At 40.1% G+C, this 72,089-nt stretch overlaps 2 protein-coding genes across 6 annotated transcripts; one reads left to right on the top strand and one right to left on the bottom strand.

Annotated features, from left to right (window-relative positions):
- Positions 1–33,619: 33,619 nt before the first annotated feature.
- On the bottom strand, positions 33,620–37,068 carry LOC105223686 (aurora kinase B). Of its 3 annotated transcripts, none has more exons than XM_049450716.1 (6): positions 36,929–37,068; positions 35,866–36,058; positions 35,610–35,801; positions 35,262–35,555; positions 34,970–35,201; positions 33,620–33,830 (listed from the first exon to the last, which is right to left on the bottom strand). In XM_049450716.1, exons 2-6 carry the CDS (start codon positions 35,997–35,999, stop codon positions 33,699–33,701), a joined length of 984 nt encoding a protein of 327 aa, XP_049306673.1. In that variant the 5' UTR covers positions 36,000–36,058; positions 36,929–37,068; the 3' UTR covers positions 33,620–33,698. The 3 variants fall into 3 exon arrangements, with proteins under 3 accessions (XP_049306673.1, XP_049306679.1, XP_011199773.1); XM_049450722.1 differs by lacking the exon at positions 36,929–37,068 and adding an exon at positions 33,901–33,955 and having other exon boundaries at positions 35,866–36,128; XM_011201471.4 differs by lacking the exon at positions 36,929–37,068 and having other exon boundaries at positions 35,866–36,124.
- On the top strand, positions 36,440–61,468 carry LOC125776999 (uncharacterized). 3 transcript variants are annotated; one of them, XM_049450646.1, is made up of 3 exons: positions 36,440–36,939; positions 58,394–60,941; positions 61,069–61,468. In XM_049450646.1, exons 2-3 carry the CDS (start codon positions 59,902–59,904, stop codon positions 61,115–61,117), a joined length of 1,089 nt encoding a protein of 362 aa, XP_049306603.1. In that variant the 5' UTR covers positions 36,440–36,939; positions 58,394–59,901; the 3' UTR covers positions 61,118–61,468. The 3 variants fall into 3 exon arrangements, with proteins under 3 accessions (XP_049306603.1, XP_049306601.1, XP_049306608.1); XM_049450644.1 differs by lacking the exon at positions 36,440–36,939 and adding an exon at positions 57,250–57,993; XM_049450651.1 differs by lacking the exon at positions 36,440–36,939 and adding an exon at positions 57,252–57,993 and having other exon boundaries at positions 58,394–60,987; positions 61,053–61,468.
- Positions 61,469–72,089: the final 10,621 nt, after the last annotated feature.

Below are 72,089 nucleotides of genomic sequence, written 5' to 3'. Positions count from 1 at the left end.
CAGTGATAATATTCCCCACTACGAAGAAAATAATATAAGTATCCCAGAATTCCAAACTACGACCATAACTGTTGAATCTAGTTTCGGAAAAATAAGCATTACCGCAATATATAGCCCACCTAGACACAATATTAAAATGGACTTATACACAGAACTTATATTAAAACACCATGGGAAATTCATCATGGGTGGTGATTTTAACGCAAAACACTCACAATGGGGTTCAAGAGTTACGACACCGAAGGGGAGAGAGCTATTTAAAGCTGCTACGGCCACTGGATGCGACTTCATGTCTACTGGCAAGCCGACTTACTGGCCTTCCGACGCAAAGAAATTACCTGACTTGATCGACTTTTACATCACTCGACAAATATCCAAGACATTCATTACTATCGAAAATGGATTGGACCTTAATTCGGACCACTCGCCAGTATATCTAATCCTAAATAGCCATCTAAAAGAACTCGACATACCGCCTTATCTTTCTAATAGACATACTGATTGGGAGTATTTCAAAGTGATGCTCGACAAAAATATTGAATTTGATGTAAATATAACAACTCAAGATATGTTAGAAGAAGAAGTTCATACATTTACGAAAGCTATACAGGAATCGGCTTGGAAAAGTACTCCCCTTCCTAAACAAAAAAATTTGTATATTAAATATCCATCGGACATTTTAGATCTCATAAAGAAAAAGAGAAAACTACGCAAAAAATGGCAAAACACGCGATTTCCCCAATATAAAACAGAATTGAACAATTTAACCAAGGTTCTCAGTATTAAAATAAAGTTATTCACGAATCAAAGTATTTCTAATTATATTGAGAAATTAACGCCGAACAAACAATCCGATTATTCCCTTTGGAAAGCAGTAAAAAATGCTAGGAAACCAATATTGTCAAATGCACCCCTCAGAAAGCCAAATGGTTCCTGGGCCAAAAGCGACGAAGAAAAAGCGGAAGTTTTTTCAGAAAAACTCACTAAAACGTTTAGTCCTATTCTGCTCCATGGAACATTACCTCAGATGGAAGGCTCGCAATGCGTAGGAGAAATCCAACCAGCAACAATTAAAGAAGTGGAAAATATAATTAAAAGTAGATTTAAATCAAGAAAAGCTCCCGGCTTCGACTTGGTGACAGCTGAGGTACTGAAAAATCTAACGCGGAAAGCATTAGAAAAACTGACATCGATAGTAAACGCTTGCTTAAATCTCAGATACGTTCCGTTGTCATGGAAGGTATCTGAAATCATTATGGTACAAAAACCCGGGAAAAGCGCACAGGAAGCATCATCATATCGTCCAATCTCACTGTTGCCTATTTTGTCGAAACTACTTGAAGTTGTAATTATAAAAAGACTTCAGAAGATAATTGAAGAAAAGGACCTTATACCAATTCATCAGTTTGGATTTAGATCGCAACATTCTACAATCGATCAAGTTCATCGAATAACAGATATAATTGAGGATGCGATGGAAAAAAAGCAAATTTGCACAGCTGTTTTTCTTGACGTATCCCAGGCGTTTGATAGAGTATGGCACCATGGCTTACTCCATAAATTAAGACTTCTCTTCCCACAGCATCTAACTGAGCTACTTGCCTCTTACCTGAGCGACCGCTACTTCAGAATCAAGCAGGGACAATCATATACTATGTTGCAGCCAATAAAAACAGGTGTACCCCAAGGAAGCGTCCTGGGACCACTCTTATACATTTTGTTTACTAGTGATATGCCTACGCCGCCAAACAGCACAATCGCCACATTTGCAGATGATACCTGCATAATTACTACCGGTAAAAATGTAATAGAATCGTCGAACAGAATGCAGTCTTCAATCAACCTAATTGTAGAATGGACACAAAAATGGTATATTACCCTCAACGAGTTGAAGTCTATACATATAAACTTCACTAACAAAACGGATACGTATGTCCCCTTATATATTGAGAATGAAGTAATTCCGTACTCCACCTCGGCGAAATATCTTGGTTTGACGCTGGATGCAAAGTTAAAGTGGAAGGAGCATATACAAAGAAAAGCTGCAGAACTTAAACTAAAATACAACAAAATAAATTGGTTAATCGGCAAGAAATCACCCCTAACAACCTCAAATAAAATTTTAGTCTACAATCAAACGTTGAAGCCCATTTGGACATACGGAATTCAGCTATGGGGATGCGCTGCGCCGTTATACATCGAAATGATGCAAAGATTCCAAAATAAAGTTCTTCGAAAAATTGTAAATGCCCCGTGGTACGTACGGAACTCAGATCTACATCGTGATCTTCACATAAAAACGGTTCGGGAAGTCATTCGCGAAACGGCATCGAAACATGCCACAAGGCTGCAAAACCACGTAAACGCTGAAGCCCGACAACTAGGTGAGGCCAGAAATAGCAGGCGCAGATTGAAAAGAACAACGTTCCATGATCTTCTAAGCAAATAGCAAATATTATAATATTTAGCTTTTAATACAAAGTTTAGTTTTGAAAAAGCTTCTTAATAGAGCTTTTGTTGTTTTACCTTATAAGTTATGAAAAATATTGCTTGTTAGTACACTTGTCACTTTTTTCAATTTTAATTAAATTTAAATCCATATATTGTTACTTTTAAATAAAAAAAAAAAAAAAAAAAAAAATTCGATATTTCGGAAAAAAGTATAAAAAGATATTGAAAAATTAAAATTAGGATATGATAACTTCAATTACATTGATTTTTACATTAATTTTTTATATGTGTATATTTTGGAAAGCAATCAATGCACAATTGAGGAGTGTTGGGGCATTGCGCATAGTAGATAGTTGTCCTTTTGATATTCTTTCTTGCTTCCTTTCGACTAAATTTTCGTTTTGCTTCAGCGTAGCATAAAACACAAGCACGTCGGATGGTTTTATTATTTTCATCTACTCTTTTTGTGATAATATGTTTTGATTGCGAAACAGGCTGCGGGGATGTGAGATTTAGTAGGCCCTTAGCAACGCGTTCACGAAATGTTCGTATATTAATGTTTCTATTCGTAGCTGCTTTATACACAGTATAGGTATTTACCACGGAAAGTCCAAGTAAAAGTTCAATTCCCAGCTTTCGGTACCATTTTAACCCTTTACGAAGGGTATTTGCGTATGAAGCCATTTGGTCGGAAAGATCAATGCCTGATTTCCCCTTATTATATTCTACCACAGCCAGTGGCTTTTCTGTTGCTCGTCTTTTACGTCTCGCTCCTTGACGAGTTGAAGGCTCTGCAGGATTACGTGCTCCATCGTATAAAATGCGTAAAAAGAAAAAAAATAAAAAATCACGTCGCACATTTTCGTACGACATCGATTTTTACGATTGCAATTCCGTCGTTCAGTGCCATGTCGTGAGGAAACGTGCGACAAAAAAACCGTTATAAAATCCAAAATAAACCACAGAATCATCCGTGATTGGCGAAGAACTGAATATTTTCTACTTTTACACCAGTTTATAGCAAAAAATGTGCTTGGCACCCGGGGAAGGTTTTCGTCAAAACCCCTTGGCACTCAATGTGTTAAGGATCATTTTAGAGTAGAAATTTTTACAATTTACTCCTTTCCATAGTGCAACAAATGGGCAAATAGAGAGTTTTCATAGCACCTTAACTGAAATCGCTAGATGCACTAAGCTAGAACAAACTATAAATGATACCAATGAACTAAAACTTTTTGCTACTGTAAAATACAATAGATCAATTCATTCAGTAACTGGATGGAAACCTATCGAGCTGATTTTTTCCATGCCTTTGGACCTTAAAACCGAAATAAAAGTCAAATTAATTAAAGCCCAGGAAAATGAGTTTGCAAGGAACAATAGCGGTAAACTTACGAGGTTTTTCAAGCCAGGGGATAAAGTTTACGTTAGGACCAATAAAAGAATTGGCAATAAATTTACAAAAGTTTTTACGAAAAAAACGATTCAAAAGGATCCTAGAACCACAGTCTGCAACAATGCTTAGCTAAGATTTTATTTGGACGCAACTTAAGTATGGACTGTGAAGCCTGGCATTAATGATGTCAATAAATCGTCATCTAAAATGCAAAATAACGTATAATCAAAAAATTCAAAATTGAGTTTTATTATTGATTGCGACTCACCACACACTTAAAGCTTCTGCGTTCAGAAATACCCAAGTTTTGAATATTCAAAAAAACGTATCCTAAAGTGCTTGATTTCGTTAAAAAAAAATAACATAACATCAGTTACGTAAAAATAACAGAGTATTTGATTTTTTTATCACGAAGTTAGCCTTGATTTATAATTTACTTTTATTGGTTATGTTCAATGCGCTTTGGTTAGGTTAGGTTAAATTAAATTAATCAAAGACCGCACGTGGTAGTCCCTGGTGAGGCCATAGAAAAGAAGAACTCCTGTGTTTGAACTATAAATTAGCAAAACGGTTAGTAGTCAATACAAATTTGCACAAGCGTTTAATTTCCTTTCGCTCCAATGTTAAAATTTTGACCGATCAATAGGATCCTAGATCCACAGTCTGCAACAATGCTTAGCTAAGATTTTATTTGGGCACAATTTAAGTATGGACTGTGAAGCCTGGCATAAATGATGTCAATAAATCGTCATCTAAAATGCAAAATAACGTATAATCAAAAAATTCAAAATTGAGTTTTATTATTGATTGCGACTCACCACACACTTAAAGCTTCTGCGTTCAGAAATACCCAAGTTTTGAATATTCAAAAAAACGTATCCTAAAGTGCTTGATTTCGTTAAAAAAAAATAACATAACATCAGTTACGTAAAAATAACAGAGTATTTGATTTTTTTATCACGAAGTTAGCCTTGATTTATAATTTACTTTTATTGGTTATGTTCAATGCGCTTTGGTTAGGTTAGGTTAAATTAAATTAATCAAAGACCGCACGTGGTAGTCCCTGGTGAGGCCATAGAAAAGAAGAACTCCTGTGTTTGAACTATAAATTAGCAAAACGGTTAGTAGTCAATACAAATTTGCACAAGCGTTTAATTTCCTTTCGCTCCAATGTTAAAATTTTGACCTCCCAAACGCGGACAGTCAAGAAGAAAATGTTGAGTTGTTTTTGCAGATGGCGTTTGGTAGGACTCCCGACTTACTGCGTGGACGCCAATAGGGCAATGACCCGTTAATAACCCCAAAACCAGGGAGAGGCTAGCCTTACTGAGGGCAAAGAGATTACTAGATCTTTTTCGATAGATCTTGGACCAAAAGGCTTTTGCGGCAGCGCATGTACCAATGGTAGCCCAGTGCTGATCAAGCTTCCGCGAGGCCCAGCTATTCAGTAGTAGAACACAAGAGGATACGGGAGCACCGTTCCGCTCTCATTCTACTGATAGCGGTTCTAGGGTGTTTTTCTTGCTACTTTATTAGCTTTACAGTTTCCTGCGATTCCACTTTGGCCTGGCACCCATATCTTATCACAAATACACTCAATGCTATTGAGAGCAAAGCACTCTTTGACCAGCCCTAAACGCACTGTTAATGAGCTCAAGGCTAATTTCGGTGCTCTGCTATCTGAGTGGTTGGTTACTTCTCTGAAGGAGACTGCACTCCGGAGCAGTAAGTCTACTGCTACTTTAATGCGTGCAACCTCGGCCTGGAAGGCACTGCAATAGTTAGGAAGTCTGAAACTGGAGTTTATAGAGAGCTTGTGACAGTAGACCTCTCCACCAACCAACTGCCCTCTCCTCCATTGGCTTCTTCCCACCCACAACTCCCTCACCGGTATATGGGTAGAGAAGGAACCGCCGGAGTTCGGTTTAGCGACTCCATGGTCACTCACCAATCAAAGTATGAAGTCAAGGTAGGTGAGGATTTCCGAGTATTTCGACCCGTGTTTTTTTAGGAATTCAGCAGCCGTTATTTGTTTCAGAAATGAAAATTCAAAATAACGTAAGACACCTACTATAAATTTGTTTTATTTTTTTATGCTTTACATAAAATATACTTATAGTTTCCTGGTAATTCAGATTTGAAAATTTCGTTTTAATATCTCAAGTAGGTTTCTTTTTATACGGGTTTTTGCTTCTTCTGTAAACTTACTAAAAGTGATGTTACGTTATTTTGTATTTCAGGTGACGAAGTGGTCCAAATTTTCTGATGTAAAAATTTCATTAAGCTCCACATTTCATATTTGTAGAAAATATAATTGCACTTTTCTTATCTTATCCTTTTTAAATACTCACACCTTCAAAATTCTAAGCTTAATATTTCACAAAACTCTTTCTTATAAAGATCATTGTAAATATTCGATTCGATACGGGCACTGTGCCAAACTCATCTCAAACTCTTAAATGAACTTTCCATGCTGCATCGAAAAGGAGAATTCGCGCCTTCCCAATATCACCAATCAAAGCTATTTTAAAAGAATCCGGGTTACCAGCTATTATACAAAGGACCACACATAACATACTTTTAGCCATTCCAAATTTGCTTCTATACAGAAAAGAGTTAACACTCACGAATGTAAATGTCCACGCAGATATAACAAACCTTCAACCATTATGCGTTGTGTAATCTTTTCCACACAACTCGAGATAATTACGAGCCACACAGGGGTTTAATCTTCAATAATTCCGCCTTCCATGACATTATCGTCATGATGTATCAGTGTAATACTACAATATCGCAACTACCAGGAGCACGGAATATGTTCAGCTATATAAAGAAACTACTCAACCCTATAGAGATGATTGGGATATTATATTTACGGACGTTCCCACTTCATTTGCTTTGACAAAATATATCGGTATCACCATAGCTTCTTTTGTTTTACCCTGTTGTTGTTTTAACGCTTTCTCAATCCCCGTTAGGATGGTAAGGGTTATCTGTGTTGTCGACGACGTCATCTAACGTAAGGCCCAAGAAACCTGCTGTTTCGAGGGGTCGGACCAAAGGAAAAACGGTGTGAGATGAGTAGGGTTGGCATGGCATGTAAAGAGGTGGTCGTAGTCAAGGAAAGACCTCTTGATGCTCCTAGGAGGCGGTTCCGCTCAAAGCAGATGGCTGCAAAGGTGATTTCTACGAAAGCAGGCACTGCTTGGAGAGGAGCCCATTACGCTCCTTAACTGGGAACATAAGCGTCTCACTATGTAGGTGTTCGATGGAAGACATCAAGAGGCATCCCGTCGTGGTCCGGAGTGCAGTATTCTGACAGGTCTGGAGTTTCCTCATCTGCGTTCCACTGCATCCAGGCGACCGTATTGGTGCTGCGTAATTGAGGACCGGCCGGCCGATTGCCTTGTATGTTTGTCTATTCCCCATGTGCTGCCAGCTAGGTGACTTGAGGATTTTCTTGCGGCTCTGTACCTTGACGGAATCGCAGTCGTATGAGGAGCGAAGGAGCATAGACTATCAAAAGTTACACCCAAAGTCTTAGGGTTATTGACAGTCGGAATTTTGACGTCATCGATTGCAATATTAAGTTCAAGTTTATACTGCAACCATTGCGAAGGGTAGGCACCTTGTCGTAGTGCAGGGCACCCTTCAACCGGTCTGGGTGGTGCTGATGGGCACTGCTCAGGCAAGATGTCGGGTGCCGAATGCGTGCGGCAACCAAGAGCTACCATCTCGTAGTCCAGAGTGGTTTGCGGCTCCCGTGCCCATTGGATGATTTGCAGCCATGAGGTAAATTCAGCTGTATTCTAACGGAGCCTTCCCAACACCGGGACGAATTGGGGAGTAATTGTGGCCTTACCGTGTCAAGGGGCTGTGGCATGGCGGACCCCTTAGCTCTCCAATAGAAAAATAGACCCGATAACTCACCGCATTGAGCCAAGGGTCGTAAGAACAAGATGAACATGCAACAACAAAAACAAAAATCAACAACAACACCAAACAACCTTGACCACAATGCGACGTGACGGAAGGGCAGCGCCCTAGGTCACCTATGCTCAAACCGCGAAGCGGAAGAGCGGACAGATCACGCCGCAGGAGTCCCCCAGCTCTAAAAGGATGAGGGGCAGCAGTATAAGGACAGTCGGAGGCCAACCATCCGCACCGGCTCCACCCGGGTGGAGAAGGGGCGGCGCAGTTATGCGGATGCTGTTAAAGGCTTGAGACTTCGTCCTGGCACAGCACCCCCAGAGGTGGTGGAAAGACTAGTGGTGTACTGCAGAAGGTACAGGCTTTCTCTAACCATAGGCTGTGACGCGGACGCCCACCACTTGGAATGGGGCAGTACGAACTGCAACGCCAGAGGTGAGTGTCTTTTAAAGTATATATTAGGCAGTAACTTAACTATAGAGAATGTGGGATGTCAACCCACCTTCATAATAAGCAGGAGAGAGGTGGTTCACATCACCTTGAGCAACGAGCCTGCGAACGGATTGGTCTCACAATGGAGGGTTCAAAGGGAGCCCTCCTTGTCAGACCACAGAATTGTAAGGTTCGCGCTAAAGATAGAGGTCAGACAACTCCCCCCTAGACGCAACCCTCGGAGGGCAAACTGGGATACCTTCAGGAAGATGCTAAGGGAGGAATTGAACACGGAGGAGCAGACTGACAATAGCGTTACAGGCCCAGAAATGGTGAGTAGGTTATCTGCGCTAAACGGGTCTATCATTAACGCATATCATGGCAATTGCCCCCTAAAAGTGCCCACAGATAGACGCAACTGTCCCTGGTGGTTATGGAAAAACCTCAGACCTCAGGAAAAAAGTACGGAATCTATTTAAAAAAGCGAAACGTACGGGGGTCTGGGAAGAATATAGGGGCAACATCACCTTAAATAATAAGGAAATTAGCTCTACAAAGCAGGCAAGCTTCAGGAGATTCTGTGAAAATGTTACCTCCACATCAGAAGCAGCTCGGCTGCATAAGGCTCTGGCTAGGGGAAAGACTGACACAGTACTAGCAATCAAAAGAGGGCTATGTTCGCAAATGCATCATGACTTGCAGCATAAGCAACAGTAGCAACACTGCAAGTTTGACGTTTGATACTTCTTATACAATTTTTGACAATTTGCAGATATATTTGTTTGCATTTTTGAACGCGTATAATACTAAAATGGAAATTTTCTCTACCGGAAGAATTATTTCTTTTCTTAATGCGCTTGTACGTTACCAAGAGATTTAAGAATTTTCTCTATCTTCCAAAAGATACTGCCTTAGACGGGCAGCATGTACGATTCATATTGCCCGCTAAAGATACACCTCTTTCGGGATCACGCCCAGTTAGTATTATCTAACTTTACTGGACTTGCGTAGCAGTACGCCTACGTACTAAACCCTTAACTCCGGCTGCGTTAGCTTGTATTTGGCCCTGCGGGACCGCCGTTAGGTATTACTTCGCAGGACCAATCTGGGCAAGAATGCCTCTTCAAAAACTCCTTTCGTAGTTATTCAGCTGCTCTCAGGCTTCTTCGCTGTCGTTCTCTTATCCTGAGTTCATAGATCGCTATTGCGGCCCACTCTTTCATTTTTGTCCATACCACCTTCGATTGCAGCATGTGGCTTATAATGTTGTCAGGCGTCATCCTTTGATTTGTTATTCCTTCGATGGTAGTTCTCTCCATTACGTATCTCGAGCAGAAGAAAAATATATGCCCGGCGTTTTCGTTGGCACTGCTGCAGAATGAACATTTTGTGTCATCGTCGTGGCCGAATCTGTACAGGTATTCCCTGAAACAGCCATGGCCTTTCAAGAATTGCGTCAAATAAAAGTCTGTCTCCCCATGCTGTCTCTCAATCCAAGCTGATATGTTTTTAATGAGCCTGTGCGTCCATCTTCCTTTTTCTGCCGCGTTCCATTGTCTTTGCCACTCTTCGAGGCTAACTTGCTGGCTGTGGTGCTGTCCAGTCTTATATGTGGATTTACATTTTTAACTTCGGTCACAACTTTCTTCCACAATACATTTTTTTTTCCTTCTACCCGATTAGTAGTAAATTTTACTCCTTGTGTTTTGATTTTCTGATAATCATAAAAAAGGCTTCTAAAATAAACGACACATTTTTCAAAAAAATACAAAGAGTTTAAACTTTTCTTTCCAAATACTGTAATTAGAATTAATTTAAATCAGTTTGATGAAATTTGTAAGTATTATAATAAAAAATTTCTAATAAATTTTAACAATCAAAATGGTGTAAAATTTACTACTACCTCTAAATCTACGTTTCGAAATTTGACCTCATAAGTTAAAGGTTAAACTCGTCCTCCATATTCAACCGTACTCTCAGCAATAACTGTGTCTCCGCATTACTGAGGTTTTCACTAAAAATTTAAAAATAATAATTTATGCAATTATTATTAACATAATTTAACTAAATTTCTATACAAAAATTAAAATAAAACAGTTTTGCACTTACTTTTCCTCAGACATCGTAGTTAAATGCAGTAAACAATTTTTTGATAGAAATTATGAGTGACAGCTGATAGAAGTGTTGTCTTTTTGAACGCTTGATTATTGCAGTGCTGCAATATTGGCATTTCTGAACGTTCTGATTTGTCATGATGCGTTATGTTTTGTCATGATGCGCGTCATGATGCATTTACGAACATAGCCGAGGTGACGGGACGTTTACGACCATCGCAGAAGACAGAGCTACGGAGCTTCTGCGAGCGCACTTCCCAGAGACAATTCGGCTAGGCAATTATATACGGCGGATTCGATCAAGTGGGCAATGGCCTCGTTTGAGAAATTCAAGCCTTCGGGAGTGGATGGCATCTTTCCAGCGGTTTTACAACAAGGGGAGCAGATTCTGCTGCCATATCTGGTTCGGCTGCTGAGGGAAAGCGTCGCAATGGCGTACATCCCTGAATTATGGAAGACGGCTAAGGTAATCTTCATACCCAAAATAGGAAGGAAGGACTATTCACTGGCGAAGTCCTTCAGGCCAATCAGTCTAACTTCTTTCCTACTAAATACCATGGAAAAGATCGTAGACCATTCAATAACGTCGAAGTTAACCTCTGAGATAGAGAGTTCATTGGAGAGAGGGGAAGTGATGCTTTGCGCCTTCTTGGAGTGTAGCCAGGGCCCTGGAGAAAAGGAATGCGACAGCACCGGTGCGTAGATGGATAGGCGCCTTAATGCGCACCAAAATTGCTGAGACCACAGTAGAATAGAATAGAATAGTTTTAATTGAGGAAATGCACCGCAACCTAGGGTATATTGCGCCCTCTCCTAGGATTAGGTGTGCTGGTGTTTTCTGTTCCAGGTCGCAGAACCGGCAGTTAGCACGGGAGACCATGCCCATGTTGGACAGGTGCTTCCTGAGTTTACAGTGCCCTGTGTATATTGCGACGAGGAGACGGAATTTCTCACGGGATAGGTTAATTAATTCTTTAAAGCAGGAGAGATTATACCCTACCAGAAGCAGCTTAGCGTGGCGCATACTTGCTGCCTGCCGCCAGTGCCGCTCTCTTACCTCTCTCTTCTCCGTGCGGAGCAGCTCCTTAAGAGTGTGGGGTCCTACCACTATGTATGGCTCTGATCCCAACATCTTGGACGCTGCTGCCTTGCGGGCCAGTTCGTCGGCCTTCTCATTTCCTTCTACTCCCTTGTGCCCTGGTACCCAAATTAGGTGTACCCGATTGCACAAGGACAGGCGGTTTAGCCTTTCTATGCATTCCTTGACTAAAAGCGATTTGGTCTCGTATGATAGGATCGCTTTTAGTGCCGCTTGACTATCACTGAGAATAGCTATGCGCTGGTTGCGATAGTTGCGGCTGAGGTTGACTTCCGCGCAGACTAATGGCAAAATCTTCAGCCTGGAAGATGCTTGGGAAGCAGCCCATAGGTATGGACAGCTTAGTACGCGGTCCCGCAATACCTGCCCCAATACCTTCCGGCGTTTTTGAGCCATCAGTGTACCACTGAATGATACTGTCTTCCAGCAGCTTTTCCAGCGTGGAATCATTCCACTCCGTCTTGCTGCCTAGAGTTACTTTGAAATTCTTCTTGAAATTTATTTTCTTTGTTGTGCCATCTCGTGGGAGGAGGGCCAGCGGTGTGCTCTCCGCTAGAGCGTCCATCTGTTTAGAGGACATAATCTTCCTCTTCCACACCCTTCCGCTGACATTAGCAGTATGGTGTGCTTTGCTGCCTTATGCAGCGGTGTGAGCTCTAGTATCTAATGATGCTTGACTTGCATCCCAAAAGCGAAACGTACGGGGGTCTGGGAAGAATATAGGGGCAACATCACCTTAAATAATAAGGAAATTAGCTCTACAAAGCAGGCAAGCTTCAGGAGATTCTGTGAAAATGTTACCTCCACATCAGAAGCAGCTCGGCTGCATAAGGCTCTGGCTAGGGGAAAGACTGACACAGTACTAGCAATCAAAAGAGGGCTATGTTCGCAAATGCATCATGACTTGCAGCATAAGCAACAGTAGCAACACTGCAAGTTTGACGTTTGATACTTCTTATACAATTTTTGACAATTTGCAGATATATTTGTTTGCATTTTTGAACGCGTATAATACTAAAATGGAAATTTTCTCTACCGGAAGAATTATTTCTTTTCTTAATGCGCTTGTACGTTACCAAGAGATTTAAGAATTTTCTCTATCTTCCAAAAGATGCTGCCTTAGACGGGCAGCATGTACGATTCATATTGCCCGCTAAAGATACACCTCTTTCGGGATCACGCCCAGTTAGTATTATCTAACTTTACTGGACTTGCGTAGCAGTACGCCTACGTACTAAACCCTTAACTCCGGCTGCGTTAGCTTGTATTTGGCCCTGCGGGACCGCCGTTAGGTATTACTTCGCAGGACCAATCTGGGCAAGAATGCCTCTTCAAAAACTCCTTTCGTAGTTATTCAGCTGCTCTCAGGCTTCTTCGCTGTCGTTCTCTTATCCTGAGTTCATAGATCGCTATTGCGGCCCACTCTTTCATTTTTGTCCATACCAGCTTTGATTGCAGCATGTGACTAATAATGTTGTCGGGCATCACCCTTTGATTTGTTATGATGTCGTTCTCTCCACTACATATATCAAGCAGGTAAAAAAGATATGCTCGGAATTTTCATCGGCACTGCTGCAGAATGAACATTTTGTGTCGACACCGTGGCCGAATCTGTAGAGGTACTCCCTGACACAGCCATGGCCCTTTGAGAATTGCGTCAGATAAAGTCTGACTCTCCATGTTGTCTCTCAATCCAGGCTGGTACGTTCTTAATGAGGCTATGTGTTCATCTTCCTTGTTCTGCCGCGTTCCATTGTCTTTGCCACTCTTCGAGGCTAACTTGCTGGCTGTGGTGCTGTCCAGTCTTATATGTGGATTTACATTTTTAACTTCGGTCACAACTTTCTTCCACAATACATTTTTTTTTCCTTCTACCCGATTAGTAGTAAATTTTACTCCTTGTGTTTTGATTTTCTGATAATCATAAAAAAGGCTTCTAAAATAAACGACACATTTTTCAAAAAAATACAAAGAGTTTAAACTTTTCTTTCCAAATACTGTAATTAGAATTAATTTAAATCAGTTTGATGAAATTTGTAAGTATTATAATAAAAAATTTCTAATAAATTTTAACAATCAAAATGGTGTAAAATTTACTACTACCTCTAAATCTACGTTTCGAAATTTGACCTCATAAGTTAAAGGTTAAACTCGTCCTCCATATTCAACCGTACTCTCAGCAATAACTGTGTCTCCGCATTACTGAGGTTTTCACTAAAAATTTAAAAATAATAATTTATGCAATTATTATTAACATAATTTAACTAAATTTCTATACAAAAATTAAAATAAAACAGTTTTGCACTTACTTTTCGTCAGACATCGTAGTTAAATGCAGTAAACAATTTTTTGATAGAAATTATGAGTGACAGCTGATAGAAGTGTTGTCTTTTTGAACGCTTGATTATTGCAGTGCTGCAATATTGGCATTTCTGAACGTTCTGATTTGTCATGATGCGTTATGTTTTGTCATGATGCGCGTCATGATGCATTTACGAACATAGCCGAGGTGACGGGACGTTTACGACCATCGCAGAAGACAGAGCTACAGAGCTTCTGCGAGCGCACTTCCCAGAGACAATTCGGCTAGGCAATTATATACGGCGGATTCGATCAAGTGAGCAATGGCCTCGTTTGAGAAATTCAAGTCTCCGGGAGTGGACGGCATCTTTCCAGCGCTTTTACAATAGGGGCAGCAGATTCTGCTGCCATACCTGGTTCGACTGCTAAGGGAGAGCTTCGCAACGGCGTACATCCCTGAATTATGGAGGACGTCTAAGGTGATCTTCATACCCAATATAGGAAGGAAGAACTATTCTCGGGCTAAATCATTCAGGACAATTAGCCCAACTTCTTTCCTACTAAAAACTATGGAAAGGATCGTAGACCATTCAATAACGTCGAAGTTAACCTCTGAGATAGAGAGTTCATTGGAGAGAGGGGAAGTGATGCTTTGCGCCTTCTTGGAGTGTAGCCAGGGCCCTGGAGAAAAGGAATGCGACAGCACCGGTGCGTAGATGGATAGGCGCCTTAATGCGCACCAAAATTGCTGAGACCACAGTAGAATAGAATAGAATAGTTTTAATTGAGGAAATGCACCGCAAGAATTATTTCTTTTCTTAATGCGCTTGTACGTTACCAAGAGATTTAAGAATTTTCTCTATCTTCCAAAAGATACTGCCTTAGACGGGCAGCATGTACGATTCATATTGCCCGCTAAAGATACACCTCTTTCGGGATCACGCCCAGTTAGTATTATCTAACTTTACTGGACTTGCGTAGCAGTACGCCTACGTACTAAACCCTTAACTCCGGCTGCGTTAGCTTGTATTTGGCCCTGCGGGACCGCCGTTAGGTATTACTTCGCAGGACCAATCTGGGCAAGAATGCCTCTTCAAAAACTCCTTTCGTAGTTATTCAGCTGCTCTCAGGCTTCTTCGCTGTCGTTCTCTTATCCTGAGTTCATAGATCGATATTGCGGCCCACTCTTTCATTTTCGCCCACACCAGCTTTAATTGCAACATGTGACTTATAATGTTGTCGAACTTCATCCTTTGGTTTATTATGCGTTCGATGGTGGTTCTCTCCACTACGTATCTCGAGCAGAAAAAAAAGATATGCTCGGCGTTTTTATCGGCATTTTTGCAGAATGAACATTTTGTGTCATCAACGTGGCTGAATCTGTAGAGGTACACCCTGAAACAGCCATGGCTTGTCAAGAATTGCGTCAGATAAAAGTCTGTCTCTCCATGTTGTCTCTCAATCCAGGCTGGTATATTCTTAATGAGTCCATGCGTCCATCTTCCTTTTTCTGCCGCGTTCCATTGTCTTTGCCACTCTTCGAGGCTAACTTGCTGGCTGTGGTGCTGTCCAGTCTTATATGTGGATTTACATTTTTAACTTCGGTCACAACTTTCTTCCACAATACATTTTTTTTTCCTTCTACCCGATTAGTAGTAAATTTTACTCCTTGTGTTTTGATTTTCTGATAATCATAAAAAAGGCTTCTAAAATAAACGACACATTTTTCAAAAAAATACAAAGAGTTTAAACTTTTCTTTCCAAATACTGTAATTAGAATTAATTTAAATCAGTTTGATGAAATTTGTAAGTATTATAATAAAAAATTTCTAATAAATTTTAACAATCAAAATGGTGTAAAATTTACTACTACCTCTAAATCTACGTTTCGAAATTTGACCTCATAAGTTAAAGGTTAAACTCGTCCTCCATATTCAACCGTACTCTCAGCAATAACTGTGTCTCCGCATTACTGAGGTTTTCACTAAAAATTTAAAAATAATAATTTATGCAATTATTATTAACATAATTTAACTAAATTTCTATACAAAAATTAAAATAAAACAGTTTTGCACTTACTTTTCGTCAGACATCGTAGTTAAATGCAGTAAACAATTTTTTGATAGAAATTATGAGTGACAGCTGATAGAAGTGTTGTCTTTTTGAACGCTTGATTATTGCAGTGCTGCAATATTGGCATTTCTGAACGTTCTGATTTGTCATGATGCGTTATGTTTTGTCATGATGCGCGTCATGATGCATTTACGAACATAGCCGAGGTGACGGGACGTTTACGACCATCGCAGAAGACAGAGCTACGGAGCTTCTGCGAGCGCACTTCCCAGAGACAATTCGGCTAGGCAATTATATACGGCGGATTCGATCAAGTGGGCAATGGCCTCGTTTGAGAAATTCAAGCCTTCGGGAGTGGATGGCATCTTTCCAGCGGTTTTACAACAAGGGGAGCAGATTCTGCTGCCATATCTGGTTCGGCTGCTGAGGGAAAGCGTCGCAATGGCGTACATCCCTGAATTATGGAAGACGGCTAAGGTAATCTTCATACCCAAAATAGGAAGGAAGGACTATTCACTGGCGAAGTCCTTCAGGCCAATCAGTCTAACTTCTTTCCTACTAAATACCATGGAAAAGATCGTAGACCATTCAATAACGTCGAAGTTAACCTCTGAGATAGAGAGTTCATTGGAGAGAGGGGAAGTGATGCTTTGCGCCTTCTTGGAGTGTAGCCAGGGCCCTGGAGAAAAGGAATGCGACAGCACCGGTGCGTAGATGGATAGGCGCCTTAATGCGCACCAAAATTGCTGAGACCACAGTAGAATAGAATAGAATAGTTTTAATTGAGGAAATGCACCGCAACCTAGGGTATATTGCGCCCTCTCCTAGGATTAGGTGTGCTGGTGTTTTCTGTTCCAGGTCGCAGAACCGGCAGTTAGCACGGGAGACCATGCCCATGTTGGACAGGTGCTTCCTGAGTTTACAGTGCCCTGTGTATATTGCGACGAGGAGACGGAATTTCTCACGGGATAGGTTAATTAATTCTTTAAAGCAGGAGAGATTATACCCTACCAGAAGCAGCTTAGCGTGGCGCATACTTGCTGCCTGCCGCCAGTGCCGCTCTCTTACCTCTCTCTTCTCCGTGCGGAGCAGCTCCTTAAGAGTGTGGGGTCCTACCACTATGTATGGCTCTGATCCCAACATCTTGGACGCTGCTGCCTTGCGGGCCAGTTCGTCGGCCTTCTCATTTCCTTCTACTCCCTTGTGCCCTGGTACCCAAATTAGGTGTACCCGATTGCACAAGGACAGGCGGTTTAGCCTTTCTATGCATTCCTTGACTAAAAGCGATTTGGTCTCGTATGATAGGATCGCTTTTAGTGCCGCTTGACTATCACTGAGAATAGCTATGCGCTGGTTGCGATAGTTGCGGCTGAGGTTGACTTCCGCGCAGACTAATGGCAAAATCTTCAGCCTGGAAGATGCTTGGGAAGCAGCCTATAGGTATGGACAGCAGAGTACGCGGTCCCGCAATACCTGCCCCAATACCTTCCGGCGTTTTTGAGCCATCAGTGTACCACTGAATGGTACTGTCTTCCAGCAGCTTTTCCAGAGTTACTTTGAAATTCTTCTTGAGATTTATTTTCTTTGTTGTGCCATCTCGTAGGCGGAGGGCCAGCGGTGTGCTTTCCGCTAGAGCGTCCATCTGTTAAGAGGACATGATCTTCCCTCTTCCACAGCCTTCTGCTGACATTAGCAGCATGGTGTGCTTTGCTGCTAGCTTGATCACCTTATGCAGCGGTGTGAGCTCTAGTATCTAATGATGCTTGACTTGCATCCCAAAAGCGAAACGTACGGGGGTCTGGGAAGAATATAGGGGCAACATCACCTTAAATAATAAGGAAATTAGCTCTACAAAGCAGGCAAGCTTCAGGAGATTCTGTGAAAATGTTACCTCCACATCAGAAGCAGCTCGGCTGCATAAGGCTCTGGCTAGGGGAAAGACTGACACAGTACTAGCAATCAAAAGAGGGCTATGTTCGCAAATGCATCATGACTTGCAGCATAAGCAACAGTAGCAACACTGCAAGTTTGACGTTTGATACTTCTTATACAATTTTTGACAATTTGCAGATATATTTGTTTGCATTTTTGAACGCGTATAATACTAAAATGGAAATTTTCTCTACCGGAAGAATTATTTCTTTTCTTAATGCGCTTGTACGTTACCAAGAGATTTAAGAATTTTCTCTATCTTCCAAAAGATACTGCCTTAGACGGGCAGCATGTACGATTCATATTGCCCGCTAAAGATACACCTCTTTCGGGATCACGCCCAGTTAGTATTATCTAACTTTACTGGACTTGCGTAGCAGTACGCCTACGTACTAAACCCTTAACTCCGGCTGCGTTAGCTTGTATTTGGCCCTGCGGGACCGCCGTTAGGTATTACTTCGCAGGACCAATCTGGGCAAGAATGCCTCTTCAAAAACTCCTTTCGTAGTTATTCAGCTGCTCTCAGGCTTCTTCGCTGTCGTTCTCTTATCCTGAGTTCATAGATCGCTATTGCGGCCCACTCTTTCATTTTTGTCCATACCACCTTCGATTGCAGCATGTGGCTTATAATGTTGTCAGGCGTCATCCTTTGATTTGTTATTCCTTCGATGGTAGTTCTCTCCATTACCTATCTCGAGCAGAAGAAAAATATATGCCCGGCGTTTTCGTTGGCACTGCTGCAGAATGAACATTTTGTGTCATCGTCGTGGCCGAATCTGTACAGGTATTCCCTGAAACAGCCATGGCCTTTCAAGAATTGCGTCAAATAAAAGTCTGTCTCCCCATGCTGTCTCTCAATCCAAGCTGATATGTTTTTAATGAGCCTGTGCGTCCATCTTCCTTTTTCTGCCGCGTTCCATTGTCTTTGCCACTCTTCGAGGCTAACTTGCTGGCTGTGGTGCTGTCCAGTCTTATATGTGGATTTACATTTTTAACTTCGGTCACAACTTTCTTCCACAATACATTTTTTTTTCCTTCTACCCGATTAGTAGTAAATTTTACTCCTTGTGTTTTGATTTTCTGATAATCATAAAAAAGGCTTCTAAAATAAACGACACATTTTTCAAAAAAATACAAAGAGTTTAAACTTTTCTTTCCAAATACTGTAATTAGAATTAATTTAAATCAGTTTGATGAAATTTGTAAGTATTATAATAAAAAATTTCTAATAAATTTTAACAATCAAAATGGTGTAAAATTTACTACTACCTCTAAATCTACGTTTCGAAATTTGACCTCATAAGTTAAAGGTTAAACTCGTCCTCCATATTCAACCGTACTCTCAGCAATAACTGTGTCTCCGCATTACTGAGGTTTTCACTAAAAATTTAAAAATAATAATTTATGCAATTATTATTAACATAATTTAACTAAATTTCTATACAAAAATTAAAATAAAACAGTTTTGCACTTACTTTTCGTCAGACATCGTAGTTAAATGCAGTAAACAATTTTTTGATAGAAATTATGAGTGACAGCTGATAGAAGTGTTGTCTTTTTGAACGCTTGATTATTGCAGTGCTGCAATATTGGCATTTCTGAACGTTCTGATTTGTCATGATGCGTTATGTTTTGTCATGATGCGCGTCATGATGCATTTACGAACATAGCCGAGGTGACGGGACGTTTACGACCATCGCAGAAGACAGAGCTACGGAGCTTCTGCGAGCGCACTTCCCAGAGACAATTCGGCTAGGCAATTATATACGGCGGATTCGATCAAGTGGGCAATGGCCTCGTTTGAGAAATTCAAGCCTTCGGGAGTGGATGGCATCTTTCCAGCGGTTTTACAACAAGGGGAGCAGATTCTGCTGCCATATCTGGTTCGGCTGCTGAGGGAAAGCGTCGCAATGGCGTACATCCCTGAATTATGGAAGACGGCTAAGGTAATCTTCATACCCAAAATAGGAAGGAAGGACTATTCACTGGCGAAGTCCTTCAGGCCAATCAGTCTAACTTCTTTCCTACTAAATACCATGGAAAAGATCGTAGACCATTCAATAACGTCGAAGTTAACCTCTGAGATAGAGAGTTCATTGGAGAGAGGGGAAGTGATGCTTTGCGCCTTCTTGGAGTGTAGCCAGGGCCCTGGAGAAAAGGAATGCGACAGCACCGGTGCGTAGATGGATAGGCGCCTTAATGCGCACCAAAATTGCTGAGACCACAGTAGAATAGAATAGAATAGTTTTAATTGAGGAAATGCACCGCAACCTAGGGTATATTGCGCCCTCTCCTAGGATTAGGTGTGCTGGTGTTTTCTGTTCCAGGTCGCAGAACCGGCAGTTAGCACGGGAGACCATGCCCATGTTGGACAGGTGCTTCCTGAGTTTACAGTGCCCTGTGTATATTGCGACGAGGAGACGGAATTTCTCACGGGATAGGTTAATTAATTCTTTAAAGCAGGAGAGATTATACCCTACCAGAAGCAGCTTAGCGTGGCGCATACTTGCTGCCTGCCGCCAGTGCCGCTCTCTTACCTCTCTCTTCTCCGTGCGGAGCAGCTCCTTAAGAGTGTGGGGTCCTACCACTATGTATGGCTCTGATCCCAACATCTTGGACGCTGCTGCCTTGCGGGCCAGTTCGTCGGCCTTCTCATTTCCTTCTACTCCCTTGTGCCCTGGTACCCAAATTAGGTGTACCCGATTGCACAAGGACAGGCGGTTTAGCCTTTCTATGCATTCCTTGACTAAAAGCGATTTGGTCTCGTATGATAGGATCGCTTTTAGTGCCGCTTGACTATCACTGAGAATAGCTATGCGCTGGTTGCGATAGTTGCGGCTGAGGTTGACTTCCGCGCAGACTAATGGCAAAATCTTCAGCCTGGAAGATGCTTGGGAAGCAGCCCATAGGTATGGACAGCTTAGTACGCGGTCCCGCAATACCTGCCCCAATACCTTCCGGCGTTTTTGAGCCATCAGTGTACCACTGAATGATACTGTCTTCCAGCAGCTTTTCCAGCGTGGAATCATTCCACTCCGTCTTGCTGCCTAGAGTTACTTTGAAATTCTTCTTGAAATTTATTTTCTTTGTTGTGCCATCTCGTGGGAGGAGGGCCAGCGGTGTGCTCTCCGCTAGAGCGTCCATCTGTTTAGAGGACATAATCTTCCTCTTCCACACCCTTCCGCTGACATTAGCAGTATGGTGTGCTTTGCTGCTAGCTTGATCACCTTATGCAGCGGTGTGAGCTCTAGTATCTAATGATGCTTGACTTGCATCCCAAAAGCGAAACGTACGGGGGTCTGGGAAGAATATAGGGGCAACATCACCTTAAATAATAAGGAAATTAGCTCTACAAAGCAGGCAAGCTTCAGGAGATTCTGTGAAAATGTTACCTCCACATCAGAAGCAGCTCGGCTGCATAAGGCTCTGGCTAGGGGAAAGACTGACACAGTACTAGCAATCAAAAGAGGGCTATGTTCGCAAATGCATCATGACTTGCAGCATAAGCAACAGTAGCAACACTGCAAGTTTGACGTTTGATACTTCTTATACAATTTTTGACAATTTGCAGATATATTTGTTTGCATTTTTGAACGCGTATAATACTAAAATGGAAATTTTCTCTACCGGAAGAATTATTTCTTTTCTTAATGCGCTTGTACGTTACCAAGAGATTTAAGAATTTTCTCTATCTTCCAAAAGATACTGCCTTAGACGGGCAGCATGTACGATTCATATTGCCCGCTAAAGATACACCTCTTTCGGGATCACGCCCAGTTAGTATTATCTAACTTTACTGGACTTGCGTAGCAGTACGCCTACGTACTAAACCCTTAACTCCGGCTGCGTTAGCTTGTATTTGGCCCTGCGGGACCGCCGTTAGGTATTACTTCGCAGGACCAATCTGGGCAAGAATGCCTCTTCAAAAACTCCTTTCGTAGTTATTCAGCTGCTCTCAGGCTTCTTCGCTGTCGTTCTCTTATCCTGAGTTCATAGATCGCTATTGCGGCCCACTCTTTCATTTTTGTCCATACCACCTTCGATTGCAGCATGTGGCTTATAATGTTGTCAGGCGTCATCCTTTGATTTGTTATTCCTTCGATGGTAGTTCTCTCCATTACCTATCTCGAGCAGAAGAAAAATATATGCCCGGCGTTTTCGTTGGCACTGCTGCAGAATGAACATTTTGTGTCATCGTCGTGGCCGAATCTGTACAGGTATTCCCTGAAACAGCCATGGCCTTTCAAGAATTGCGTCAAATAAAAGTCTGTCTCCCCATGCTGTCTCTCAATCCAAGCTGATATGTTTTTAATGAGCCTGTGCGTCCATCTTCCTTTTTCTGCCGCGTTCCATTGTCTTTGCCACTCTTCGAGGCTAACTTGCTGGCTGTGGTGCTGTCCAGTCTTATATGTGGATTTACATTTTTAACTTCGGTCACAACTTTCTTCCACAATACATTTTTTTTTCCTTCTACCCGATTAGTAGTAAATTTTACTCCTTGTGTTTTGATTTTCTGATAATCATAAAAAAGGCTTCTAAAATAAACGACACATTTTTCAAAAAAATACAAAGAGTTTAAACTTTTCTTTCCAAATACTGTAATTAGAATTAATTTAAATCAGTTTGATGAAATTTGTAAGTATTATAATAAAAAATTTCTAATAAATTTTAACAATCAAAATGGTGTAAAATTTACTACTACCTCTAAATCTACGTTTCGAAATTTGACCTCATAAGTTAAAGGTTAAACTCGTCCTCCATATTCAACCGTACTCTCAGCAATAACTGTGTCTCCGCATTACTGAGGTTTTCACTAAAAATTTAAAAATAATAATTTATGCAATTATTATTAACATAATTTAACTAAATTTCTATACAAAAATTAAAATAAAACAGTTTTGCACTTACTTTTCGTCAGACATCGTAGTTAAATGCAGTAAACAATTTTTTGATAGAAATTATGAGTGACAGCTGATAGAAGTGTTGTCTTTTTGAACGCTTGATTATTGCAGTGCTGCAATATTGGCATTTCTGAACGTTCTGATTTGTCATGATGCGTTATGTTTTGTCATGATGCGCGTCATGATGCATTTACGAACATAGCCGAGGTGACGGGACGTTTACGACCATCGCAGAAGACAGAGCTACGGAGCTTCTGCGAGCGCACTTCCCAGAGACAATTCGGCTAGGCAATTATATACGGCGGATTCGATCAAGTGGGCAATGGCCTCGTTTGAGAAATTCAAGCCTTCGGGAGTGGATGGCATCTTTCCAGCGGTTTTACAACAAGGGGAGCAGATTCTGCTGCCATATCTGGTTCGGCTGCTGAGGGAAAGCGTCGCAATGGCGTACATCCCTGAATTATGGAAGACGGCTAAGGTAATCTTCATACCCAAAATAGGAAGGAAGGACTATTCACTGGCGAAGTCCTTCAGGCCAATCAGTCTAACTTCTTTCCTACTAAATACCATGGAAAAGATCGTAGACCATTCAATAACGTCGAAGTTAACCTCTGAGATAGAGAGTTCATTGGAGAGAGGGGAAGTGATGCTTTGCGCCTTCTTGGAGTGTAGCCAGGGCCCTGGAGAAAAGGAATGCGACAGCACCGGTGCGTAGATGGATAGGCGCCTTAATGCGCACCAAAATTGCTGAGACCACAGTAGAATAGAATAGAATAGTTTTAATTGAGGAAATGCACCGCAACCTAGGGTATATTGCGCCCTCTCCTAGGATTAGGTGTGCTGGTGTTTTCTGTTCCAGGTCGCAGAACCGGCAGTTAGCACGGGAGACCATGCCCATGTTGGACAGGTGCTTCCTGAGTTTACAGTGCCCTGTGTATATTGCGACGAGGAGACGGAATTTCTCACGGGATAGGTTAATTAATTCTTTAAAGCAGGAGAGATTATACCCTACCAGAAGCAGCTTAGCGTGGCGCATACTTGCTGCCTGCCGCCAGTGCCGCTCTCTTACCTCTCTCTTCTCCGTGCGGAGCAGCTCCTTAAGAGTGTGGGGTCCTACCACTATGTATGGCTCTGATCCCAACATCTTGGACGCTGCTGCCTTGCGGGCCAGTTCGTCGGCCTTCTCATTTCCTTCTACTCCCTTGTGCCCTGGTACCCAAATTAGGTGTACCCGATTGCACAAGGACAGGCGGTTTAGCCTTTCTATGCATTCCTTGACTAAAAGCGATTTGGTCTCGTATGATAGGATCGCTTTTAGTGCCGCTTGACTATCACTGAGAATAGCTATGCGCTGGTTGCGATAGTTGCGGCTGAGGTTGACTTCCGCGCAGACTAATGGCAAAATCTTCAGCCTGGAAGATGCTTGGGAAGCAGCCCATAGGTATGGACAGCTTAGTACGCGGTCCCGCAATACCTGCCCCAATACCTTCCGGCGTTTTTGAGCCATCAGTGTACCACTGAATGATACTGTCTTCCAGCAGCTTTTCCAGCGTGGAATCATTCCACTCCGTCTTGCTGCCTAGAGTTACTTTGAAATTCTTCTTGAAATTTATTTTCTTTGTTGTGCCATCTCGTGGGAGGAGGGCCAGCGGTGTGCTCTCCGCTAGAGCGTCCATCTGTTTAGAGGACATAATCTTCCTCTTCCACACCCTTCCGCTGACATTAGCAGTATGGTGTGCTTTGCTGCCTTATGCAGCGGTGTGAGCTCTAGTATCTAATGATGCTTGACTTGCATCCCCATGATCTACCGGCCAGGCGTCTACAAATCATAAGCGCTCTAGTTGCCTTGGATAGCGTTAGGTCCAAGTGCCTACTCCATCTTAACATTGAGTCTAAGGTGAGGCCAAGGAATTTGACCTCCTTAGACATTTCCACCTCTGTGCCTCCGATTGTTAGGGATCTCAGGCCCGGAAGAGATCTCCGCTTAGTGAATGGGATCACGGTGGTCTTTGCTGGGTTGATATTTAGCCCTACCGTGTTGCACCAACCTTTCCCCAAGTTTAGGCCATTTTGAAAAATGTCACAGAGAGTGTTCTCAAATCTGCCTCTCGCCATTATGACGATGTCGTCCGCGTACCCTTGGCAGCGGATTCCATTGCTGGTGAGTAACTCGAGTAGTTCGTCTACTATCAAGCTCCATAGCAGAGGGGATAGTACTCCACCCTGTGGGCAGTCCCTCGTGGTACCAAGACGAATCTTTCTTTCTCCAACTGTTGTTTCTGCCACCTTAGTGCGCAGAAGGGCTCCAATCCATCCGCATATCGGGAGGGTTACATTCCTTCTCTCGAGTGCCTTGATCACGCTAGTGTGAGACGCATTATCAAAGGCACCCTCAATGTCTAGGAAGGCGCAGATCGCTACCTCGCCATTATCCAGCAAATCCTGCAGTTCAGACGTGAGTTGCTACAGAGCAGTATTTGTGGATCTTCCTGCTCTGTACGCGTGTTGTCTGGCATGCAGGGATGCGATCTTCAGCGTTTCCGATCTTATGTGGTTGTCTATTACTTTTTCCATCCCCTTTAGCAAGAAGGAAGTCAGACTTATGGTCCGGAATGATTTGGCTAACGAATAGACTCTTCTCCCGATCTTGGGGATGAAAATTACTTTAGCAATTCTCCATGGCTCATGCCGTGATTGTCTCTCCCGGAAAGTATGCTGATGCGAGGACGACGTTCGATCCTTCCTTGTCCTTTATCTGTACGGCCACCAGATCTTGCGTTAGAAACTCTGAAATACAGAAAAAGTCTATATCGGCTCTAACGACTACACAGGAACGGGGTTTCTCGCTAGAGAGATCCCAGATTACCTTGCTCTTTCTCGTGTTGAGGCCTCTTACCTCTCCTCTGAACACCCAAGGTTCCTGGATTAGGAGGATGGCCACGTTATCCGAAATGAACCTCCTCACAATGACCGCCGATTCTGCCGATGCGTGATGGAGGTTCACCTGAGCCACTTCTATGCCGGTTCTGAACATTATAGTTTGGGTTCGATGAGAGACAGGTCCTCGTCCTCTGTCTTTTCGTCCACCTGCATCTCCAGCCCTTCCAGGAGCTCTTGGGTGGATGGCAACATGCCTTCCTGCACTTTGGGGAGCTCGTTGGTGCTGTTCACATCCGCGGCGGTGGTGGCAACCTGCTCAGCCGAGATTAGGTCGTTGGGGGATTCGTCCCGCTGTCCCGAAACCATAGCGGCAGTCGCTTCATGCGCTGCTGGGCGGGTTACGGGTGGAGCTGGTGCTGTGGTCATCCCCGTCGAGGGTTCTTGGCTCGTAAACGTAGCCTTGGCCTCCATGGCCTCACTACTATCTTGCCGAAGCGGAAATTCAGCCTGAATCCCTTCTGCCTAATATACTTGTAGGATTCATCGTCCATCGTAATGTTGAGGTTCCACCCAGAACCTTCAACACTGCTTGCTACGACCTTCCACGCCGAGGTACTTAAACCTTCGTTTTGGTTTCTCACCAGACTGAGCGCGAAGTCGTAGTGCTTGTCTGCACTCCTGGGAAAGAACGCCACCATACTGTGCAGTTGCGGTATTTCCTCTCCTCTCCTTACACACAGGGCCGGACCCTCCCAACCCTCTAGGCTTGGCGTGATATCCTTCAGCCAGGTGGTCGACTTCTCATCCTGGCAGTCGACCAGCAGCATGCCGCCCTTGAAGAAAATGCCATTAAAGGCACCGGTATAGCCGACGCCAATGGATAAGGCATTTACTAGGCAGTCCTGGAGAGCCGTCAGTTGTTCGGACCCTAGGGCCTCCGCCGGGTAGTTGCGGGGCAACACTGCCATCCGAATGCTACTAACAGCCTCCGAATACATGCGGCTCGCGGTTCTCATCGGCTGCTGGTTGGGGTTGGAGCCCTTTCCACTGACTCCCTGTGGTTTGTCTTCTCGTATTCTTTTAGGCATTGGTGGCTCCTGGGGTGTTATTTGGCCGCTCTTACGTTTCTCCATCCGACTGGGTGCCTCTTGGGGTGCTGGCCTTGCTTCGCTTGGTCCCTCCGACAGGGCTGCTTGAGCTCGGCGCCACCTCCGATTCCTGCGTCTTGTTGCGGACGAACCACCATCGTGCATTGTTAGGAGAGGGGTTGTTCCCACTGCTCCTATTCAGAGCCCGCTTTTCAGCTGACTCCGGTGTCATGCCGTCTTCGAGAAATCTTAGGTACCACTTGAGAGTGGCTCCACTCATTCCAGCTCTGCGAGGGTCATCGTGACCTCCTGGCCTTCCTGGCTCCGGGGTACATGGAATGTTTCCTGTTGTTGTTGTTGTTGTTTTAACGGATATGCTAATCCCCGTTAGGATGGTAAGGGTCATCTGTGTTGTCGTCGAGGTCATCTAACGGTAGGCCCAGGAAACGCGCTGTTTCGACGGGGTCGGACCAAAGGGAGGAAGGTGTTAGATGAGTTGGGTTTGTGGGGCATGCAAAGAGGTGGCCAGTGTCATGCGGAGACTCGTTGCATGCAGGACATATATTGGATATGTCGGGATCGATTCTGGATAAGTAGGAGTTTAACCTGCTACAATACCCAGAACGAAGTTGCGCTAGGGTCACTCGCGTTTCTCGCGGCAACTGGAGCTCTTCATCTGCAATAGGTGGTGCTTTGACTCCAAGAACGCCATTCACGGGAAGGGAGTCGGTGAATGTGTTAATGGCTCCACTGTGAATGGCGGTCAGTACCTGTCTGAAGTCTGTAGCGTCCGAAGTTCGGTCGGCGTACTGTACGACGTCGTCGACGTAGTCGAGGAATGACCTCTTGATGCTCCTAGGAGGCGGCTCCGCTCCAAGCAGATGGCTGCAAGGGTGATTCCTACGGAAACATCCCAGCAGGAACTGCCTGGAGAGGAGTTCATTATGCTCCTTTACAGGAAGCATGCGCGTCTCATTATGGAGGTGTTCGATGGGAGACATCAAGAGACATCCCGTCGTAGTCCGGAGTGCTGTGTTCTGGCAGGTCTGTAGTTTCCTCATCTGCGTGCCACTGCATCCAGGCGACCATATCGGTGCTGCGTAGTTGAGGACCGGCTGGCCGATTGCCTTGTAAGTTGCCAACAACGTTTCTTTGTCTTTTCCCCATGTGCTGCCGGCTAGCGACTTGAGCATCTTGTTGCGGCTCTGTACTTTGGCGATAATCGCGGTCGTATGGGGAGTGAAGGAGCATAGACTATCAAAGGTTACGCCTAAAATTTTAGGGTTGTTGACAGTCGGAATTTTGACGCCATCGACTGCAATATCAAGCTCAAGTCTATACTCCTTCGTCCAGTTTGTGAATATAGTCGCTGTGGATTTGGTGGGGGAAAGTTGGAGATTCCGTGCAGTGAGGAAACGAGAAAGGTCGGAGAGGTAGCTGTTCACTTTCGAACACATGCCATCGATTCCATTGCCCGACGTCAATATCGTGCAGTCATCAGCGTACGAGGTTATGGAGACCCCCTCTGGTGGTTGTGGGAGTTTCGAGATATAGAAGTTAAACAGTAGTGGGGAGAGGACACCACCCTGCGGAACCCCCTGTTTAATTCTTCTCAGTTTAGATGTTTCGCCTCGAAATAGTACGGATGACTGGCGACCACTCAGGTAGTTCATGGTCCACCTCTTTAACCCTGGAGGAAGCGTTGTTTTTTCTATGTCCTGCAATAGCGTTGTGTGGTTGACTGTGTCAAAGGCTTTTGACAAGTCCAACGCTACGAGGATCGTTCTCTCACAGGGTGGCTTCTGGTTGAGGCCACGAACTACCCGGGTGTTTATGACGCTAAGTGCTGTGGTGGTGCTGTGCACTTTTCGGAATCCATGCTGGTGGCTGGCTAGGCTCAGGTGGTGAGTGAAAGTCGGGAGTAGCAGAGCCTCAAGTGTCTTCACTACTGGGGAGAGGAGAGTTATCGGGCGATAAGATTCCCCTTTGTTGGCGGGTTTCCCAGGTTTCAGTAGTGGCACCACCCTTCCGATTTTCCACACATCGGGTATTTGAAGGGTGGTTAGTGACAAGTTGAGGACACTGGTGAGATAACCTACTCCCGCCGAGCCTAGATGCTTTAGCATTAGCATGTTGATTCCATCAGGGCCAATGAATTTGGATGATTTAGCTTTTGTGATGACACTCTGAACCTCCTCACCGGTGAAAGTAAGTGGCGCGCAGTTGTTTGGTATTTTGCGCAGCCGCCGGTTAACACATCTCTTAGCTTTGTCTACCGAAGGGTGCAGTGTAAACTGCCGGCTAAAATAGCTCGCCCACTTCTTCGGGTCCGAAGAGGCATGACCATTGAATTGAACTTCAGCTCGGTCGTTATGTTTCTTCGGGTTAGACAAAGCTTTGACAGTAGCCCAAAGCTGACTCACACCAGTGGAGAGGTTGCAGGACTTCAGGTGCTCTATCCATTTCGTCCGCTTATGTTGATTTACCACTCGCCGAATCTCCAAATTGAGATCCCTTATTCGGGGATCCCCGGGATCGGCATGGCGTAAGGTGTCGCGCTCATTAGCTAAGACAGCTGCTTCGGCTGGGAAATTGGGGCGGATTTCCGCTATTCTTCCAGCCGGGATGAAGCGAGCAGTAGCTGCTGCGATCACCTTGCGGAATTGACGTTCGCCAACGCATACTTCCGTAGGAATGGGTAGAGCGTTGAAGGTGCTCTCAGTGAATTCTGTGAAGCCGACCCAATTAGCTTTTTTGAAGTTAATGAAGGTACGGTTGTCCACAGAAACGAAATCGGGAGGCTTCTCGATCGAGATAATTATGGGCAGATGGTCTGATGCAAGAGTTAGCATAGGTCGCCAGGTTATGCTGTTTATCAGGCCACCGCTAGCAATGGTAATATCCGGCGAGCTATTACAGGTGCCCATAACTCTGGTGGGGGCTTCGTCATTCATTGTGCAGAATGTCGAATCGTCAATCTGTTCCGCCAGCTCCATCCCCCTACGATCATTTGACAGGCAGGAATACCAAAGATCGTGGTGCGCGTTAAAGTCGCCTAGTACCATACGGTTTTCACCACGAAGTAGCGCACCTATATTCGGGTGATATCCTGTAGGGCAACATGTAACTGGGGGGATGTATATGTTAAATATTTCGAGCTCGACATCGCCTGACCGGATAGCTATGCCCTGACATTCTAGGGTAGTATCCCTGGGGTCGATGTCTTCTTCGATTAAACGATACTGCACGGTGTTGTGCAATATGAAGGCTAGGCCACCACCACCATCTCGCTCGCGATCTTTACGTAAAACGTTGAAACCTGCACAACTCAGAAGATCTGAGCGGCTGTTTAGCTTGGTTTCTTGGACCGCAGCTATCGATACACGTTCCCGATTCATAAGTGCAACTATCTCCTCGATCTTGCTCTGGAGTCCGTTGCAGTTAAATTGAAGGAGTCGGGTTTGTCGCGGGTGTCCGTGGGTGATCCTGGGGGTGAGGGAGTGACGTGTTGGTGGTATTTGTTGCAGCTGCAGAACCCGCGGGGGCGGTTGTCGCACTGGGGTGTTGGTTGGCGACGCCACTGTTGTGAGTTGCGGGGGCAGACTCCTGCAGCATGGGGCAACGTAGGTGACACTCCACTCACGTGTGGTGCGCAGGCCGGAACACGTCGGGAAGTGGCACCAGCCAGTGCAGGAATTGCACTTAACTGATGCGACGTTCCGACGTATGACAGCCTGACACACGGAGCAGACTGTGCGAGGAACCAAGAGTTGCTGATTGGTTCTCGCACGAGGATTGGAGCGGGATGAAGGTTGGGGGGGGGACAAGTCAGAGTGGGAGCTGTGTTGCTTGTTTGAGCTCCTGACCGTAGAGGTCCTTTGTTGGCCACTCTGATTGAGTGGCGGCGCGGCGCGCGAACAGTGTGCAGGTTGCACAGCCGTGGAGGCTTGTATCGCAGTATTGCGCAGACAACACGGGGCCACGTAACGCGTGGTCCACTCCCTGTGGGTCTTAAGGCCTGAGCAGGTCTTAAGATGGCTCCATCCATTGCATGTATTGCACCTGACCGAGGTGGAGTTTGGATGGAGCCTTTTAGCGCAGACGCAGCAGAAAAATTCCTCCGGGCCCGGGTTGGACGCAATGCCAGCACGAGTCAGGAGGATACGGAGCAACCCTGCTGCAAGGCGTTGCTCTAATGACGACAAACATAGATTAATGCTTACCGATCCAAACGGGGTTAGATCGCCGAAAGAACAGCCCTTGGTCGGATAAAATCCGAGTCAATTCCGGTGCGTAGAACCGGCTGACGTGGGAATTGTGTTTCCTCGTTGCCGTCTCCTTTTCCAAGGCAAGGTAATCTCGTCCCAGAGGATGGAAGAGATAAGTGGCAATATACCATTAGCCCTCCTCGAGAAGGACAGAATTACCAAAACAGTTAACTTCACGAAGACGTTTAAGGTTATTCTCGGCAGCAAGGATTAGAGGAACGACTCCACTCTCGAGCTGATGCTGAGGAATAGTGCGTTGAGGTGGTACACCGACGCCTCGAAAACGTCGGAGGGAATCGGTGCAGGGATCGCGGGTCCACGCACCAAGCTCTCCATACATATGGGAGGTTTACCGAGCATTTTCAGGCAGAAGTCTTTGCCATAAGTGGGTGCATAGAGATAAACACCCAGCGAAATCATCGCAATGAGAACGATACTTAGCGATAGACAAGCGGCACTGAAAGCGATCTCCTCCTGCGATATCAAATCGCTACTAGTGCAGGAGTGTAGAGAACGCCTGAAAAGCCTAGCGGAACGGAACCAGATGCCTGGTCACAAAGGTATAGCAGGTAAGAAACTGCCTAATGAGCTCGCCCGCTCCGCAGTCTCCACCAAAATGGTAGGACCCGAACCTTTTTCTGGGGTGGGTTCCATACCTTAAAGGAACTACTCCGTAAGGAAGGCTACTGGTCGCATTTTATACCGGCCACTGCAAACTGAATAGGCATTTATATAACATGGGCCTATCATCTTGCGCTAACTGCCGGTTCTGCGGCAGGCAGCCTGAAACACGGTAACACCTGCTAATCGACTGCACAACAGTCTGTAGACGCAGAATTAAGGCCCTTGGATCCATGTTTCCCGATAGGGATTGCATCGCCTCACTAGCACCCGGCAGGATATTGGACCTTATCAATGTGCTGGGGCTAAGTCTTCACTACTGGGGAGAGGAGAGTTATCAGACGAAAGGACTCCCCTTTGTTGGCGGGTTTCCCAGGTTTCAGTAGTGGGACCACTCTTCCAACTTTGCACACATCGGGTATTTGAAAAGTGGTCAGCGACAGGTTGAGGGCCTTGGTGAGATAGCTTACTCCCGTCGAGCCTAGATGCTGCAGCATAAGCATGTTGATTCCATCAGGGCCAATGGATTTACAGGATTTTAATTTGTTTCTGAACCTCCTCATCGATGGAAGTGGCGCGCAGTCGTTTGGCATTTTGCGCAGCCGTCGGTTTACACATCGCTTGCCTTTGTTTACCGAAGGGTGCAGTGTAAACTGCCGGCTAATTTTTTTGGCGATCTAACCCCATTTGGATCGGTAAGTGTTAATCTGTTTTGTTTTACCCTCGTACTGCTCGGTATTTACAGCTGCCATATTGGAAGCAGTTTGTTTTGCCTCTAAGAATGAAAAGAAAACTATTATTTGCAGCGACAGTGATGCCATTTTAACCAAGCAAAACACCTGATCACAAAAATAAAAAACCTCATTTCTCAACACAACAACATAATTATAATTATGTGCATACCTGGACACGCTGGAATTCAAAGAAACCGAATGGCTGACAAACGAGCGAAAGAAGCAAGCAAAGAACCTGTGCATATGTAAGTATACCTTACACAAAGGATTTTAAGTAATAATAATAAACGATTGGAGACACTACAATCACTACTATAGACTTCCTAACCCATCACCTATAAAAATATTCTTACGCATTAGAATTGGACACATGCTAGCCACACATGCGACACCTTTGTCTCCTACATAATGAAAAAAAAATCTGCGAAATTTAGGCGAATTCCCATTTTATGCATACAAGCAAATTTGAATGTGTCCAAATTTTGTGAACTATCAATGCAAGCAGACGTGCTTGGTAAATACATATTTTTAGGCATATTTGTTTTTCCAATTTTACATTAAATTAAAAATATGCATTTTATTCTTTATTTACTTGTGTAAATATACCCTATACCATATTCGTGTTATAAACATTAAAACTTGTTCTTAAACAACTTGCTTTTCACAAATCTTAATAGGTTTTAAAGATAAAAAAGCAATCATCAAACCAAAGAAGAGAATTAGGCGGGTTTTACATAGCCTGACGGGATACCTAGGCCCTGACAATTTAGGGTAGTATCCTGGCACCGATAACACTGCCCTTCACCATCGTATAGTTCAGGATCCTTACGTATATGTATATGCAAAACCTCATAACGCAAAATAACTGAGCAGCACTTGCTTTCTTGGACCGCAATTGTCGATACGTCTACCTGGTACTTTAATTTAACTGATTCCTTAGATTGAAAACGTGATTTAAAACAGTAAACATTTATTTTGCATAAGAGCGTAGAGTTATGGGTACTAGTGCATGTGTATAAATTAATCCTCAGCTCTATGTGCTGTTGTCCAGGGTTTGAATGAATTTTCATTTAAACCAAAAACTTTTATTCAACACGATGTGCTGTTATTAAAGTTCGGATTACAACTAAAACTAAACAAAAAAATAGAAGCCCTGCCTGATTTCCACACGCTTGGCACAATTTTGGCATTTCTGCTGCTTCTGCACCCGATGCTGTTGTTGTTGTCGTTTAGACAACAGATGAATCGCTGCTACCGCGCTGATGTTGTAGTATCGAAGAGTTTGCCAGTTGATGCGAAAATGCAGACGCGGACTATTCTCGCGCTTACTGGCTGGCGTGGAGTAGTTCTAAGAACGCTACAGTGCGCAGACTAATGTGTTAACTTATATTCATACCTCTTTGTGAAAATTTGTATTATTAAATTTATTTCGAGAGCAACATTTTATTATATAAAAAATACAAAGATAAAGAAAAACTTTATTCTATAGCTTTTTCACGCCTCATTTTCTCTTCTAAGTAAGCGTTTCTTATAGCCATATTTTCTTTGACCCAATGATGTTTCATAACCTCCACGAGTGTAATGCGTCCGTTATTCGATTTTCGTAACAACTGAAATCATAAAATTAAAATTAAAATAATTAACATAACTGCTTTTACCTCACTTTTTGTAATGTACAACCTTAAAGGATCATCTCAGTGTGACCCTCCGAAGAATCACTGATTTTCGCGATTTTCTTTAATGTTGAAATTAACTTAATCAGTCCGTGTTTTTTTTTTTATAAATAAATACATACATTACGAATACAAAATGATTTGTTTATGTTTATTTTTTTGGGTACATAATAGTTAATAGTAATTTCAATCACTCGTAAAAATACTGTCCACGTTTGCGGCTGCTATTTTGGTCAAAAATTTCCAAAAAATTATTAATCTGTAGGAAAGTGGCTATCGCGCTATGGAAACGTTTTTCGTTTTTTTTTTTTTTGACAGTTTGAACAAAAAGTATCGATGTTTGCCCTTTTTTGACAGCTTTTCGTAGAAAACAAAAAGATCTGAAAAAAATTAAAGCTTCCATAACGCGATAGCGAATGACGTTAAAAATGTTCTCCCCAAATTAGAACTAGATATCTTCAAAACTCTTTCTTTGAGAGTGGAAACGGTTTTGAAAAACACCATTCTGAGAAAAACTTTTTGTTGAAACCGCAATATTTTGCCAAATTTCAAAATAAACAGATTAATAATATTTTTGAAATTTTTGTTTTAGACCGAAATGGCGCCCGCGAGTGTGGACATCGTACAGGACCTCCTTTTTACGTGTCATTTCAAGATTTCATTTAACGGATTATAATCCGGGTCCGTTCCGATTACTTAGACCCGGCTGTCGTAGGAACGGTTCTCAATCTGCATCCAGTCGATAATTCCCACAATAGCCGATACTACGATTTCCGAAATGACCCGGATTTTATGATTTGTAATTCATTTAGATTTTTAAATAAAACTATATCAAAAAAGATGATATTTCCGGGTAAATTGCCAGAGTATGAAATGTTCGTTTAAACTGGAACTGAGCCCTTCTATACTTAATAGATAATACAAAACATTATCTACCATTGCATATAAATTAATCCCTTACACAATGTTGATATTGAGTTTAATTCCTATTACAATTAACTTTTTTAGCAAATTAATGGATTATCAACTTATGTATAAAATAGAAACATTGGTTATATTAAATTGTAATTTCTTACCTTTGATATTAGATCCTTTGCCCCAGAACTCATATGCGAAGGATAATAAACTTCCAGACGTCTAATTTTCTCGTAAGTTTTTTCGTTATCGTTCGACTCGAAAGGCGCGCAGCCGACTAAAAACTCATAACATAAAATTCCCAAGCACCAATGATCAACAGAATGGTCATATATGTGACCATCTACCATTTCTGGTGGTAAATAATCCAAAGTGCCGCATAACGTTTTACGCCTGTCCATAAGATATAAATAAAAACTTAGCTATAACAGATTATTGTTGCAGAAAACTTACTTATTAGATATAGTGTGTGCCGACCATCCAAAGTCGGCTAGTTTGACATCGTCTGATGATGTTAACAAAATATTTTCTGGTTTCAAGTCACGATGTATAACATTATTCAAATGACAATATTCAAGAGCGTCGGCTACCTGGTAAGTATATTTAGCTGCTCGTGGTTCTTCAAAACGACGCTGTGGCGAATTGCGCAAATGTTTATACAATTCACCTTCAGAAGCGATTTCAAGAGCAAGATATATTCGGCTGTCATCATGAAACCAAGTCAGTAATCTCAATATATTTGGATGTCTGTTGAAGATATTAATTATTTACAAAATAAATAACAGTGACGAATATGCTCACTTAAGTCTTGTTTGTATTTCAATTTCACGAAGGACTTGTCGCTGTACATTTCCCTTTTCCAGTTCAGCTTTAAACATTACCTTCATAGCTACTATAAAGTTTGATGTTCGTTCACGAGCTAAATATACGCGACCAAACTTTCCACGCCCTAAGGGAGCACCCATTTCAAAGTCTCGCGTACTCCATTGGTAGCTGTGTTATATTCATTAATAAAAAAAATATTCTAATGAGACAGGATAGTAATTAGTTCACTTACGGCTGTCCATATGCAGGATGTTGCATCATTTTTAACGACATTGACTGAATGTGTTGTTGATACTCTTCTGGTACATCTTTTATCAATTTTGCCAACTCAGTGCGATTCGGTGGTTTCTTTTGTAATTTGTTCATTTCAAAATACGAGTCTGTTTATGTGAACACTTTGTAATAAAAAATCCTCAATGCAAGCGCTACACTCGTTTAAAAATTTCAAAATGAAAGTAAACGTCAAAAAGCATAAGAAGTAATGCCAAGTTTTAGATAAACAATGCTGCCATTTGTGAATTAAACTGCGCTCACATTAAGCAATTCAGTGTTGACTTGGAGTGAAAAAAATGTCTATAGTTTAAATAAAATGGGTATGGTTGAATAGAGGAGATTCTCCAGATGAAGAATATATATATTTACGGCCACAGGAAGCTTATAGATTTCGAAATATTCGCGTTTAAAGTTGAAAATTACGGTAAGGGTTCAGGAGAGCCGCTTTTCTGAAAACGTGTACCAATTTTCACGGGAAAGGTCTTAAAATACTCGTTTTCAATTCTACTTTACGAATATGTATGGCGCGTGCCTTTAAAATCAATATTTTCTTTGTTTTTATCAAAAAAAACATCGTATTTCCCGAAATAATAAATTCACTTTTACACTTTACACGTCTTTAGATGTTAAAACTATACTTTCTATAAGCTATATACACGTAATTATTGATGTTGTTTACTTAATCAATAAGAGAAATTGGTTTTTATGTTATTTTTATAAAAACTTTACAATCACTTCACTTCAACGAAAATGGCAAGTTATGTTCGAAATTACAGCATCACTGTTGTAAATTCGAATGGCCACTATTGATTCATGTCCAGATCGTTTTCGAATTATCGATACTCTCGATATTTGATATTGGTAAACATGAGAAAAACATTATAGGAAAATTTATAATTCATTATTATTGCAGAAAGAAGAAGAATAAAGGGGAATTAAAAACACGAATTTTAAGACCTTTCCCGTGAAAATTGGTGCACGTTTTCGGAAAAGCCGCTCTCCTGAACCTTTACCAAAATTACCACTATTTGAAGTACGTATTTTCTCGATATAAATTTAGTTTTGCACTTATTTATATTTTACACTTTTATGCCTACTAGCACTTCACTAATTCGTTTCTACACATTTATTTAACATTATACAGTACAAAAAACGTTTTAATTCAATATTCAACTTATTGTTGAAATTTATTTACCTAATACTATGTTCAGACCGAAAATTTCAAAGATTAGATTTTATTTAAGCATTTCATAATCCAACAGTGTTCCCACTGCCGTTAGAAAGATCAAAAAACAGCTGTTATTGTCATTCAGGAAGTCACATCGCTTAATATTTATCAAAAGAAAAGATTGTCATATAGTATTTTGAAATAAAAGCCGTCTTTTTTTGAAATGTTTTCCATATAATATAAATAGTGAATGCATTTTTTCATTTGTTAAGTCGATTTTCAGGTGAAATTAGATTCATTGCTATAAAATAAATTTGTTTGTTTACATGTTTTTCCCTTTGTAGTGTCTAAATCAGCTGTGATAATGTAACAGTTTTCCAGTGCTGACTAATATTTTTGCAGTGCTGACAAGTAGATTGCGCAAAATCAGAGTCGCACGGACAGATTTAGCGTGGATCAGTTTCAAATCATTTCAATGAAGTGATTTGGAACTGTCATTTTTATATGGCGAAATCTTGATAAATTTTTAGGATTAGTGGGATAATCCATTCAACGGCCGAAATCGTGTGATTAAGTGTCGGTCTGAACATAGTATTACAATAACGAAAGAGCTACAAACAGTCAAATATGATCAGATGCTAGAGAGGTTGTTATACCCTCTATGGCATTGCTACTTCTTCGCATATGGCTCTTTTTTGCGTGTATCAAATTTTTTCGCGTTGAACTTCTTTTTGCGTGGGCGGCCTTTGGCCGCTCTTATACTATGTTCAGACCGACACTTAATCACACGATTTCGGCTGTTGAATGGATTATCCCACTAATCCTAAAAATTTATCAAGATTTCGCCATACAAAAATGACAGTTCCAAATCACTTCATTGAAATGATTTGAAACTGATCCACGCTAAATCTGTCCGTGCGACTCTGATTTTGCGCAATCTACTTGTCAGCACTGGAAAAAACTAGTCAGCACTGGAAATCTGTTACATTATCACAGCTGATTTAGACACTACAAAGGGGAAAAATGTAAACAAACAAATTTTTTTTAAAGCAATGAATCTAATTTCACCTGAAAATCGACCAAAAAGATGAAAAATGCATTCATTATTTCTATTATATGGAAAATATTAAAAAAAGACGGCTTTTATTTCAAAATACTATATGTCAATCTTTTCTTTTGATAAATATTAAGCGATGTGAATTCTTGAATGACAATAATAGCTGTTTTTTAATCTTTCTAACGGCAGTGAGAGGAGGATGGAGTCATGTGTAGAAGTTCACGCAAGTGAGGAAAGTTCTCTGATCGCCATTCACTTGGGAGTGGCCAGAAACGATTCTTTTGCATATGACTCAAGCAGCTCACGACTTCCGGTCTTTGACCAAGTATCCTCTGGGTAGCCTAAGAACATCCGTTTGAAGGCGAGCTAACGTGAGAAGGCGAAACATCCCCTGCATAGGGTTGTGCGCTGGGTTTGGGACCCGCCACGTAAAAAAACACCCCCAATGAAAAGGAACAACAAGCCACGGATGAGTGACCCCCCTTTTGATGACGACCATGGCAAACGAAAGAAGGACTACAAATTGAGGGCATGCACCTGGAATGTCCGGTCCCTTAATTGGGAAGGTGCCGCTGCCCAGCTGGTTGATGTCCTCGTGAAAATAAAGGCTGACATCACCGCCGTCCAAGAAATGCGATGGACGGGACAAGGACAGAGACAAGTAGGTCCTTGTGACATTTACTACAGTGGCCATATAAAGGAGCGCAAGTTTGGTGTTGGATTCGTGGTGGGAGAGAGACTCCGTCGCCGAGTACTATCATTCACTGCGGTGAATGAACGTCTAGCCACAATCCGCATCAAAGCGAGGTTCTTCAACATATCGCTGATTTGCGCCCACGCCCCGACGGAAGAGAAGGACGATGTGACCAAAGATGCTTTTTATGAGTGCTTGGAGCGCACTTATGAGAGATGCCCCCGCCACGATGTCAAAATCGTGCTTGGCGACTTTAACGCCAGGGTGGGCAAATAAGGTATCTTTGGGACTACGGTCGGTAAATTCAGCCTCCACGACGAAACATCCCCAAATGGGTTGAAGCTGATCGACTTCGCCGGGGCCCGAAATATGGTTATCTGTAGTACTAGATTCCAGCATAAGAAGATACATCAAGCTACCTGGCTGTCTCCGGATCGAAAAACCACCAACCAGATCGATCATGTTGTGATAGACGGAAGACACGTCTCCAGTGTTTTAGATGTGCGTGCGCTCCGAGGTCCTAACATCGACTCAGACCACTATATTGTTGCAGCCAAAATTCGCACCCGCCTCTGTGCAGCAAAAAACGCACGCCAACAAACACAAGGAAGGTTCGACGTCGAGAAGCTGCAATCACAACAGACAGCCGAACGATTTTCTACTCGGCTTGCACTCCTGCTCTCTGAGAGCACTCATCAACAATTCGGTATAAGGGAACTGTGGGACGGCATTTCAAACTCCTTACGTACAGCTGCAACCGAAACCATTGGTTTTCGGAAAGTGCAAAAGAACAGCTGGTACGACGAGGAGTGCCGTGTCGCAGCGGAGAGAAAACAGGCTGCCTACCTCGCAACGTTACGATCGACCACAACACGTGCGGGATGGGATAGATACCGAGAGTTGAAGAGGGAAGCGAGACGCATTTGCAGACAGAAGAAGAAAAAGGCCGAAATGCGTGAGTACGAACAGCTCGATAAGCTGGCCGACAGGGGTAATGCTCGAAAATTCTACGAAAAGATGCGGCGGCTTACAGAAGGTTTCAAGACCGGAGCATACTCTTGTAGAACCCCCAAAGGTGATCTAGTTACCGATGCCCAGAGCATACTTAAATTATGGAGGGAACACTTATCCAGCCTGCTGAATGGCAGTGAAAGCACAACACCGGGAGAAGGCGAACCCGATTCCCCACTCGATGACGATGGAGCAGACGTTCCATTACCCGACCATGAAGAAGTTCGAATAGCAATCACACGCCTGAAGAACAACAAAGCGGCGGGGGCCGCTGGATTGCCGGCCGAGCTATTCAAACACGGCGGCGAAGAACTGATAAGGAGCATGCATCAGCTTCTTTGTAAAATATGGTCGGACGAAAGCATGCCCAACGACTGGAATTTAAGTGTGCTATGCCCAATCCATAAAAAAGGAGACCCCACAATCTGCGCCAACTACCGTGGGATTAGCCTCCTCAACATCGCATATAAGGTTCTATCGAGCGTATTGTGTGAAAGATTAAAGCCCACCGTCAACGAACTGATTGGACCTTATCAGTGTGGCTTTAGACCTGGCAAATCAACAACCGACCAGATATTCACCATGCGCCAAATCTTGGAAAAGACCCGTGAAAGGAGAATCGACACACACCACCTCTTCGTCGATTTCAAAGCTGCTTTCGACAGCACGAAAAGGAGCTGTCTTTATGCCGCGATGTCTGAATTAGGTTTCGCCGCAAAACTGATACGGCTGTGTAAACTGACGTTGAGCGGCACCAAAAGCTCCGTCAGGATCGGGAAGAACCTCTCCGAGCCGTTCGATACCAAACGAGGTTTCAGACAAGGCGACTCCCTATCGTGCGACTTTTTCAATCTGCTGCTGGAGAAAATAGTTCGAGCTGCAGAACTTAATCGAGCAGGTACAATCTTCTATAAGAGTGTACAGCTGCTGGCGTATGCCGATGATATTGAATTGAGAAGCAAAGTCCTCTCTCGACAGACAAAAACCAAACTCTATAAGTCTCTCATAATTCCCGTCCTGCTATATGGTGCAGAGGCTTGGACGATGTCAACAGCGGATGAGTCGACGTTGCGAGTTTTCGAGAGAAAAATTCTGCGAAAGATTTATGGTCCTTTGCGCGTTGGCCACGGCGAATATCGCATTCGATGGAACGATGAGCTGTACGAGATATACGACGACATTGACATAGTTCAGCGAATTAAAAGACAGCGGCTACGCTGGCTAGGTCATGTTGTCCGGATGGATGAAAACACTCCGGCTCTGAAAGTATTCGACGCAGTACCCGCCGGGGGAAGCAGAGGAAGAGGAAGACCTCCACTCCGTTGGAAGGACCAAGTGGAGAAAGACCTTGCTTCTCTTGGAATATCCAATTGGCGCCACGTAACTCGGCTATAATCGCGTAAGCGGTGTCTACGCCAATTAAGTAGAAGAAGAAGAAGAACGGCAGTGAGAACACTGTTGGGTTATGAAATGCTTAAATGTAATCTAATCTTTGAAATTTTCGGTCTGAACATAGTATTAAACAAAAATAACCTTGGTCGGTCCAACTCCGAGGTGCATCACGACGCGCTTCAAAAAAATAATCCTGGTCGGACAAACACCGGGGTGTATCAAATTTTATTGGTGTTGAACTTATTTTTGTTTATATTAGTTTGGTAACACTGATTATTTGACAGTTTGTAACTCGACCCTGCAAAACGGGTAGCTGTTAGCAAACGTATAAGCGAATTGTTATTGTTCACTTTTGCATTCGTTAAAATATTTGCTACTTTTGTTCAGAGAGTGGAAAAAAGTAACACATAGCTATTTGATGTTCAATGGTTATCTCGCTCTAACCAATGGCAAATATCGCATGCTGCCTTGTTCTAACAGAATGCATACATTTGTTAGCAAATCTCTTCACAGTAAGTTACGGGTAACAAATTATTTTGTTAGCGCATAGCTTACCTATGTGTTATGGATAACAAAAAGAATTTGTTACCCGAATATCTGTTAGTGTTATTATTTTGGTTATCAGTTTGTTACCTTTAGCAAATAAGCATGTTAGCAAGAGCAAGCAGTAACAACCCTATCTGTTACCCATTTGTTACTTCTAGCAAATTTAATTCTTTTAAATAAAATTCAGTTTTTTATTATTATTTTTTTTACAACCTATATGTATATGTATATGCTTGCAAAATCCTTGTACGGTGCAGAATTGCATATATTTCCTCTTGGTGCACCGGCACAACAACAAACACCCGCAGAAAATTATTTTCAAGGCTGTAAAATATGTCAGACCAAAACCCGTGTATATTTGCGTGCAATGTCAAGCAAAAATATAATTGCAACCCTGTTTTAGCTGTCATTTTACATAAAGACATATTACGTCGTTAAATTGTTGAGGAAGGTAAGTTTTAAATAGATTTTATAAGTTTTATTTCAATTATAAAGATTTGTTACAGTTTTTTTTTGTTAAAAATGTATGCAGAAGGTGCGCCAATTCACAATAGCCATGCTTAATAGTCATTCACAACAAATTGACCGAATTAGCCATTCATATATCACTAGATTCTCATTATGGGACATCGTTACCACCCGTGGTCATATGTCGTGTTTCTTTTACCGACATTGTGATCACCGATGGAAACGTTCTGCATACATTTTCTATTGAAATAAAATTTGTTCGGTCCCAGGATGTAAGACTTTTTGACTTGGACTTTGTAATTTGGTCTGCCAAAGCCCAAAAATAGTGAATCAAATTTAGGTAAGAAAAATTCATTTCAGGATTTTTATTTTATTTTATTTTATTAAAGCTTACATAATAAACAATTTATTATATAAACTATAGTACGCAGCATTAGCATCATAGGCTTTCGGCTGACTGGTGGGATAATAGTTGTATTCATTAAAAGCTGAGCAGGATCATCATTGATGATAGAGTTTATATAAGCTGTCTTCCATATTGTCTTTTTTTAAAAAGGCAGTCCAGATTCTTCTTCTTCTTTACTGGCGTAGACACCGCTTACGCGATTATAGCCGAGTCAACAACAGCGCGCCCGTCAATTCTTCTCTTCGCTACGTGGCGCCAATTGGATATTCCAAGCGAGCCCAGGTCCTTCTCCACTAGGTCCTTCCACCGGAGTGGAGGTCTTCCTCTTCCTCTGCTTCCCGCGGCGGGTACTGCGTCGAATACTTTCAGAGCTGGAGTGTTTTCGTCCATCCGAACAACATGACCTAGCCAGCGTAGCCGCTGTCTTTTAATTCGCTGAACCATGTCAATGTAGTCGTATATCTCGTACAGCTCATCGTTCCATCGAATGCGATATTCGCCGTGGCCAACACGCAAAGGACCATAAATCTTTCGCAGAACTTTTCTCTCGAAAACTCGCAACGTCGACTCATCGGTTGTTGTCATCGTCCAAGCCTCTGCACCATATAGCAGGACGGGAATTATGAGCGACTTATAGAGTTTGGTTTTTGTTCGTCGAGAGAGGACTTTACTTTTCAATTGCCTACTCAGTCCGAAGTAGCACCTGTTGGCAAGAGTAATCCTGCGTTGGATTTCCAGATTCAGGCAATATGTTTTTTAACGGAGATGTTGGTAACAAATAGTCTTTTTCTTACATATTGACAATGTTGCTTAAATGAATACTTAGAGTCTAATATTAAGCCTAGGAACTTAAAACTATCTGTACAGATTAAATTTATATTATTAACGGTAAGTGTGGGTGTATTACAATGATGTCTTACAAATATGTAATAACTTAGATTTAGAGGAAGAAATTGACGTGCCCGAAGAACCGGACCAATGGAATAAGAGGGATAAGATTTTAGAAAAGGAAGACGTAACAACGAACAAATCGGAGGAATTAGAAAATAATACTAAATCATCAGCACAGATTTGGTGACTGATATTAGGGGAGTCAGATAAAATTGTACTGATTTTGAAGCGCAAATTCTAAGGCTATATCTTGCGGATATAGTAGATTGCCACGAGGAGAATTGAGGAGGGGAATCGGAAAAAGGAGGTTAAACCAGACAGTCTCCTTATGTAAGCCCAGACCTTTCTTGGGTTAGAAGAGGAATTAATTGGGCTAGTGAACTTTTGAAATAACTTAAAGTGAAAGATTCATTAGGAGGGGAATAGGCACAAATAATGATGAGTTTATAAAAGTTCGAGTTCGATGTAATTATTTAAGTATCCGTTGATATTCCACTGAAGGATGGATAACATGGATAGAAAAATAAAGAAAAAATAATAATGTGAGGTTATGGGAATTTATTGTTCCATCAACGAGGGTGACGGAGATGAAAGGGAGGAGGAAGTTGGATAGGTGTTATGAGCAAGAGGGGAGATGGCAAATGATGCCAGGGGAGATAAGGTGTGTGAGGAGGGCGATGAGATGTGGGAAAGTGGAGAGAAAGATGGGGAGGGGGAAGAATCCAAGGATGGAGGGTATAGAAGAGGGGAGTTTTTTGAAGTTTCTGGAAGTTCTATGTGATGCAATGGATTGTTGGTGGAGGGATGAATCGTTGGTAGCTTTTGTTGTTGTTGCGTTATTATTGAGGTTAGAGTTTATTGATATTGAAGTATTATCTTTATTACGTTGGCGAAGGAGAAGGGGGATGGGGTGGAAGGAAGTTGATTTTTATACATGGTAATGGCGTCACGCATGGTGCATTTGTGTATAGTTTTAATTTTTAATATTTCTTTCGATTGAATAAATTTAGGGCAAGTATTTGAAGACGAGGGGTGTTCACCTGCGCAGTTAGCGCAGTAAACTCTGGTGCAATCAGAAGGAGGAGAGTGGTTAGGATGAAGGTTGCAAATGACACAGGAAAGAGTTTTTACGCAGTTCTGATAGCTGACAAGTTTTGCAGCGCATGGGATTAGGGTAGTACGGACGGACATCTAGGGTTCTCCAGGCTACATCAATTCTGTTAGGAAGTGTATATTTATTGAATGTTAATAATACGGCACCAGTATGTACACGAACGTCTTTAACTATTTTGTTAAACTTGTGGACTGCAGAGACACCTTGTTCCTTGAGACCTTCAATTATTTCATCGTCGCTAAGTTGGCAAATAAAGGGGGCATAAATTGTGCCCTTGACTGAGTTAAGGGTGCTGTGAAGAGCAACTTCAACAGCACCTGCACCGGGTAGATACTTAGTGAAAAGGAATTTATCAGCAATTTTTTGATTTTTTACAAGGAGGAGTAGGCTGCCATCGCGAAGTGACGAGACGCTGTTAATATCTTTACTGATAGATTGAATACCTTTGTAAATCGCGAAGCAGGAGATGGAAGTAATAGGTATACTGGCATCCCGCGACTTAATGACGAGGTATTTGGGGTCATCCTTCTTTGTTATGGAGAGTTCCGGAAATGGGTCCAACGTTGTTTGTTCAGGCTTTTTTTTAGTCTTCTGGGCTGAGGATAATAGGGCAAACCTATTATCACCCAGATTGTTGGCCCCAGGCATTGTGAAAATATTACTTCTTATGTATGCAAAAATGTATGAATGTAGCACAAGTTAATAATAAGAAATAAACACAACGAGAAATTAACAGTAAAAAAGTTATTTGTGCACAACTGTAAAGTAGCGTTATAACACAGACACCGCTAGAATGAAGATGCTCAACAGCAGCACTAGCGAGAGAAAAAGAAAAATGCGACCGTACGGTTTGACAACTCGGTTGCGACTGATTTCAGGATTTAAGGCCTAATGCCGGAATTACATGTGCAGAATTCTGCGTGCAGAAAAAAAATTTGTACTGATTTGACAGTTCAAATTCTGCACCTCAATGCAGATCTGCACGGCATGTGAAATTTGAATTTCTCTGCGCAGAGGCAGTGCTGACAACATTCAAATAATTAATTTTTGAGCAAAGTCCGGCAACATTTTAAATTGCGCTCAGCTGTTCAGTGAAAATAAACAAAAGATATAAAACATGGAAGAAAAATTGATTGAGTTCGTGAGCGAAAACCGGACCTATATGTTCCTATCGCGCACAAGCTTAAAATATTAATTAATTTCTTTTTGGCAACTAGAAGTAAAAGCAATTGTTGCAATCTTTTTTTTCTTTCCACTTCCATTTTAAAATTTTTAAATTTCAATCAGCTGATTGTCAAAATTTACTGCACATGTGTTTTGGCTGGAAAAAATAGTGCAGATCTGCATGCAGAATACATCATCTGCACATGTAATTCCGGCATAACTATAATGTGCATAAGCTAGCTTAAGCCAGCGTAAGCAACTGTCCGAATACACACAAATTGTATGTTGCAACTATAATGTACTTTATTACATCAAGTTTCGTCAAGTTTTTTCAAACGTCATTTTCTTAAGGAAAATGCGAAACTGGTCGCATCTTCCGTACGGAATCAGCTGTTTTCGCTTTTTGTCAACAGATACATTATTTTGAATTTGAAGATGTAGGACGACGAATGTTTTATACAAAGTTTAGTCGAAAATACTGAAAAATGTAATGTTTTTACGTCAAAAAATATGCCCCTTATTTCAATCGCGTGTATATAAAAAAATCTATATGATCAGTCCTCTTCATTTCTAGGAATCGTACAAAAAAACTATCCTACTTTCTCTTCCTGTTTATTTCCCTCACTGAACATGACCGAACTCTATTTTTTAATTTCACTAATTTCTGTCAATATGCATATTCCGTCCAACAGAGAAGTAAGCATTTTAATTGTTTTTAAATATTTTAATATTCTAGTCATTTTAGCAAAATCCAGACGAAATATAAAATCAAAGCACGAAATGTTTATTGACCATTTTCTCTTCTGCATGTAAGTACATTATGTATAGTCATTCAAAAGTCTACTCTCCGTTCCTTATGCATTTGACAGACTTTTCGTTAATTTTTTGACAGTAACATACGGCTGCATATGCATATTATAGTTAGGCCTTTAAAAAGTAAGAAATACATTATATATTTTAGATAAATATATTTTATTTTGCACTATAAAAATTTTCTTCTCAACGAAAACAAGTGCAATTCAATATAACTATTCCAAAAATTCATTTTAGGACTTAAAAAGTAAGATATATAATATAAAAAAAAAACAGATGAATATAACTATTTCAGAAGAAAAAAATTTAATAATGATTTATTTGTGGTTTTGAAAACACACTAAACACAATGCTTCTTGACATTGCTCACAATAGTGTTCACCCTTTTGGCATTTTTTCGCGCATACGCCGCGTTGTGTCTCCTTGACATTGTTTTATAACATGTAACACATCTCTTTTTGGTCACTCTCTTTTGACCCTCCAATTCTTTTTATATGTGTTTTTTGGGATCTCTAGATGTCGATCCATCCGCATCTCGTAAAATAATCGATTTTTCGAATGTCAAGAACCGATTCTTAATCCACTACGACTACTGAAAATCGATTTTTAAAAATCGATTATTTAACGAGAAAACTCGATTCTCGAGTAGTATCGGAATCGAGTTTACCATCTACTGGCCGCCATCGCGTGCACATTAAAATCTCCGCACAATAACCACCACAAAAAAAATGATTTTTTTTCCATGTAATTTATATGGGAAATCGAAAATGTCGATGAGGCACCTCTTAATATTAATATAAAGAGCTCAGATTTTACCAGGACTTGTTTTTAGTCATGTTGAATGAGATTTTCATGGTAACTACGAAAAATAAAATATAAACTAATTTTTGGCCCACCTTAATGTACATACATATATAACAATCCAAACAAAAATAAAACCAATCAACAACAGCAAACAAAACAAAATATAATAAACAAGCGGGCGCGAATTTAACAAACAAACCAACAAACAACACTTTCAAGAGACGGGGTTGTGGTTCAGCTGGAAGAAGGAAAGAGGAATTGGAAAAATACGAGCAGGCATGCTATACACAGGAATATACCCTACAAAACCAAAGTGAGCATATTCAGTTCATTTAATTTAAAATTATCATACATACATATAATAGGTTGTCAAAAAAGTCTTGAGGTATTTTCGCTAGTTGGCGCTGAAAGCGCGTAGTTCTAGTTTTATTCGTCGCATCGGGTAATGCTATACCTTTTTGGAAAGCTCATTTCACGCGCTAACACGTGTTTTATTGATTGTCGTTTCTTTTAAGTCGATCGTGAGTTATAGCGTCCCAAACATGGAGCAAAATAAAGAGAAAATACGGCATATTTTACAGTACTACTACGATAAAGGCAAAAATGCATCTCAAGCCGCCAATAAAATTTGTGCAGTTTATGGACCCGATACAGTTTTCATTTCCACCGCACAACGATGGTTTCAACGTTTTCGTTCTGGTGTAGAGGTGGTCGAAGATGCGCCACGCTCCGGAAAGCCTGTCGCCGAAAATTGCCATAAAATCGCTGAATTGGTCGAAAGAGACCGGCATAGTAGCAGCCGTAGCATCGGCCAAAAACCGCCAAAACTATTGAAATTACTTTTTATTTATACAAATAGTCATTGGTGTACGTAAACTTTTTTGATATGAATTAAGCGCATTTTAAGCTTTAGCATTAATTTTTTTTATTTTTGTAAAAAAAAAAGTATTTTGATATGCTATATTTAAGGTTAAATATACATATCTTGAAATGGATAGAAAAAACAACACAAAATTTATTCATTTTGAAACTAATAAACGTATCGTAATTTAAGTGTGCTATGCCCAATCAAAAAAAAAAGGAGACCCCACAATCTGCGCCAACCGTGGGATTAGCCTCCTCAACATCGCATATAAGGTTCTGTCGAGCGTATTGTGTGAAAGATTAAAGCCCACCGTCAACAAACCGATTGGCTTATCAGTGTGGCTTTAGACCTGGTAAATCAAAAACCAACCAGATATTCACCATGCGCCAAATCTTGGAAAAGACCCGTGAAAGGAGAATCGACACACACCACCTCTTCGTCGATTTCAAAGCTGCTTTCGACAGCACGAAAAGGAGCTGCCTTTATGCAGCGATGTCTGAATTGGTATCCCCTCAAAACTAATACGGCTGTATAAACTGACGTTAAGCAGCACCAAAAGCTCCGTCATCATCGAGAAGGACCTCTCCGAGCCGTTCGATACCAAACGAGGTTTCAGACAAGGCGACTCCCTATCGTGTGACTTCTTCAATCTGCTGCTGGAGAAAATTATTCGAGCTGCAGAACTTAATCGAGCAGGTACAATCTTTTATAAGAGTGTACAGCTGCTGGCATATGCCGATGATATTGATATCATCGGCCACAACACCCGCGCCGTTAGTTCTGCTTTCTCCAGACTGAACAAGGAAGCAACGCAAATGGGTCTGACAGTGAACGAGAGCAAGACGAAATATCTTCTGTCATCAAACAAACAGTCGTCGCACACGCGACTTGGCTCCCACGTCACTGTTGACAGTCATAACTTTGAAGTTGTAGATAATTTCGTCTATTCTTGCCAACAGGTGCTACTTCGGACTGAGTAGGCAATTGAAAAGTAAAGTCCTCTCTCGACGAACAAAAGCCAAACTCTATAAGTCGCTCATAATTCCCGTCCTGCTATATGGTGCTGAGGATTGGACGATGTCAACAACCGATGAGTCGACGTTGCGAGTTTTCGAGAAAAAAGTTCTGCGAAAGATTTATGGTCTTTTGCGCGTTGGCCACGGCGAATATCGCATTCGAAGGAACGATGAGCTGTACGAGATATACAACGACATTGACATAGTTCAGCGAATTAAAAGACAGCGGCTACGCTGACTAGGTCATGTTGTCCGGATGGATGAAAACACTCCAGCTCTGAAAATATTCGACGCAGTACCCGCCGCTGGAAGCAGAGGAAGAGGAAGACCTCCACTCCGTTGGAAGGACCAAGTCTAGAAGGACCTGGCCTCACTTGGAATATCCATTGGCGCCACGTAGCGAAGAGAAGAAACGACTGGCGCGCTGTTATTGACTCGGCTATAATCGCGTAAGTGGTGTCTACGCCAGTAAAGAAGAAGAAGAAGAATTTAATAGAACTAGGTGTATGTAAACTTTATTGGTCCACTGTATGTAAAAATTTTGTTGCTTATGCATGCAATATTATAACGCTAGTAACGATTCCGTTGACTAGTTTTATACGGCTAATATTTCGGATTTAAGGAAAATAATCCGGCCTCATATATTCACTTATATATACATATGTATATATATGTAGCAATATTTAGCAATACATCTTCTGTTGAAAAAAACAAAAGAGAAACAGTAAGTAGGATAAACAAATAAGCAAAAGAAAATTTTAAAACACAACTAGCATTATCAACAAACAAAAGTAAATGCATACATACATATTAAATACATTTCCTAACATTTTATATTAAAAATACATATTTACATATGCACTAACAAAGGAAAATACCCTTTTTTCCATTCCGTTTTCTCGCTCTCTCCTCTTTGCGAAAAATATATAAGTACAAGTATACACAAAGTAGCACGGATCTATTCGGCAATACCACTTGTTCTTTGGCAAACAAAAACAAGCAGGATTGCATACAAAAAGCGAATTGATCTCTCTAACGAGCTCTCAATTGCTTACGAAAAAATATAGTTTAAAAAAAACTAAAAAACACGCTTTTAAAGCATATCAAACTAAAAAGTGAAAAATAATTCTTAGTATAAACTAACAATAATAATGAAGGAAAAATACCTGCATTATTGTGAGAAAAGCGTGGCATGCTCGGTATATCAAAGCATTTTAGAGTTTTTACAAAACACGAACGTTCACATCCGAACAAAGAAAATATATCATATCATGCGAACTATGCTCAAGAGGGCATAAGCTTAAAACTTCCGAGAAGTTTAAAAAAACAAAATATTAACGAAAGGAACAACTTTTTCAGATCAAAAAGACTATGTATAAACTGCTTGTCCAATGCACACAATCTTAAAAATTGCAAAAGCAAATTTAATTGCTTATATTGTCACAAAAGACAAAATTCAATGGCTCATTACAGCAGATATCCCATTTCACCTCAAAGAAGCGCTTATACACAAAGAACCAGGGGTTTAATTGCAAAAGCAAATCCCGAAACCCAAAACTCGAAAAATTGTCAAGAGACACCATGTTGCTCAAAGGCACAAAAACGCTGCACAGCGAAACACAAAGTGGACTAGTTACAGAACTAGTTACCACCATACCAACTCAAGTTGAGAAAATATCAAATCAATACCTTAATTCACTATTAGAGAAATTTCCCCGAATATTAAATAAAACTCTAGAAGATCAGGGCCCCAATCGCGGCAGTCGTGACCGAGCAAGTAATCGTATTGAGTGAAATTTCGTAACGTGTCGAGTGTGCGGATCGTCGCACTCGATACGAAGCGAATAGAAATCTTATGAAATAACTTCCCTGGTGTAGCTGTAAATGACATTTTCGAATACATCCAAATACGAAACAAAACAAGTATTTGAATTTGAATTGAATATAAATATTCAATATACGTTCATACAATATGTGTAATAAATTGTATATAAATTTACTAAATTTAGTTTTTGATTTCAATAAAATGAACCCCAACGTATTTTTTATACAAATTCATCTGATTCAGATGAAAAACATCACCAAATGGCTAAACGACTCAGGATTCGTGATAAAAGTAATCGCATGGCTTTACCTGAAACAGAGTAAGAAAATTTACAAATTAACTATACCGTTTAACTCAGTATAGATCATATTATTTTAAATCATTTAAAGATACATACATAAAAGTGGTTTAGACCTACCAAAGACGCATTTACTTTCATCCTATCGGAAATAAAAATTTAACGGACATTTATCAACCGCAGTACCATCAATGCTTCATCAGCCGGTGGGCCGGTGGAAAATTCTCAGTAACGATAAAAGAAGTCGGTATAGTCCTCAAAAGGTAGCAAAGTTCGGCAATGTATGTGCAGCGTTGCATAACATCTGCGCACAGTTTAAAAAATCAACATATTGCAAATATTTTACAAATGAAAACAATAAATTAGAAATAGATACGGAAAATGAGACTCAATTAACTAAATTGGTTATAAAATTAGAGATCATGTTATGCTGTATTTAGATAATAATCGAATTAAACGTTTCAACAACAATTGAATTCATATTTTATTTTAATAAATATATTTTCAATAAAAATAGGAACTTGGAATTACTATCGTATATATTGGTGTTTATTTCTGGACTTTTCTCTTTAAAATATCAAGCCCATGAGTTTTAATTTGCAACTCTACAGCTTTTTTTGCATATCTTCTTTATGTATCTCTTTTATTTGAAGCGATCTCTTCTTTTAAACAATTAGTTCCTCAAGATGTTTACTTCTACTGCAACATCTATCCCCGTAGCTTGGAGGAGTTGCTCTTCTGCTACAGTTAAAAGCATTTCTTCGTACTGACCACCACCAGTCCTTTGTTTCGAGGCTTTGTTGAATGAAATTTTCCTTTTTTACATTGTGCTTTTGATCAGCAAATACTTATATTATTTAAGTCATCTATTATTTTATTTATTTAATTAATAATTATTTACTTGTATTGATCTCACTTTTTGTCAAAATTTAGCATCTTTCATCGGTGGCCCGGCAGCGTTAAGTATTAGCATCAATACATCCCATAGCTTATTTAATGTAACTTTGCCTTGCCCACAATTAGGCAAAATATTATTTGCTCATCAAATTCTTTTGATGCATATTTATTTTGTTTACATTTGTTCTTAAATCATTAGTTATTATTATAATACAATAAAAGAACAATAACTTGCATTTTACTTCCGATTTTTTTTAACTGATATATTCAAACTTTTTTTTTAATTTGTACTATAATGTTTTTCAAATAGCTAACGAATGAGATTTCGATTCTTTTGTACAAACCAGGGCCCGAATCGCGGGAGTCGTGAGCGAGCAAGTAATCGTATAGAGTGAAATTTTGTAACGTTTCGAGTGTGCGGATCGTCGCACTCGATACGAAACGAATAGAAATTTTATGAAATAACTTCCCTGGTGTAGCTCTAAATGAGAAATTCGAATACATTGAAATACGAAACAAAACAAAATAAAAAAGTATTTGAATTGGAATTGAACGTAAATATTCAATATACGTTTATACAATATGTGTAATAAAGTGTATATAAATTTACTAAATTTAGTTTTTGCATTCAATAAAATGAACCCTAACGTGTTTTTTTATACAAGTTCATCTTCAGATGAAAAACATCACCAAATGGCCATAAGTTTCAGGATTCGTGATAAAAGTAATGAAAGGTGGCAAAGTTCGGCAATGTATGTGCAGCATTGCATAACATCTGCATACAGTTTATAAATTCAACAGATTGTAAATATTTTGTAAATGAAAACAATAATACAGAAATAGATACAAGAAATGAGACTCAATTAACTAAATTGGTCATAAAATTAGAGATCATATTGGGTTGTCAAAAAAGTCTTGCGGTATTTTCGCTAGTTGGCGCTGAAAGCGCGTAGTTCTAGTTTTATTCGTCGCATCGGGTCATGCTATACCTTTTTGGAAAGCTCATTTCACGCGCTAACACGTGTTTCATTAATTGTCGTTTCTTTTAAGTCGTTCGTGAGTTATAGCGTCGCAAACATGGAGCAAAATAAAGAGAAAATACGGCATATTTTACAGTACTACTACGATAAAGGCAAAAATGCATCTCAAGCCGCCAATAAAATTTGTGCAGTTTATGGACCCGATACAGTTTCCATTTCCACCGCACAACGATGGTTTCAACGTTTTCGTTCTGGTGTAGAGTCGAAGATGCGCCACGCTCCGGAAGGTCATCAAAAATTCATTTCAATTTCAATAAAAAAAAAAATCAATAAAAATACCGCAAGACTTTTTTGACAACCCAATATTATGCTGTATTTAGATAATAATCGAATTAAACGTTTCAACAACAATTGAATTCATATTTTGTTTTAATAAATATATTTTCAATAAAAACAGGAACTTGGGATTAACATATCGTATATATTGGTGTTTATTTCTGAACTTTTCTCCTTAAAATATCAAGCTCATGAGTTTTAAGCTGCAACTCTACAGCTTTGTTTTGCATATCTGCTTTAAATACCTCTTCTTTTATTTGCATCGATCTCCTCTTTAAAGCAATTAGTTTCCCAAGATTTTTACTTCTACTGCAACATCTATCCCCGTAGCTTGAAGGAGTTGCTCTTCTGCTACAGTTAAAAGCTTTTCCTCGTTCTGACCACTACCAGTCCTTTGTTTCGAGGCTTTAATGAATGAATTTTTTTTTTATATTGTGCTTTTGATCAGCAAAGACCTATTTTTGTATTTTATTATTATTTTAATTATCTATTATTTTATTTATTTAATTAGTATTATTTACTTTTATTGATCTTACTTTTCGTCAAAATTTAGTATCTTTCATCGGAGGACCGGCAGAGTTAAGTTTTAGAGACAATGCATCCCATATCTTATTTAATGCAACTTTGCCCACAATTAGGCAAAATATTATTTGCTAAGATCTGATGCTGTAGCATAAAATTACTCTTCACATTTTTTACGCATATTTATTTTGTATACATTTGTCCTTAAATCATTAGTTATAATTATAATACATATTAAAGAAACTCAATAAAAGAAAACTAACTTACATTTTACCTCCGGTTATTTTTTACTGATATATTCAAAACTTTTTTTTTAAATTTGTACCATAACGTTTCTCAAATAACTAACGAGTGGGATTTCGATTCTTTCGTAAATATACAAACGAGAACACGTTATCGAATGAGGAAATTTCAAAATTTCGAAAGTGCGCATTCGATAGCGAGTACGACGATCCGAAAACAAAAATTAAATGAATTTCGCTCGTTAACGTGTGCCGCGATTCGGGCCCAGTATTCTACGTACGTCGTACGACTACCACTAGAGCCAGAATTTTCCAATATCCAACATATTGGTAGAAAAAACAAAGTCAGAATTCAGTCTAACAATATTAAAAACTCATATATATATACATATATGCTACTTTTCGACCCCGCAGGATGGCTTTCGCCAATAATGAAAAAACACAATCCTGAACGAATCCTTAAGCGGTAGCATAGGCGCTTAAATATTACATATAATAAAGTTGTTCAAATAGTTGAAAAATCGAAACCGTTCATATACTAGTGCCTAATAATTTTCAAATAATAAAAAAAATTTATTTATACCCAAAATTGAGGTTAAGGGTACACCATATGCCCAATGCGATACTGTGACGCACCTAGACTTACCAAAAGCAAAGGTAGTTCCTATCGAACCTACATAAGCGCTCCTCATAACGGTAGTTGGTGGGAATCTGTTGGAAAACTTTAACATTCCACTTCAAAAAAGTAGCTGAAAATTACTACAATACAATTCGAAATCAAGCCGTTCGCAATTCAGGTCCACTCTCTCACAAGATCCTTCTAATATCGCAGTCCTAACCCTAGGGCTAAATAGCACACATTTTGACCATATCTGAGTCAGACATGGAGGTGCTGTCCTTAATAAGCCGATCATAAAAAATGCAATAATTGTCAAATACAGAAAAGGCAAATAATAAATAATGCATTTAATAAAACGATAAAAGAAAAAATCGCATATACAATAAGTTGTCAGTAAAATCAAATAAACCCGCAAAATAAAGTTGCTTCTCTTAAACACCTACCCGCATATTAAAATGCACATTCAAGTACATATGGTACGTTTTAAACCAAAATCCGTTTTCTACACACACGGATAAATATGAGTATATTACAACTCCATCAAGAAATACTTCTGCTGTCAGAACATATTCCGCGCTTCGGCTACTCCACCAGTAGTACGCCGAAATACATAGTTAAACGCACAATACTAGGCAAAATATTCGCCTAGGGGGCCCAGGATGTTTAAATGAGTTAAGCATCCACCCCCTCTACCCGGTAAAACTGGCGCATCCTAATAAAACAGCTCAATTCACCACAGGATGCCATTACAACACAACACCAATATAACACACCACACCTGTACACCAACCCAACCAACAATGGGAATGGACAACAGGGAAGCGGACTCAATTCGACCTATACAAGCCGCATCTTAACATTCGCACATTGAAATTCGCTACAAACATTCTCTTATATGTACACTGCCTCTTGCCTACGCTATTCTACCGCGATTATATAGGGTGGGCCATATAAAAATTTAAATTTCGAAGATAGGGCGTAAAAGATTGAGTGTAGCGTTTTCTGTATGGCACGTAGCGCCGTCCTGCTGGAATCAAATGTTGTCCAAGTCTTCCTCTTCAATTTACTTGAAGAAAAATTCGGTTAACATTGCGCGATATCGCTCAGCATTAATGGTTACGGTTCCTTCTTCATTTTCGAAGAAAAATGGGCCGATGATTCTACCTGACCAAAATCCGCACCATACAGTGATTCGTGCTGGGTGCATTGGCTTCTCGACGATTACGAGCGGGTTTTCTGTGCCCCAAATGCGACAGTTCTGCTTGTTAACGTAACCATCGAGGTGGAAATGAGCCTCGTTCGAAAAGATGATTTTTCGGTCAAATTGACCATCCTCGGTCAAACGACCTTCTGCCCATTCTGTCAATATTTCCCAGTTTTTTTCTAGTGAATAGCGACCCATTTCGTAAATTTTAGACTTTTAACTGAATATCTGTCACTTGGTCACCGAATGGTATTTGACGTTTCCAATGTCGAAATATAGATAATTCAAATTTAAAACGTTAGATGTCCCACCCGTTACATTGTGATCTTGATACGTGGAAACTCGATTGACAGCACCAGTAAATCATCTTCGACTTTGGATTCTCGCCGGCCCGCATGTTGACATTTTTTACAAATAAACTTACAACATTTTATAATTTATATTGTGAAAATAATATCAAAATTTATTTTTATTTAAGAGCGTGTGCTCTACATAAATTTTTGTATCTTAATTGTTCATTGTTTGTTTTCTTTGTTTTATATATTTGTGAGTTTCATGAAATTTTTATAGCAATACTCACAAAAATATGTTTAAATTTCTTTCTGAATAAATCTATTGTAATAGTTTCCTATTAATTTGAATTAAAAATATGTAAATGACTTATATTTTGTTGCCTGTCTTTATTTAAATATTTGTTTTGATCCTTTCTAGGAAAAGGTACTCTTTTATTCTGGGGGGTCTGGAGTTCAGAATCGGAGAACTGAGTTTATATTATAAACAGGAGGATCTTCTTACTGTAGTGAATCGCGGTTTTAAAAATATTTTATGATTTGGCTAGTCGAGCCTTCATTTCAAATTTTTAAGATTCAATTTAATGTAATGTGTATATATTTGATATACTATAATAATACAATGTATCTTGTTGAGATAAGAATTAACCTTTTTTTTAAACGCGAACAGTTGTGAGTGACATGATTATTATTTTTATAATACTCATTTTGTACTTAATTCTAGAGGAATTATTTCCCATGCAATTAATGAACATAAGAGATATTTACAACTATTTTGTTGTTGTTGCATTTGTTGCTGCTTTGAAGATGTTGTTATTGTTGTTAATAAAGTTGGTGCCTTTGAAATTTGTTACTGCTATTTCTGTTATTGCTTTTACTGCTACTGCTGCAGAGAACGTTTAATATAGAGAAGGTTCACGGCGCGAATAACGTAAAAATATTTTTGGCTAACTCGCAGAGATGGAAGAGTCTCACCACAGACAAATTATGAGCGAGTTTCACCACATTTAACAGCGATTGAGGGGTTTTTAGAGTGTATGAGAAATAACATGTAAATGTAAATAAGAGAGCCAATGCAGGGCAATATACATAGATGTGTATTTACATATATGCAGGTGATTTTTGGAAGAAGAAATCGTCAACGGAATTTTAGTTCTAAATGAATTTTGTCGCGGAAAGATCGCCAATTCGATTTTGTACGATTTTTAAATAGTTTTAATTAAAAAAATGAGCAACAAAAGTTTAAAAAAGTGTCGCGTTCGGGAGTGCAAATCAGAATCTCCCGGGAGATTCTTTTTATTTCCTAGGAAGCAGGAGGAGTTGTAGAAGTGGGTGGAAAATTTACGGATTCCACCAACGCAGGATAGACCCACCTACAATGCATTTGCTTGCATTAAGCACTTCGAACGAAGTGCAGTAGGTGTGAAGAAATTGAAGGCAGGAGCTGTGCCCACCCTTAATCTTGGTGAGTACTTTGTGCATGTATTATACAAATATTATTATTTTTTGCAAAAAGTACATACATCCATACATAAATATGCAAATATTTTAAATAAGTATGCGATGAGAGATGCGCGGGCAGAGCGAAGTCAAGTGAAGTGTGTGTGTGTTGCGCATTGTGCAGAGTACGTTTGAATGTTTCTAGGTGTAGAGGGCAGTATTAGGATGTGTCAATATTTTCAACCAAATATTTACACATTACTAACAATAAAATCTGCCAAAATATTTTTTGTAGTAATAAGTATAATATATCCTATTATTTTGTGTGTACACATATGTATATGTATGTATATAAGTATATATATAACTAACAGTAGTATGAATAATATATAAATAGATATAAATTTTTTTCTGTATGTAATTAGGATACGAAGAAGCACCTCCACATTTGTGGTCGGGTCTACTGCCACGGAGAAGGTGCTGCATTCGCAGTTGTGCTTCCAGAGGGGTAACGATTATCGAGTTCCCAAAAAAAGAAGATGTTCGGCAGAGTTGGGCAAAGGCTTGCAACTTAGTTGTGTCGCCTTCCGATACCCTTTTTATTTGCCGAAATCATTTTGACTCGCAGTTTGTCACTAAATACAAACTTTTGCCTGGGGCTTTTCCATGTTTACGATTAGAGCCAGCACTAAGTCGTAGCTCATCTAGTGCTGACTCTAATTGGGTGTGCCCACCCGTCACTGCGACTTATGAACGTCCTAATGTAGAAGTAGGAGTAGAAGAGGACGACATAACATTGAAAGAGTTCGAACAATATTCCATATTAGAGGAAAAAAGATTAAGATTAGGACCCCAAAATAGCGACGTAGGCTCTGCTTTAGACAGTCGCGAACGATTTGCTCGATCGGCACGGTATTATCAAAGTAACGCGCTTAGATTAAATAAAAAGATCGAAGAGACTTCTAGCCAAGACGCTATAATATTCGCTAGGATGATCGTTACCAAGCACATTGTTTTTAGTGACAATGAAAGGACATTGGCACAAAACATTAATTATATGTCCACCAAATCATATAGTTTCATGCGTGACGATTTAGGTTTCGCTTTACCAAGCAAGAGTTCTCTTTTGCGTTGGCGCCCCATTAGGTATGTTGTCCCTGGTATCGATGCCAATGTCTTGGGAAATTTACAAAAAATTTCCAAAAAAATGTCCGCTTTAGAACGAAATTGCGTTTTGTTATTTGATGAAATATCAATAAAGTCCGACCTAACTTATAATAGAGTTAGGGATGTTATTGATGGGTTTGTGGATCATGGGGAAGGCCAACGTGACATGATTATAGGTAGTAAGTGTTGTTTTTTTATGATAAAAGGGTTATGTTCCAATTGGAAATATGTGTTTTCGTACTACATTTCCAAGACGGGACTTGCTCCGTCTGAATTTAAAGACATTTTGAGCAAAAACATCGCATCACTAAAGTCAATAGATCTCAATGTAAAGGCTTTAGTCTGCGATCAAGGGCCCTCAAATACTTCACTTTTCAATTTGTTAAAAATTACTGAAGAAAACCCCTTTTATATGCACGAAGGTTTAAAAATATTTTGTTTATATGACTATTGCCACCTTTTTAAGTCCGTCCGTAATACATTTATGAAATATGATATTTCAACTCCAAATGGAATAGCCAGCTTCAAGGTTATAAAAAAACTTTACTCTATCGATCAGAGCAATATGCACTTCAAAATATGCCCAAAACTTACAGAGGCCCATGTTTATCCCAGCATATTTGAAAAAATGTCCGTGAAACGTGCAACTCAAGTTCTGAGCAATTCGGTTGCTGCTGGCATTGAAATGGCATATAGCCAAAGTCTATTCGGCTCCGACAAATATTTATTAAAATGTGCATAGCCTACGCAGCTATTTATTAAAAAAATGAATGATCTTTTCGATGATCTAGACTGGAAGAATTTTGTTTCCAAAAATCCGCTGAAATATACGTTATTGAAGAATGACTCCGGGAAGGTCCAACGCCTCTATGATTACATAAACTATTTTAAAACAATCAAGCTTCCAGCTTCTAGTCAGGTTAAATGTATTAGTGGGTTTTGCTCCACAATAAGTGGAATGATTCAGTTGAGCGAAGATCTATTTAGGGATCAAGAGGAATTGAGGTTTATATTCCTTGGGAAAATTAATCAAGATGCGTTGGAGAATTTTTTTTATAGAGTCCGTGCTAGTCAGGGTATGAATACCCATCCCTCAGCCAATGAGATTCAATATATTGTAGGTAGATTAATTTCGATGAAAATTTTACGGCAAAATTTTCAAGATAAGGGGGCTAATTGTGAGGATGATGACGACATAAATTTAGATTGGAACCTAGGCCCCGAAGATCGTCATCTAGATGTACAGGGAAACGAACAGGAATCTGAGCAGCTCGATCTGGAATCTTTCACTATTCCAGACGAAAATTTTGTTGAAGAGGACGACAAAACTGACGTCCAGATCAAGCGGTATTACACTGGCTATGGTATTTACCAAAAAATTCTGTGTAAAATCCATTGCGAAGAATGCACCAAAGCAATGACGAAGACACAAAGCGATTTAACGCTTTATTCGGAGGCCCTAATCAGAGCTAAGAACTATAAGGATGACGGCGACTTAAGGCTAGTCAATCCTAGTGATAGGGTCTTCGAAGTGTGTCGACTGCAGATGATGTGGTACGTCCAGCTCTTCAACAAATATGCTCACTATTTAAATGTTCGTAGTCTGATGTTGTCCGCCATAAAACAAAAAACGGAAAATGTTTTTCCTCAATGGTTTGATACAACCAATGCATGTTTCGCTCATAAAATGAAACTATTAGAGTATTTAGTGACTGTTCTGCTATATAAAAATTCAAAGTGGTTTGAAAAACAAGAGATAAATAGGGAACGACATCGGAAGCGCGATGCTAAATTAAAAAAACTTAAGTAAGTTGCAAGCCAGAATGCTTGAATAAGAACATCTTACTTTCGGGTTAGTAATGAATTAATGAAATAAATATTTACATTTTATAATGTTTTGCATTCTATCATTTCCAGGTTTTTCTACTTGCAGTTTTTTTCTCTACTTTCAGTTTTCTTTTATTATTATATTTTCAGGATAATTTTTTTTCTTTTTCTTTTTCAATAGCATGCCAACTGAGCCTAGCTTTTTTAAACACAAATATTGCACTTAATCTAGATGGATTAAATTGTGTTTAAAAAAGCAGGTGAAATTAAAAGACTAATTTTAACCAATAAGTCGTGAGAGAAATTTCCATTTTAAATGGACAATTTTGTAATTCGGCATTATTTAATTTTTGTAAACATATTATTTCATTTTATTAAAATTGTAAAATTGTTAAGTTTCCAATAAATAATAGAAAAAATCAATAAAATTAGCATATTTCATCTGAAAAGAATAAACTGGTCTTTAATTGGTAGTAAAAATCATTTAGGATTGAATAAGATTGATGTGTTGAACCAGAGAACTTAAAACATTCGACAGCAAATATTTTATAAAATTGCGACACGGAATGTCACCACATAAGAGACATAAATATATGTATGCATGCTCCTTATGATACTCCCAACAACAGCTTTGTGATATTTTCATGCTTCATGTTAGCTTTCAACCAATTATTTCTTAGTAATAGAAATTGAATTTATCACAACAATATACATACATATGTATAAATACATCGTCTATCATATTAATCTTATCTGCTCATATGATTGCATGTATACGCATGTGCGCGTTCAGAAATTCATATCATGATTTTATCACTTATCAATATATTACATGTGCGCGCATTGATCTGCATGTTCATATATTCATATATACTTATATGTATATTTGTATACACTTCCGAACAAATAATGCACAAGCATACAAACATACATATGCGTACACATGTGAATATGTCACCACAAAAAATTGAAGCATTGTTCTACAAAAACAATTGTCTAAATAGCAGAAGCATCACAAGTCAATATGACAGGCGAATTGGCGAAGCCCAAATGTAGTAAATTTTACAACAAAAACGATTTCATTCATAACCGCAGGCGCATATTCCACAAACGACCTCGCTTCTTTCTTAAAAACAGACGCCGTAACATCTCCCCGAGCATGCCTTTGCCAACAAGCGTCTTTTCGCGACGATGACAAAAGCTAAAAATCATAAATTGAACAACTTTCTGATGATTCTTCACAGAAAGAAGTGAGAAAAGTGGCAACATAGGAGTTGTCGATTTATAATATTTGTCTAAAATATTTTTCCGTCACTCGCAAAAATCTGCGTCGATATGTATGCAAGCTCATACATATGCATACATATTTAAGCTAGTTTGTAGACGAAGCTGTTACAGCGGCAAGGGAAGCGGTCAACAGGCGGCCATTCGTTTATTTTTTTCGGCACAGCTTAGATTTTCTATCATCACACTAGTGCTGAACACATTGAGTGCGACAGACTGTTCTGTCAAATATTAGAATATACACGTTCTTAGGGACACAGTTATTGAGGCAGCTGCACAACTACATAACTGTGTCCATAAGAACGTGTGTATTTTAATATTTGACAGAACAGTCTGTCGCACTCAATGTGTTCAGCACTTGACTCTTTGACAAGACGCCAGTTACGGCCATTGGTTGATCTTGACAGCGGAGATGCGAAAGCTGCGTGCGACTACATATTTGGCTGCCATATTGACTTGTGACGCTGCTGATGCTATTTCAAACGATTGTTGTTTTTGTAAAGCAATGTTTGTAGTTTTTGCGGGTGACATATCTACATGTGAACGCATATATGTAAGTATGTACATATGTTGTATTTGTGCCAATGTCATACGCACATATTTATGTATGTACATATGAGCAGCGCGCACATGTTATTATTGATAAGTGATTATATGATTTGAATTCGCGAAAGCGAACATTTGTGGGGCTTTTTGAAGTCGCGGGTTTATGTCAACAAGCCTCAGACTCTTGCAGCTCTTAAAGGCAATATCCGTCAAGAATGTGAGGACCTATCGCCGGAAGTTCTGGCCAAAGTGATGTAAAATTCCATAAAAAGAGCTCAAAGGTGGCACCAAACGTTCTCTTAAGGGGTATTCTAGTCTAGAAATGCTATTTAACGGCATTTTTTAAAGTCCAATAAAAAAAAAACTAAGAACATTTTTCTATCAGATATTTATTGATATTTTAAGAATGCAAAAAAAAATATAAAAAAAATATTGTGATAATTTGATTAATTGCGGCGTGGTGGCGTGGCGGGGGTTGAAAATAAGGGGGCGCCCTTCCTGACACGAATCCACACTTTGGGTGAACCGAAAAAAAAATATAAAAAAATTTTTAATCAGTACAAATGCCGCTATCGTCTGAACTAGGATAAATACAAAAAAAAAATTCAAGTAAATGGCGACTGTTTGAATTTTTTGCCCGTTTTTTGGCAAAGATCATGTTTTTTTAAAAATAGTAAAAATGAAAATTTTTTAATAATCCTAGTTCCAACCATAGAGAGATATATAAAGAAGGTCCACACCAAATTTCAAGTTAATCGGTTCATTAGAACTTGAGAAATCATGTCAGAAGTGTTGAAAATAGTAGTTTCGAGAAAAACGCGATTAAAATTTTACGTTATACGATATTCGCTTAACCGTTGTACGATATTCGCTCACTAAAATGGCTATAACTTTGAAAATAATTTGAGTTTTGCAAAATTCTTTTAGAGAGATATTTTTGAATATCAAAACTATCGAAATATGAAAAAAAAAAATTTTCGATTTTTTTTTTCAAATTTCTAGATTAGAATACCCCCTTAATGGTTATCTATATAATATTGATAAAAAAAACGCGATAACCGCTTATATTAGATTTGCCATAAAAAAATATAATTTTTATGCAAAGAAGGGGTGACAACAATATTAAAAGCTATTGGGTTACACGAACTAATAAAAAGTGCAACAGAACATAGCCATGATCCAAGGGCATACCAGACGGACGACATAAAAACAAATATGTACATCACTAAAGGATGATGCAACTAACTTTTTAGAAAAACCGTGCCAAATTATTGCAAGAGCTACGGATCGATGTAACAAAAGTTCGCGGAAATATTTACCCACACCATACGCTTAAAATCAACAAATCAATAAGGCAAGACAGAAGCTACAGTTAAGACAACCAAAATGTGTAAAAGATTTGGAGATTCCGTGTCATTTGCAGACAGTTTTATTAAAAAAGATCGGAAATCAATGTATAGTTTTATTGGAAACTGTAGAGAACGTCCGCTTACTTACAAAAAGTAGTATATGGATAATGGACGGCACATTCAAAGTTGTTCCATCCTTCATGAGGCAACTGTTTACAATTCACGGCCGTATAGGTACAAACACATGCAGTGAAATTGTACCGCTTGTTTATTGCATAATGACAAAAAAAGTGAAAAATGCTATGACGAATTTTTGTATGAATTGATGAATTTCGCATGTAATAATAACATTTCCTTAAATCCGAAAATAATTTTAACCGATCTTGAAAAGCCAGCGTCAAATCCTTTAAAAACTTTTTCCCAGACGTTAAATACAAAAGCTGTTTTTTTTTCATTTCGGCCAAATTATTTAGAGGCGTATACAAAAAGAAGGGCTTCAAAAGAAATATGGAAGAAATGAAGAGTTCTCTCTTAAAAATAGGCAACTAAAGGTTCTTGCTTTCGTACCTGCTGATGAAATACCATCTTACTATGCAGTGAAAAGTGATAAGGGGCCATATATAAATTACGTCACACAAATTTAAGGACTTTTTAACCCCTCCCCCCCTCCTTGTCACAAGTTGTCACATTTTGAACAAGCAGGAATTCCAAGAAAAGCTCGACAACATTGAGGACACAGCCAGGTCAATGGAAGGTCAACTAATTATCGCCGGAGACATAAATTCCAAAGCAGTAGAGTGGGGTATGCCACACACGGACTCGAGAGGAAAGCGCATTCTAGAAATGGGTGCGCGGCTAAGCCTAATAGTGCTCAACACGGGAAACGCAACCACGTTTAGAAGACCGGGATGCGAGGAAACTACACCAGACATCACTCTATCATCAGAACGCTTGGCAGGCTCAATAAAGAAATGGAAAGTCCTGGAGGACTACACTGGCAGCGATCACCAGTACATTTCCTTCACTATTGATACAGGAACAAACGCTAACCAGCGCAAGAAAAAGACAGCAACACGGAAGTGGAACATTTCAAAGCTAAATACTTCGAAATTGATCTCCGCAATAGACGACCAAAAAATGCAAGAAAAATTGTCGAGCACACAATGCTTAACATAACAAGAGCCTGTAAAAAATCAATGCCCAAGGCTTCCCACAGCAAACATAAGGCAGCAGTCTACTGGTGGACGGAAAATGTCGCCCAACTCAGGCGCGCATATCTCCGCCTTCGCAGAACCTACACGAGATCCAGACGCAGAGGAGCCGCACCCGAAGAAGCCGAGCAATATAAATCAGCAAAAAAGGAGCTGAAGCACGCCATCGACGACAGCAAAAAGAAAAAATGGGAGGAACTACGCGAGGATATAAACAGAAACCCCTGGGGACTCGGATATAAAGTAGTTATGAAGAAACTAGGCGCTCGAGCAAAACCACCTGACTTAACCGCTGTCAAAATGGATCACATCGTGGACGCACTATTCCCCACACACGAAAGCAGGGCTAGTGATCCAGAACAAATATTAAGATGTGCGCAAATCCCCCACTACACCCTTGAAGAGCTGCAGCTAGCCACTGGTAAGCTCAAGGCCAACAAATCACCTGGCCCGGACGGGATCCCAGCAGAAATCCTCAAAATAATCGCAGCAGAGCGCCCGGCAGTACTACTAAACATGTATAACGCCTGCCTTGAAACAGGGATATTTCCTGAACCATGGAAAAAGCAACGGCTGGTACTAATCAGTAAGGGAAAAGGAGACCCCAACTCCTCATCAGCATACCGTCCTCTATGCATGCTTGATATAGCGGGAAAGCTATATGAAAGCCTAATAAAACCCAGACTCGAAGCGGCTATTAACGAAGCTGGAGGACTGTCCGCTAGACAACATGGCTTTAGTCCCGGCAGATCAACTATAAGAGCCATAAAATGCATCATTGAAAGCGTAGAAGCAGCACAGCGCAGATGGCAAAAATATAAAATAATAGTATTACTGGCGACTCTAAATGTCCGAAACGCCTTCAACGGTGCTAGAACGACGCTCTCGAAAAAAGCTTCAAGATACCGGACTACCTCAGGGCTGTGGTGCGGAGCTACCTTAGCAACAGAAAACTGCTGTACGAAACCAAAGAAGGGTCACGGCAGATAGCGGTCACGTCAGGAGCAGCACAAGGGTCTATTCTAGGCCCAGACTTATGGAACATTAGCTACGACGCTATATTAAAACTAGAAATGCCAGACGAATCATATTTAATTGGCTACGCGGACGACATCACAGCAAGGGATACAGAAGAAGCGCGAAGAAAGCTGAATCAGGTCATGGTACGGACGCAAACATGGGTTGACACCCACAACCTCCAGCTAGCTACGGAAAAAAACAGAGCTGCTACTGTTAACAAACAAGCACATACCTCTCGAGATAAACATGCACACAACTTCTGACATTCTTAGGACACAAAGAGCAGTAAACTACCTAGGCGTAAGGCTGGACCCCAGACTAACTTTCTGGGTACAAATCCAGCACGCCGAAGGAAAGGCAGCGAAGATCACCTCTCAACTGAGCCGATTAATGGCCAACATAGGAGGCCCCAGCCAAGAAAAGAGAAAGCTCCTAATGTCGACGACAATCAGCGTTTTATTATACGGAGCCGAGATCTGGGCAGACGCGCTTAAAAAGGAGAACCGGCGTAAGGTAATGGCCAGGGTGCACCGCACCGCAGCTCTCAGAGTTGCATCAGCCTACCGGACAGTATCCGGCGATGCAATATTAGTTATAAGCGGCAATGCTCCAATCGACCTACTAGCATACGAAAGGAAAAAGCTGTGGGAGCTAAAGAAATCATCCGAACATAACAAGAGCGCAATACAACAAATAAGGAAAGATACAATAACAGCATGGCAACAAAGATGGGAGAACGAAAGTCGCGGCAGATGGACGGCCAGGCTAATAAAAATCTAGACTTAGGGACAAGCCGCAAATTCGGAGAAGTCGATTTTTACACAAACCAGCTTTTATCCGGTCACGGATACTTCAAAAAGTACCTCCACAGAATGGGAAAAGTCGAAGAGCCATCATACCTATATAACGACGCGACAGAAGACGACGCTGAACACACCTTCTTCGAATGTGTGCGTTGGCGACAAGAACGCATCGCCGTAGAAAACCTGCTTGGCCCAATAAACGCGGACAATTTAGTCAGCGTGATGCTGGAGAGTGAAGCAAACTGGGAAACTATCAATAATTTCCCAGCAATCTTGCTTCGCAGCAAAAGCGGGACCTGGACGCAGGTGCGCAGATGTAAATCTCTCAATGAGAAAAATGGAACGCCACCCTGAAGTAATGCAAATGCGGTCCCAGGGTGGGCGACGGTTCCTTAGAGGGGGGGTTTTTAGTGACCTGCAAGTGACACATACCGCTGCTGTGACGATAGCACCGATGATTCGGAAGGCATTTTCCACCCCCTCACCCGCAAAAACCAAAAAAAAAAAAAAAATTGGATGTCAGGAACATCTTTCGTATCAAAATCGTCTTCTTCCATCCATAAAGCATCGTCATCATTCATTAAACAGAGAATCTCTCGGGCACGTACAACCGCAATTCTTTGAGGACGAATTTGTTTTTTATGTGATTGTTTGTGTTGATTGGTGGCTTAATATAAAGAAAAATATAGGCCACATATGCTACACGATCTTTTAAATAAGTATGACTCGACACTAGGGCAATAACTATCATATGGAACTTGTTTCAGGTGGGATGATGCTTGGAGATTTAATAATATCTGTAGTAATAATGGAGCAAACTTAGCGTCGTTGTCATCATTCCCTGTGACTCCATGGTAAATATCCTTCTTGTTTATGAGACATCCGGTCGTGCGATATTTTGCTACGCCGCATAATCATCCTCGCAGCACTCATCGCAACAAATCCACACACAACATACTACAGGTCACACAACCCAAAACAACACAACATGTCATCCACACAACCACATCTACACATCATACCAACCACACTACACACCAACACTTCGCCTTTTTCACCACCCACAACCGATACAAAAGAATTGTTCACATCGGAATGAGGGCTTTTTCTTCGTTTACCCGTGACTGCTAAGGTTTTTTTTCGCCATCGAGTCGTTCGTCAACGCAACGCTGCGTACCACTAGTGAACTAAAAACTTTCAAGTGAATTTTCAAATTGTTAACTGAACAAAAGTTCCAATAATTTTTGTGTAAGGAAAATAACATTGTGTAACAATCGATAAGCATTGAAAAAAGAAATAAAGAATTACAAATAAAAGGAATTCGTTTTGAAAAAGAAATATTGAACCAATTTCGAATTGTGATTTTAGTGAACTTATAAGGTGCAAGTGCAAGTGAGTATATCACCGACATCCGAGTGAACAAAAGGTTTGCAATTAAACAATTGGTCCTTCGAGCCTCCTTGAAAGGCACCTAGAGAAACAAAAAAAAAAAAAAGAAAAGAAAAATACAGAGTACAAGATACTCATACATATATACATATTAACAGTGAAAATAAATTACAATAAACGGCCGCGAAACAAATTGAAACAATCTAACTTAAAACTCTGTAAAAACTAAAAGCGGGCGCGATTTTATAATAAACGGGCGCGAAACAAATTTAAACAAACTAACTTAAAAATCAGTAAAAACTAAAAGCGGGCGCGATTTAATGAGAATAAAGGAAAAGAAAGAACAGAACATTAAGCACGGGAGAGGAAACAAGCAGGAAAGCAGAGAGAAGGAATGCTACAAACAGCAATAACGCCGGAACAAGGAAAAAAAAAGACTAAACTCAGAGAGCGAGAATGAAGAGGAACATTGGCATTAATAAGTATCTCACCCTCTCAAAGACCCTTGGCGGAAATTAATGTGAGTCCAGTCCAATTTAATTTTTGAAAATTGAAGTTTTATGCACGCATGTATATACATATGTACGTATTTTTTTTCTTTAAGTAACAGAAATATTTCGGCATACAGTTACCTATAAAAAACCCAACTGTTTTGATAATATATATATATATACATTATACAGTAAGACAGTTCGGTGTATATGTGTGTATGTACCGAAATAACTGACCTGCCTATAAGCCTATTTTGTGTTTCCAAACACACCGCCATATTACTCAAAAAATAAAATAAAATTAAAATTTCACAAAGTCAAGTATACCAACTTGCAACTATCCAGCGATACCACTTGGGCTAATAAGCAACAAGCAGGATCGTGTACAACTAATAAGCAAAGGCGAACAAAAAAAAAATAAAGAAAAAAAAATATAAGGAAAATACATATGTAAATATAATAATAAGTGCAACACATGTGTGCATATATTTCCGAATTTTTTATTCTATTACACAAATATGTGTACATGCCTATGTAATTAAATAATCAAGTGGTACATACATAAATTAAATAACGCCAAGGTTCAACGACCTGCCTTTTCGCTTAATTCGTGTTTCCAAACACACCACAACACCACAAAATAAAATACCAAAAAAAACAGCAACAAATTTCCTAAGTCAAGTATAACTTGCAATAATTCTTGCGATACCCCTTGGGCTAAAGAAACAAAAAAAAAAAAAGCAACAAGCAGGAACGCTTTAAACATAAGCAAAGGCAAAGAGAGAACCACAAAAGGTAATAAGCAAAATTTATGTATGTGCACATATGTATTTACCTTTACATTTGCATGTCTCCCGCCGAAATTTATACCGCAATCACACTCACCTTTTTGCTCATGCTCTTTCCGTACTCAATCTCTCACTAGAGAGATCCTTATAAAAACATTTGATACATACATATGTACATATGGGAACAAATACTTATAATCTTTTTAATATAACACATTATATACATATATAATATTTTCCAGGCTCTCATCGACCGGTTACAGATACATATATACATTTATGTGCATTTAGCATTGTTGCTATATTGCACATACTTTTATAAACATATATACGGGTATATATATATATACAACAATTGCAACAAAAGTTAAAGAAACGTATGCAAATAAATATACAAACATTCTTGCTTATTACGGCTGTCCTTTCGCGTTCTTAAAAGATACAGAACGTAAAAACATAACAAAAATACAAATTAAGCGCGAGTGAAGCGGAGATAAATTAATTTGATACACGGTAAAAAATAAAATAAAATAAAAAATAAAACGAAAACAAAAAAAAAAAAACAGACATATTTAACAAAAATAATTACATACGAATACATACATATATGTATGAAACAAATAATTAATCGATGTATGCGGTGAATACACGTTCGCAAAGTCATAATCTGTTTCATTTATAATAAAATTTATTATATTTACCAAAAAAAAAAAATTTTTTTACACATTTTTTTCACAATACCAATTTTATAATTGTATTTCAAACGAAATATTTACAAACATTTTTTACAAAAATTTTTAATAATTCCAATTTTACAATTTTACTTCAAACGAAATATTTACAAAGAATTGTTTATATATTTTATTATAATACTACCAATTTTACAATTGTAGTATTTCAAACGAAACATTTTTAAGCTCAAAGCTTCGAATTTAATTTAATAAATGCAATCTGATAAATCTAAAGAGGTTAAACCAAGAACTCCTCAATTATTGGAAATTCCAAAAATGATTCATCACTGAAAGTGACAGTTTTATAAGATATTGTACAAGATTTCAAGCTTCCCCTATTACTGACATCATAGAATCAGTTTTGAATATAAAACTAGAAAGTGTGAACAATCTCTGGGCTCGCCTTCTGGCAGCGTACGATACAGTACTAGATACTGACGACGCAGAACTCCCAGAAAACGCAAAAGCTTCGGCTACAGCCAAGTGTGATAACTGCCGCGATCAGTATGAATTAACAAAGGGAATGATCACTGAACAAATAAGTTTAGTAAGGCCAAGTAGAGCCACTACTCCCCCTCCCAGAGTAGTTACAACACCAAAAGAAGACCTAGATAAAGGCATGTATCTCAAAGTACCAGCTTGTGATACTGAAGTTTTTAATGGATGTTATGATCAATGGCCGTCCTTCCGGGACATGTTCACTGCCGTCTATATAAACCATCCTAAACTCTCACAAGCACAAAAGTTATACCATCTAAGGTACAAAACAAAAGGGGAAGCAGGCAGTATCGTCAAGCGATTCGCTTTAAATGACGAACATTTTAAGCTGGCTTGGGAAGCACTAGTCGAAAGGTACGAAAATGAAAGGGTTATGATAGAAAACCCAATAAAAACTTTATTGCATTTGCCAAAAATTCAACAAGAAACTAGCCAGGAGTTTCAAAACTTATACTCTTACAGTGACCAATTGTTTATCTGTGTTAAAAACACAAAATATCTCCACAGAATCGTGGGACCCTATGATAGTAACCATTTGCGCAGAAACACTGCCTGATGCTGCTTTGCTACGATGGGAACAATCTCTAGTGGAAAGAAAAATAATGCCCACCTGGCAACAGATGAAAACATTCCTCACTGCTCAATACGAGATAGCTGAGCGAATAGACAAAAAAATTATAAATCCAAAAAGTCATCAAAATGACTCAAGTAAAAACTTGTTTAAACCTCAAGCCAGCAATTATATGCAATACAATAGACACGCTAACAGAAGCCAAACATTTGTGACAAATCAAACAAATAAATGGCAACCATTATGTGAAATTTGTAAGGGAGGTCATATCATAAGATCTTGCGAGAAATTTAAAAAATTATCCGTTTCTGACAGAAACAATCTTGTCAGACAACATAAACTTTGCATCAACTGTCTGTCGAATGCTCATACGACAAAAGACTGTGAAAGCAAATTTACTTGTGTGTACTGTCAACGAAGACATCACTCACTGCTTCATATTACGA

The sequence above is a fragment of the Bactrocera dorsalis genome, chromosome 1 (genome assembly GCF_023373825.1).
Source record: "Bactrocera dorsalis isolate Fly_Bdor chromosome 1, ASM2337382v1, whole genome shotgun sequence".
Lineage (NCBI taxonomy): Eukaryota > Metazoa > Arthropoda > Insecta > Diptera > Tephritidae > Bactrocera > Bactrocera dorsalis.
This window is presented reverse-complemented; position numbering and strand designations above follow the sequence as displayed.

Coding starts and splice junctions, on each gene's coding strand:
- LOC125776999 (XM_049450646.1), top strand. CDS start 59,902: ATGAATGATCTTTTCGATGATCTAGACTGGAAGAATTTTGTTTCCAAA. Junction 60,942..61,068: donor GCTAAATTAAAAAAACTTAA/GTAAGTTGCAAG, acceptor TTCTACTTGCAG/TTTTTTTCTCTACTTTCAGT.
- LOC105223686 (XM_049450716.1), bottom strand. CDS start 35,999: ATGAACAAATTACAAAAGAAACCACCGAATCGCACTGAGTTGGCAAAA. Junction 35,802..35,865: donor CATCCTGCATATGGACAGCC/GTAAGTGAACTA, acceptor AATATAACACAG/CTACCAATGGAGTACGCGAG. Junction 35,556..35,609: donor GAAATACAAACAAGACTTAA/GTGAGCATATTC, acceptor TATCTTCAACAG/ACATCCAAATATATTGAGAT.